General features: G+C 41.9%; 2 protein-coding genes across 2 annotated transcripts in view; both read right to left on the bottom strand.

Moving 5' to 3' along the window:
• Positions 1 to 32,242: 32,242 nt before the first annotated feature.
• Positions 32,243 to 34,437, bottom strand: LOC126926922 (uncharacterized). Its single transcript, XM_050743240.1, has 2 exons — positions 32,795 to 34,437; positions 32,243 to 32,677 (listed from the first exon to the last, which is right to left on the bottom strand). Exon 1 carries the CDS (start codon positions 34,370 to 34,372, stop codon positions 32,897 to 32,899), a length of 1,476 nt encoding a protein of 491 aa, XP_050599197.1. The 5' UTR covers positions 34,373 to 34,437; the 3' UTR covers positions 32,243 to 32,677; positions 32,795 to 32,896.
• Positions 34,438 to 59,954: 25,517 nt separating this feature from the next.
• The window catches only part of LOC126926934 (uncharacterized), a 12,965-nt gene continuing 830 nt past the window's right edge, over positions 59,955 to 72,089 (bottom strand). Inside the window, exon 2 of the mRNA XM_050743248.1 lies at positions 59,955 to 60,659. Coding sequence (XP_050599205.1) covers positions 60,128 to 60,652 — 525 coding nt within the window. The 5' untranslated portion in view covers positions 60,653 to 60,659 and the 3' untranslated portion in view covers positions 59,955 to 60,127. The remainder of the gene's footprint in view (positions 60,660 to 72,089) is intronic.

Raw genomic sequence — 72,089 nt, 5'->3', positions numbered from 1 at the left:
ATGGCCTATGTTTCTGCAAAACAAACGGAGATGCCTTGATTCGAATATGTAAGCATTAATATCCAAAACTGCAATTACGCTGGATTTCTCCGAGTCCAGTCTTGACAGTGTGCAAACGGGCTTATGTGTGCTGTATTTGGCAGCAAATGTGCAGTATTACGTACATCCTATTGTCGACGTACCTACAATGGATACGGAGATACTTTCACTTGAATAACTAGGCTTGAATATGCAAAACTACAAATACGCTGGATTTGACTCGGTCCGGATTTAACACGGCTTAAACCAGATGAAGCGCTCGGCGTATGGCAGTCAATGTGGAATATAACGCGCATCGTATTGTCGACATATGTGCTATTGGATCGGAGTAACGTTGATTCGAATATTTAAGCGTGAGCATACAAAATTGCATTTGGGCTGGATTTTGCAAGGACCAGAGTTGACACAGCACAATCTAGCTGATGGGCAATGTAGCTACAGCAAATGCGGAGTACAAGGCGTATGGAATTGTCGACATATGTGCAAAAGAAGCGGCGAATCTTTGAATGCAATATTAAGCATTAACAAAAAAAACTACAATTACGCTGGATTTTACAGGGTCCAGAGTTGACATAGCACAGACCGGCTGATCTGGCATCATATGTGGAGTATTCTGCGCATCGAATAGGCGACATAGAAACCAAGCTACGTTCATTTGAATATGTAGTATTTGAACATTTCGCCTGAAAATGCATAATTGCAAATACGCTAAGTTTGGCTGCGCCCACACGTTACATAACTCAAACCAGATAATGTCCTTTGTATTTGGCTGCAAAAGTGGCGTATATCGCGCATCGAATTGTCGGCATATCTGCAATGCAAACGGCGATACGGTGATTTGAATAATTAATCATGAATATGCAAAGCAGCAATTTCGCTCGGTTTGACAGAGACCGGAGTTGACATGGTACAAACCAGTAGATGTGCGGTGCACATGACATCGGATGTGAAATGTAACGGGCATCGCTTTGTCGCCATATGTGCAATGGAAACGGAGATACATTCGTTTGAATATGTTAACCTTAATTTGTAAAACTGCAATTACGCTTGATATGTCGAGGACCAGAGATGATATAATAGCACGAGCCAGCTGATGTGAGCTGTATTTGGCAGGCAATGAGGAGTATATCTCGCATCTAATTGACGGCAAATCTCCAATCGCAGCGGTGATACGTTTTATTTAATATTCAATAATGGGCCTGTTACGATACCGATAGTAATAGCGTGACTGAAACACATTGTCGTCTCAGTAAAACCATTTTATTTCAAGCTTCACGCTACAGTCCCGAATCCGGACAAGACCGTTTCACGTTCTCGCAAGAGCAGGAAGTCAAATTATGGTACTTACACGAGTTAGAGTCTAATACATTTTATTGGTCCAACATCGATGGGGCGATCTCGCATGGAAATTTTCGGAGGACCGCGTAACCTTCCAACGACGACCGCCGTACGAGCAGCGGATAAACTTATTTCGTGCTTTAGGTTGCCCTCACCACGTCCTCTACTTCTTGATTCTTGGTTGGTAGCTTTAGCGGCTGCAGGTCCGAGAAATTGCATCTTGACCCGCTTCCTCGTATGTCGCATGTGACGTCTCACTTTCCGGCGTAGACACTTGTCGAATCTACATACGTTGAACCATTTGCGCGAGACAAGCGCGGCGCTCTGCAGGGACGAGGGATCCAATTTTCGAAGTATCAAGTGCGAAACCTCCAGTGGTAGTTCGGAAATGATATCTACCTTACTTGGCACGAACAAACCAACGACGCGTAGTAGAGATCTAAAAAACTCCATGTTGCTTCTACTGTTGCGCGAGCACGACTGACGGTCTGGCTAAGAGTGGAGGCTTATATATGTGCTGTTCTTCACGGTGCACTGCGAGTTCCGGTTCCGGGTGAGAGTGCTGGTCAGGCAGAATCGATGGTATGTGCATGTATTTTCACTTACATCGGGTTCACATTATGATTAGAGTTAGAGGCGCGAAACGAATCTTCATTTGGTTTAGACGTTGTAGTTATGCAATAGAGCAGATATTTACTAGTGTAAATTTGATTGTTATATAATTTGACAAGTAGTCGTGGTAATTAGGTACTCGAGAAGCTAATGACAATGATCCTGGGTTCAATAACAAAGCCGCGGTCAACGGGATAACAGAATTCGTTTTCATCCTGATTCCAAGTTGTACCATACTTCCTTATCTACGGTATAGGTAGGACTGAACAAACTCTTTGTCAAAACATAGAATATCCACCGAGTGTTAAGGCTCTTTGTAACTGGCTAATGTGACCTCACGAGAGAATGATTTTCCGGCACGATGATTCTGCAGAGGAAAACTATGATGGGTGTGTCTAAGGGCACCAGAACATCGGATACGTGGAGAAATGACTTCGCTCGGAAAGAGATTGAAAGTGACGTTACCGTTAATTGGACAATTTCCATGTTGATGGTTAGAGAAGGATGCTAGTAGCCCTTGAGGGAACGTTGCTAGCGGGAAGCGTCGTCCGTGGAAAAATAGATTTCACCTATCATCCCGTAGTTGGAACAAAGACTGTTTGCCTGTTTAGGACTGTTAAGGACTTTAGTTAACTAAATCTTAAGGTTTATAATGGGTCCTCAGGCTAGCTAAACATATACTGTTGAGATGCGTTGACATCTGGCAATCATCTTATCCGACGGATAGAGTCTGCGTGTGGCGAGTCACGGGACAGAAACCGTTGGAATGTTTACTGTCACGTGCCGCTACGATTATTTCATTTAAGGACAGCTATAGAATTACTCCATGCCTTTATTAGACAAAACGTTCATCCCTTGACCGCGGCTACGTTCGGTGACTGGTTGTCGCCGAGGCCAAGTGCAGTATCACAAGTTTCGAACAATTACAATCGGACTAGATGACTACGATTGTTTAATTACCGCTACCGTAGAATCTAGATTACAATGTTTCGGGATTTTCTCAAAATTCCAAACGGAATGTTGCGGTGTTCTTTCATCTGCGACTTATATTTATGTCGCTGGTAGTTCTTACGCATTAGCTTATCGACGGCCTGGCTGGGAACGACCAGGGAAGCGAACTTTTCTGCCCGCGCGCCTGGAGTGATGAATTCCAGAGTCGTCTTCGTTTTGCTCATCTCAAACATCAGGTGGTATTATTACTTCGCGATTTTCGCTGTAATGGTGTTCAATGTTACCGTGCAATAAAAATTCACGCATTTCGGACGGTCTAAGGGTACGATTACGTTCTTGTTGCTAACTTCAATCGCAATGGTCCCTTTTGCTCTCGATATAAATTGATGCGGTCCGCCGTAGGGTGGTTGTAAGGGGTATCCGATGGCATCGTGACGTAGAAATACGTAAGACGATGTTTCGAGTGGAACACGGAGGTTTCTTTTTCGCCGTGTCGCGTAATCGGATGAGGCCTGATCTTTTCTATTCGTAGTTTTAGACGGCTTCCGTATTTCGACTTGGCCTGTTGCTTCGTTGGTACACAGAATTCTGCCGGCAATCGTATGCCGGTGCCATAAACCATTTCGGCTGTCGTCGTTTTCACGTCCGTAATAACTGTTCGTATGCCAAATAAAACTGTTGGAAAGATTTCTACACAGTTGCTCGTATCGTGGCATTTGATTGCTGCTTTTAGTTGACGGTGCAGGCGCTCTACCATCCCGTTGGTCGCGGGGTGATAGGCTGTCGTTCGTAAATGCCTAATGCCCAGGAAGAGGCATAATTCGTTAAATATGTTTGATTGGAACTGGCGTCCTTGATCGGTCCTTATCCTTAAAGGTACGTCGAAACGGAATATCCACGTGGAAAGGATGGCTGAAACAACGGTTGCCGCCTCCATGTCGGCGATGGGAACGGCTTCGGTCTAACGCGAAAAACGATCGATTTTCGCCAGGCAATGTAGGTATCATAGCGTACCGTGTCTGGGGGGGTTTGTCATAAGGTCATCGACGTCCTGTAGCTGTTGATCGCTGAGGCATTTGCCCAGCGTCACGTTCCTAATTATGCTCTAGCAGTTTATATTTCTCTAGGCAAGTTGTTTGAATGAACTGTAATTTATACCTGTTAAATCAGTGTATACTTAATTGAACCAGCCCGATGATCCTAACAGAAATAAGGTTATCGATCTGTTCGTGGCTGTTAGGAACATGATACATTTACACTGTACATGTGAATGTGCGTGTAAGCATCAGAGGACGTCGAGGCCTTAGTTGGGACAAAAGACAAGAGTCAGTCGTTTCAAGTATCTGGAAGAGTTGGTTGGCAACAAGCGTGCGTGCGAGTAGGATTTCGAGGTCTTTAGAGTATAAGATATATGTATAACTGTTGTGTGCTAAATAAAGGGAATTATTTGTATTTCCGAACCCCTTCTATGTCCTTACAGTGGCGTCGATTATCTGATGGTAACGGTTACGACTCTCGTTTACGCGAAACATAGTTGATTTTGTTTAAATGCTAGATATAGTTTCACGTGAGTAGGGGCAGAAGGAAAGAAGGGTATACACGAATCATTTATAAACCACTTAAGAAGTATGGGCGAAAATGATTTGAAAGAGTATTTCTTTACTCAACTTGCCTTATTTTCATATTGCTATTATAACATAAATGTCATGGTAGAAACCCGGATGATAAATAAATGGCTTATTTCGTTAAACAAATTATTGCCTTTCTGAATTAAATTAGATACTTTCAATAATCCTCAACTACGAAATTTATGTTGACTCTTCTATAAATGGTGCATGCCTGTCAGTGAGATATTATAAGAACGAAGAGTTTACCATTAAAACTTTAAGATTTCGACAAAAGTTTTAAAGCGTAGGCGTCACTGTGTAGGTACGTAGGTAGGTAAATTGAGGTCAACCGGATGTAGAGTTAGTGCCGCATTGACTACGCTGGTCTTTACCTTTCTCTCATTGCGTTCGTCAGATAATAAATATAATTTACATGTTATTATAAACTGTATTATAAATTATTATAAATTTTTGTACATAATATATATTGTTGAGGTAAATAAATTCAAAATTGAGGGAACAACGAATTCAAGTATTATCCTGTGCTTTCGGGTTACTATTGGTGGCGGGGCAGTAGCCGCTTGGGGTACGTGGGCGTTGCCTCTGGGCCGCTTCGGTCAATCTCACTCCGCGAGTAGTTGGGAGCGGCTATGTCGAAGTCAGTTATGAAAGTGCGCAGTGGTTTCTCAGTCTGATTCGTGTATTTTCCATGTATGTCATATCAGATTTCTTGGATATTATTTCGTCACAGTGTAAAATGTGTCTTTTTTATACTTGCGAACTGGTTAATTCTATCGTTGTTACTGAATATTATAATATTCTGGTACATTAGTGTATTTGTAATGGTATAGAATGGATTCGGAAATACAAATAATTCCCTTTATTTAGCACACAACATTTATACATATATCCTATACTCTAAAGACCTCGAAATGCTACTAGCACGCACGCTTTTTGTCAACCGGCTCCTCCAGATACTTCTAACGCCTGACTCTTGTCTTTTGTCCCAACTAAGGCCTGGACGTCCTCTCACGCTTACACGCACATTTACATGTACAGTTTAAATGTATCATGTTCTTAACACGCCTCCTTACATTTATACTGTACACTTAATCGTATTTACATGCTTTGACGAATTACGTAACAGAAACTTTAACACTTATTGCTTTATCTACATTCCTCTTAGTTTACATTCATCCATGACCTAAACCTATCGAATTTCTCTCTACGCTGTGCCTTCGTAAAAATATCCGCAGTATTTTCGCCTGTAATTACTTTAAATATGTTTATCTTATTCTCCTTTAAGCACTCGTGAACGTAGTGCTAATGAACTTCAATGTGTTTAGAATTTTTTGTAAAATTTCCGTGCTTTGCTATACTTATCACTCCAGAGTTATCCTCATAAATTTTTACAGGGTTATCGTCTAGATTTACATTGAAGATTTTCATAATTTCCCTAATGGACATTAATTCACTCACCGCTTCCGATAGAGCTACATACTCTGCATACGTCTAGTCTTTTGTCACACACCTTTGTTTTTTAGACTTCCAACCAATTACATTTCCATACAATCTAATTACATATTCAGAAGTCGATTTCCTTTCTAAATGATCTCCTGCCTAATCAGCGTCCACATAACAATCCATCGTTTCACATTTTTCGTTCCTTTTATAATCTAATCTTAAATCTCTATTCCGGTACAAATATTTCAATATTTGCATAGCATATTTAAAGTGTGTCTCATTACAACAATCTTGAAATCTACTCAAATAATTCACACTATAATTTATATCGGGTCTGGTATTTTCACTAATATACAACAATGCGCCAATTAAATTTTTGTATCCAATATCCTCTCTATTTATCTCAGCTTTTTCAATTCTTAAGTTGGTCTCCATAGGTGTACAGTACAATTTGCTATTTTGTAACTTACATTTGTTTGCGAATGATTCAATGTATTTCTTTTGGCTTAATCTTATTTCATTTTTGAAATAATCATAGTCTATATTTATTCCAAGATATTCTTTGACTTCATCTAAATCTTTCATTTCAAATCTATTAGTTAATAAGTTCTTTATCCTTTGTATCTTCCTTTTATTTTTACTACAAATTAGCAAATCGTCTACATACATTAGCAAATAAACAACATTTTCTCCCTCTCCATGTGTATATAGGCACAACTCTATGTTATTCTTCTTAAAACCTAATCTCGTCACATACTTATCAAGACACTCATACCACTCCCTTCGACTTCCTTTTAACCCATAAAGCGCTTTCGATAGTTTACAAACTCTATTCGTTCCGTCCGCATATCCCTTTGATTGATTTACATATACCTCCGAGGTTACTTCACCATTTAAAAAAGCAGTTTCTACATTCATTTGCTCGATAATTAATCCATTTCGACAACAATATGTTAGCAATATCTTAAAGGTCTGATTACTCGCTACTGGGGAGTATATGTCATCAGCTATGTTTCTTTGTTGGAATCCTCTTACCACTAATCTAGTCTTATACCTGTCATCTGATTTTCTCGTGTAAACCCATTTTACATCTAATACGTCTTTGCCTTTTACCCTTTCCAACAATTTCCCAGTTTTATTCTTATAAAGTCATTCCATTTCCTTATCCATAGCTTGTTTCCAATCTTCACTATCTTCGCAACAAATCGCCTCCTCAAATGTACAAAGGATATCTACTCTACAATAATTTGCATGGATTTCACTAATGTTTTCTTTTTCTGGATATCTTACTGGAGTTCTCTTATTACGTGTAGATCTTCTAGGGATGTTTATGCTTTCAAGACTGTTATCATTTTCATCTTCCCTATTTTCTAACTCTTCCTTATTCATGTTTACCAATAAATCATTATCCTCAATGTCATCGTTATCTTTATCGAATGAATTCTCCACAAAACCGATACATTTTGTGTCTGTTTCTATGACCTCTACATGTCTCGCTATTGTTGTTTTCCCACCTAATAAGACTCTGTAACCTACTTCACTATATCCAAACAAAATTCCCATATCTGCCTTCTTATCCCATTTTGAAACTCTCTTTTGTTCTTACAAAAACTTTACTTCCATATAGATGTAGATTTTCAACACTCCCGAAGAATATTTCCAAAGGTGTCTTTCTCTCTATTGTATTTGCCAGTATTCGATTTTTCAAGTATACCGCTGTCCAATCAATTTCCAGCCAGTACATTTTATGTACTTTCGCTTCCGCTAACAAGCAACGCGCCATGTCCATCACTGTTCTATTATACCTTTCCGTTGTCCCGTTTAATTCATGTACGTAGGTTGGGCAATTATTTATTCTGATACCTTTATCCCTAGCAAATTTATAAATTCGATTATTCAAGTACTCTTTTCCATTATCACATCTGAATATTATAAACCTCTTGCCAGTTAAATTCTCGGCTTCATTTACAAACTGTACGAAACAATCAAAGCCCTCATCTTTTGATTTTATACAATAACTTCTAGCTATTTTGCTATAATTATCGATAAATGAGATGAAATGTTTCTCTTCATTGAATTCGGTAGTCTTAAAACCGCACACGTCCGAGTGAATAATTTCCATTATCTCCATAGCCTTGGTTCGATTATTTTTGAATGGTAAATTTTGCATTTTCCTTTCCATACACACCCTACATTTCAAAAATTCCTTTTTAAATTCATTCGTTATACCAGTAACTAGCTGCTCTTTACCCAAAATATTTAAATATTTAAAATTTACGTGTCCTAGCATCCTATGCCATCTTTTCCTTTTACTCATATCACTACGTTCGGCGCTGTTTGCTAAGTGCTCCTTCCCTTTCAATATACTTTTCATTCTATATGTTCCCTTTTCTTTAACCGCTACCGCTGTAAGCTTATTGTCCTCATCTATTACTTTTGCAATATTTCCTATTGAAATGACCTTGTTCCTATTATCTGTTAACTTGCCTAAACTAATCAAGTTTGCGGACATTTCTTTCGCGCAAAAAACATTATCCACATTTATTTCATTTTGCATTCCAAATGCTTCAAAATAACTTATAACATTCCCTAATTTTGTTGCCTTTCGATCTATTATCGCCTAAATATATATTTACCGGTTCTTTAAGGTCAATACATTTATCGAAATAATTTACGCTGTTTATTATGTGATCTGTGCAACCGCTATCTAATAGCCACATTACTTCATTATTACTTATCTCGTTCGCCTCGCCGCTGTGTGCTGCGTGCGCCGTTGCTATCCATGTGCTTTATCTTGAGATACCATGCTCGCTCGTGCCGGTTGTTGACTGACGATGGAAATTTCCATGTCCCCTGCTCGTATTTCCTTTGTTTCCTCCTCCTCTGCTGCGACAACGTGTTGACCCAAGCCAAAAACTGATACTGTTTCCCACTTCGACGCCATTTTGACACTCTCTCGCTAAATGTAATACTCTTCCACATCTGAAGCATCCTTCCTTTTTTGCAGAATAGGCGTTGGTTTGCATTTCTCCTCGATTGGACTTATTTTTCTTCTCCGCTATTTCAATTTTATTTTTTACATACACTGCCGTTTGATTTTCGGCTTTCAGTGCATCTACTATATCCGCTATGTAGCTGTATTCTTCGGGTAACGTAATCAGCATGTAAGTTAGTTTTTCCCTCTCACTCACTTGTGCGCCAGCACGTTTTAATTCGTTTATTAATTTTTCGAAACCGCTAAATAACGATGCTGAATCACTGTAGTTCTCAAGTTTTATCTTTTCCAATCTCCTTCTGCATACGACCTGTAGTGCCGTCGACTCTTTCAAGTTTCATTTCATCAAACTTTTTTACTATCTCATACGCCGTTTTTTCTTCTCTAATATATTCCAATTGTCTGTTTGTGATGGCACTATAAATTATATTTATTGTCTTCGGATCCTTTTTGTCCCAGTCTTCACTGTCTGTTTCTGTCTTCACCCTAGTTGTGACAACGTTGACAACGTGTGACAATTGTGAGAAACGTTGTTATTCTTTGCTTCCACATACCGTAAATATTCATCGAAAATAGGTATCATGATTTCCAATCTCTCCATATTAAATGATTCCTTATCAGTTACTCAAGCGTTCCTACGTGCTCGATGTGTATTTTTCCTCTTTGTAACCTTTGAACGTTTCTTTCTTTACTGAACACTCACTCGATCTAACCCGCAATATTGAAAACCATGCACTAAAATAACGGGCAAAACTATGAACCACGCTCTGCTACCATGTAAAGATATAGAATGGACTCGGAAATACAAATAATTCCCTTTATTTAGCACACAACAGTTATACATATATCTTATACTCTAAAGACCTCGAAATCCTACCCGCACGCACGCTTGTTGTCAACAGACTCTTCCAGATACTTCTAACCACTGACTCTTGTCTTTTGTCCCAACTAAGGCCTGGACATCCTCTGACGCTTATACACACATTCACATGTACAGTGTAAATGTATCATATTCCTAGCAGAATTGTTATGCGACTGATGCATCAACATACCATGCAAGAAGAATTGCAAACTAGGACAAAAAGGAAGAGCTTTGAAAGAGATACTTATAGTCATAGTAAACGACAAAAAATTCGTAGATGTTCAAGTGAATCTGACGAGGAGGATATTGATGAAAAGGTAGTTGACAATAGAAGAATACAAGTAATAACACAAGAGTCAAACAATCTCCTCGATAACGGCAAAAGTATGATGCGAATGATGGGATATAAGGCGGTTACGGCCTCGGAAATAATGAACAAGGTCGTTTAGAGTCAGTTCAAGCACCTAGACAGCATGGTCGCAGAGTCTTTGGACATCATGTTCCTGGACATGAAGATTCAGGTCTTAAATGGAATCCTGCAGAGGAAGTTATAAAGTTTGTAAAAGATATGAAATGGTGATATGAAAAGTTGACCACAGATGATGAAATTGATTTCTGTTGTGAAGATATAGTGAAAACTGTTATCAATGCGAAAACGGTATTCGCCCATTTGGATGACGTTGATGTGCGTCGAGCAAGGACACGTTGTAATCCTCATGAAACAATTCGTGGTGCATTTTTTTTAAATCGTGCTACTGTTAAAACTGCAAATACAGATAGAGCATGTAACTTTATGTTTACTAACCCAAAAGGTTTGAGGGAGAATGGGCTGCTATACTTTGCAGATGTATGTGCTGGACCAGGAGGTTTTAGGGAACATGTTCTATGGCGAAAGAAATGACGTGCTAAAGGATTTGCTCTTACTTTAGAAAATGAACATGATTTCAAATTAGAAGATTTTTATGCGGGTCCTTGTGAAACATTTCATCCATACCACGGACCAAAGGAAAGTGGTGATGTCTTTGACCCAGAAAATGGAGAGGCATTTACAAATCATATAATGCAGCATACCCATGGCAAAGGAGTACATTTTGTGATGTCTGATTGAGGATTCTCAGTAGAACGACAAGAAAATGTACAAGAAATTCTTTCAAATCAACTGTATCTTTGTCGATGTTTAATAGCATTGATGGTTGAAAGAGAGGGTGGTGATTTTGTGACAATATTATTCAACCTTTTTACACCCTTTAGTGCTGGTTTAGTTTATTTAATGTATCGCTGCTTTGAAGAAGTTTGTATTTTTAAACCAAACTCTTCTAGACCAGGAAATTCAGAAGGTTACATAATATGTAAGAAGAAACGATCTGGGGTACAAGATGTTGTTGAATATCTGAAGCATGTTAATCGTCTGCTTTTAAAAGGTGGTGTAAATGACGACGTTTTACAACTAGTATCATATAATGAATTAAAAAGAGAGAAACAATTTGTTCAATATCTACGTGCTTCTAACAAAGATTTGGCCGGAAAGCAAATACTCGACCTGTGTAAAATTGCAGCATTTTATGCGGATAATACTCTTGTTGAGACAAAACAAGCTGATATGCGCAAACAATATCTAGAGTATTGGAATTACCACCAAATACACTTGTAAACGCAGAGGTTGTATATGAAATAACTAAGGAGTTTATATATCAGCAAAAAGTACTTGCATTGCATATTATAGATGCATTCTACTTAGGAGAAGTGGACATTAGCAAAAAATATTTGAGGAGCAGGTAAGCAACTGAATCTTATTGAGTTCAATAATAAACTTTTAGATTTCCAGTAATGAAATGTTTTTTCAAGGAGTACGTTCATGTAATACTAATGTATGACTGTTGTTTAAAGGAACGAGGAAGCGACGTTGTTCTGTGAAGCTTTGTGGAAACCAGCAGGAAATAACTATACTCGAATACGTGCCAAAGATCTACTTCCTGTTGGTACATATATCTGTGAAAAGTTGCGAGTAACACAGCGTAAAATGAAAAATAATTCCGATGCCATAGTATACGAACTTCCAGAAAAGACATTAAATGTTAATGGTTATAATAAGGGCAAATTATATTTCATACAACAGAGTGTAATATTTTTAAGAAGCACCGGAAATCCTTGGAATCGGTATGTCAGTAAAACACATTCCATAAAGTATGTCTTTAATTGAAAAACAAACGAGAAGCTATTCGACCTTCATAGACCAAGTTCAGCAGAAGCAAGTTTCGTTAAATCTTTTAAAGGTCGCCTTATTTGTCATTGGCCTAATGATTCATCACTTACTATAAACAGATTTGCAAAATTTATTAAAGATAAGTGTCCGGCATACAATACGTGCTTAGAATATTAAAACTACAGGCTGTACATATATTCGTACACGACTTGATCCGCATAGATGTCAAACAGATTAATTCCGTTAATTTGACTGTTATTTCAAATATGAAATACTTGTGATATATTTCAGTATTTAGCATTATATTTGTATAGAAATAGAAGTGTAGCGGTACATGTGTCATAGGACAAAGCAAATAACGTCGTTGTCGCCTCGAAGTACCTAGACCGCTGAGCTGCAATTAATGTAAAAACAATGTCACCGCAACCAGCAATTGTCGTCAGGTAGGCAAATACGAATTCTTTTAACCCCCCCTCCCCCGGCGACTAGTATAGGTAGCCTTAACTCAAATACATCTGACGCTTACAACAACAAAGACTCCGTTATTAGTCCACATGACCTTCGTCCTCTTCACACACGACAACTACAGAGGTAATACCGGAAAATATAATTAATAAGATGGTCTTCTGAGTGGTTTAATTGCAATACTATTTGGGATGAAATATACTTTTTCAAATCATATGCGGCATTTCGTATAATAACTGAATGGTTATAGGAAAGAATGATGACGTTAAACTGTACGATACGATTGCATAGCATATTTTATAATTGTATAACAAATATTTCCCGCAGTGAGGGCTCGCTTATGTGAGCCTATGAGGGCTGGCAAACCCACTTTCCCGAAGCCAGGGGGACCGTCGGGACAAGGGTCCCGCTTACGTGAGTCCCTGTGTACTCCGCAGGGAAGGTCGTCGGAGGTGTAAGGCGTTTAATTACTATTACATCCTCTCTACGTGGCCTTGGGCAGTAGCGCACCCACGATCCTGATGCCAAGGATGGGACCGCCGGGATAAGTTCCCGGGTACAAAAGTACCTTGAGGCCCCCGCTTACGTGAGTCCCATCTGGAACTGCCGAGATCGGTTAGCAGGTCGCTGGCCGGCTGTCACGTGGTCGTACATCCATACGATAGTCCCACCAACGACTAAGGTCGGTACCACGGGCGATCGAGTTACAGCCCGGAGGGAGAAGCGACCCCTCTGATCGGCCAATTAATGGGTATGGACTCGTGGTGGCAGTGGTTGATGGACAAGATGCTGGCAAGAGGGCCGATTTAAGGTGGAGACTCCACCGAATGGACTTCGGCGGATGAGCAGCGTCCCACCTGCTCCGAAACCGTACTGGTGAGACGGGATGGCTTAGAATGTGCCCCGTTCGACCTGATACGAGCGACAGCTCCTGCAGGCTAAGCTGATCCAGGGAGCAAGGTATTGGGTGCCTTGTGCGATGGTTGGGCGTAATCTCAACTCCTATGGTCCTAGGGGGCCCGGCTACTGTGTGGAATTATAATCGAGGAAAGCACCCGTTACCAAAAGACAATGCTATTTGTATAACAAATATTTAGTCGACACAATTTGTCTTTATTTGGAATGATTAGATACCTGCTTGTGGCAGCTGCTCCCATAATAGAATAAGTTGCAGTACCTTAGTCTACAATCCATTACTTCCCAACATCAATATTTGACTCAGGTCTTTTATAATGAAATATGTAGAGGACAGGGTATATGGGACTTTTGACCGTCAGACTTATTTGAGGTTATCGATTGTCGTCGTAATCGCCGAATTTACTTAAAATAATAAGGTAAGGTACAGCCTATGGGCCCTGAGTCGTAGATACAATGTGTAAAAATATTCCATAAATGTTCGTCACGAAATTCAGCAGATCGCTCGTTGATACTCGTAGGTATTCGAAGATACTTTACTCTTTGGGTTGCCTCGGTTTACTTATACTGGTCGGAGCGGAAGTCGGAAGATTCAAAATCGACTTTGTTCGAAGTAGCGGCATCATTTTTATGCTCCGAGTGTATTTACTTGTATCCTTACGATCCTGATACTCCGAGGCAAAATAACAATAGGATTTGAATTTCCCTCTGGCTCATATGCCGCAACAAATTTTTATAGTTTGTGCTCATGTATAGGTACTTATGAACTATCTAAAATATATAATAAGCTGAAGTACTGTAGGGAAGTAATTTACAGTGTTACTAGGTTTGGTTACATATTTCAATATCGTTCACGCCATCGCAAAAGCTAGTATGATGCTGCGTCGGCGTATATGCACACGGGGAGGTGATGGACGAGGCGAGGATGATAGCCTCCCGCGAAGTAGCGCCAGGCCCTGACGGAGTCCCGTGACGGGTATGATGGGAGATGATGCGGGTCATGGCACCTAGACTGCGACTTCTATTTACATCGTGATCGAAGGAGGGTGCCAACCCTCGGATATGGCGCACGGCGAGGCTGGTATTGCTTCGGAAGGAGGGACGACCAGCCCTTGTATCGTCCGGTATGCCTATAGGATGAAGTGTGCAATTTCTTCCAAAGAATCTTTGCCAGAATCATTGTACTGTTCTCAGTCGAAAATGTTCGTGAGATGTCAACAACGACTTTTGGCATCAATGACGTAGTGTAGTGATAACTACACTATCAGCTAGGGCCATCTATAGGCAAATTCCGGTTTCATATTTACAGACCTGATACGCTCGATTTGACAGGGATCAGTGCGGATGTCACGTAAAATAAAAGAGAAATTTTGTAAGAAGAAGAAAACTTTATTTTTACTTCGTTTATACAATTATAAGACACTTCCGAGCTCTAGCCGTGACCGTACGAGAGTGAGTCTCTTACAATCTTTTTACATTCGGTCATCTGTTCTCTCATTATCCCCACTACCCTGTAGGCGTACGTGACCGTTGCTACGCTTCTGGAACATTTGGTGGAAGGACCGTTAGGCCATAAATGAATCCTCAGGTACTCCGCCAATATACATTGTCGCCAAGGTCGCCATGTGTTTCTCTCGTCGGTCCATCGGGTTCGAAGTATGCCGACCGGGACACCATCCTGCCCGCGGTATGTGTGTGTGTCCTGGTCTCTGATGTGATTTACGTTACATACCTCCCTTCTTAGATTGATTTTGGTCCTCCAAAATCTCAGTGTTTCTTCAGGATTGTTTTATGGAGGCTAATTGGCTAAAAAGTGTGTTTTCTTCTTTGTCTTAATCAACAAGACAAAACAAAAACAAAGTGCATAACTGCTCCTTATGGAGAAGGTGAAGACCCTCCTGGAAAATAAGGTTTAATACGATTACCATGTATTTTCCTAATCGAGTCATTCACCATTATTTCGTAATAAGGGGTTTTTACTTTTTCAATGGTGTATGGCCCTAGCCATTCAGTATCTAACTTGTGTTTTTCATGATCATTATGAACTAATATTAAATCTTCTTCTCTAAAAATGGATTGAGGTTTAATAATTTTTTTTCTTTGATCTCTTTGGTATCTTTGTTTACTCTTCATTAGAGGTTCCCTGGCTTTAAGTAGCTTGGCATCCCATTCTCGTTTCCTGAAGCTGACCTCATCAGCGTATGTTCTTTGCGGATTTTGGGATATGGTAGATGGGAGATCGGCCTTGTTTCCAAATGTTAGTTCGAAAGGGGTATATCCAGTGGCATCATGAACCATAGTGTTATATGCTAGACACAAAATTTAGGTTTTGATCCCATTCTGTTTCATTATCGTTTTGTATATCTTTTAACATGTCGGATATTACAGCATGTGTCCGTTCTAGGCTTCCGTTGGATTGTGGATGGAATGAGGTGGTTTTTATGTGTTTGATCCTAAATGCTTCTTCGTATCGTTGCATTAGCTCGCTAATGAAACTTTGTCCTCTGTCAGTTAATATACGTTTCGGTGCGGAGAATATGTAAATGTAATGATTCAATAAAGCATTCCAGATTGATTGGGTCTGTTGTGTTTTTAGGGGCACAAGTATTAAATATTTGGTTAGTTCATCGTGTATAGAGAGAATGTATTGGTTTCCTATCTTGGTCTTTTTCAACGGGCCTATCACATCCATAGCGATTTTGTCGTTAGATTCTAACGGGGTGTCGGTTATCTGTGGTTCCTCCTTTCCTCTTATCCGAGTAGTCTTTGATGTTTGACATGTCGCGCAAGTTCCTATTCTGCCTTTTATTCTGTCTATTAGGTGTGGGATATCATATTTGCCTCGGATTCTGTCGTACGTCTTTTGTATTCCGGGATGTCCTACCAAGTCATGATTTTCTTTTAGTACTTGTTCTATTTCCTCTTCGCTTAAACTCTGTATTGGTTCGTAAGCAAATTCTATGTCGTCGCGTTGGTCATTGAAAAATAAAAGAAATCTTTTTATGTGTGCTTTGTCTTGTGCGTTTAAGTTATTGTCTCCTATTCCTATCTTTCTATTTGTTTTAAGTATGTCTGATATTTTCTGTAACCATACGGTTTCGTCATATGGGCCCAGATATGGTTTTGTTAATTGGAAAAAGTTGTCTTTGTTAGATGTTAGTTTCAATAATTTTGGTATTTCTTCTGATTTTTCCCAGTCTCTGAATTGTCTTAATAAAACGTCAGTTTGTGTTATCGCGTGTACTCTGGATAGGGTGTCAGCGGCTACGTTTTCCTTTCCTTTTACGTACTCTATATCGTATTCCTCTAATCTCAATCTCCATCGAATCAATCGACTAGAGGGGTCCTTGCAGTTGTGCAGCCATTTAAGGGCTTGGTGGTCTGTTTGAATTTTGAATTTGCGGCCTAATAAATATTGCCTAAATCTTCTAACTGCCCAAACGATGGCCAATAATTCTTTTTCCGTCGTAGTATAATTTCGTTCAGGGGGGTTTAATGTCCTTGAAATGAAGCAACAAGGGTGTCCGTCTTGTGAAAGGATGGCTCCTAGACCTTCATTACTGGCGTCCGTTGTTAACGTAAATGTTTTCGTATAGTCGGGGTATTTTAGTACTGGTGCTTGGCATAGTCTTTCTTTTAATGTATCGAAGCTAAGTTGTGTTTTGTCAGTCCAGTGGAATTGTATGTCTTTCTTAGTTAGTTCCGTTAACGGTTTGGCAATTTTCGAGAAATTCCTAATAAATTTTCTATAGTATCCGGCTAACCCAAGGAACGATTTTACATCCGTAGGATTTTTGGGTAGTTTGAAGTTCTTTACTGCTTCTATCTTTTCAGGGTTAGGTTTTACTCCGTTTGCTGTCACTAAGTGTCCTAAGTATTCCAATTCGGGTTTTAGGAATTCACATTTATCCGGTTGTACTTTTAGACCTACTTCCCTGAGTCTTTGGAGTATAATGGCTAAGTTTTTATTATGTTCCTCTATCGATTGTCCGAATATAATGATATCATCGAGATAGACGAAACAATGATTATTAATTAAGCCTCTTAACGCGGTGTCCATCATTCTTTGAAAGGTAGCGGGTGCGTTCTTGAGCCCGAATGGCATTCTGTTATAGTGGAAGTGTCCTTGTGGTGTGCTAAATGCAGTGTACTTCCTCGAATTCTCATCCATGTGTATTTGATGGAATCCCGAGGATAAGTCTAAAGCGGAGAAATATTTTGCGTTCCCTAATTGCGATAGCATATCGTCATTGTCGGGTAATGGATATGCGTCTTGGTCCGTTAATTCGTTTAACTTCCGAAAGTCAATCACTATTCGCCACTTTTGTTTCCCCGACGCGTCGATTTTCTTTGGGACGACCCAGACGGGAGAGTTATAGGGAGAGTCGGAGGGTTCTATAATCTTTTTGTCTAACATTTCTGTCATTTGTTTGTTTATTTCGATTTTATTGTGTTCGGGAGGACGGTAGGATTTTACGTTGATGATTTTATCTTCTTTCAATTTAATGGAATGTTTAGCAAGAGATGTACACGGTAATGTTTCGCTGTCTAAATTAAATACATCCATGTAATAGAGAAGAGTCTTTTCTATAGGTTCTCTGAGAGGTTTTTCTATGTGCGATAGTCGAATCGAAGATTTGAAATTTTGGATTTGATCTATGGTATTTGTATTTTCGATAATGTTAGAAACTTGAATTGAGGACTTACCACCATTGATAAAGCACACTGGCGTTGGCTTCCCTTCGAGGTATACAATTTTTTGAATGGTTTCTCCTGGTGCAAGGGTTGGTTCTTGTTGCAGCAGAAGGGTGTTGTTATCTAATTTCAATGTTTCGTTGGAGAGTTCGAATCGATATTGATTCAAACCGGGTAAGCCTAATACGCCATCTTCTGTAATTGGGAAATCGTCACCTATTAAAGAGAAGTCTATCTTTTTGTCGAACAAATTCAATTTGACTTTGTAATTAGATTCGTATTCGGAATGTCCCATGGAGAATTTCTTTGTGTCTGGTATTGTTGTCTTTCCTGGGTAGCATCTCTGTTTAAGCAAGTTGATTCCTGCCCCGGAGTCAACGAGAAATCGCAATCCTGGTCGTCCTGGTAATTGTAATAGTATTGTGGGTAATCTTCCTGAGGTAGCATTGTTAATTCTGATTGTTCTTGAACGTGGTTTATTCCTGGAGGGGCTTTTCTTTGAGGCGGTATCGGAAAATTTTGGCATTGATTGGGAAGGTGTCCCAATCGATTGCATTTGGGACATTTCGCTTGCGTCCTTTCGCTTAATGGTCTGTTCCCAAACTTCGTAAAATTGTTCGTTCTTGGTAGAATATTTTGTGTGAGTGGAGTTTTATTATTTGTGTTACTTGTAATAGCGAGGCGATTGTCTACTGGATGAGAAGCCTGGTTACGATAAAATGGCGGGGCGGTTGTCTGTCGCGTCATCTGTCTGCGAGAGCTGTGCTCGCGGAAGTATCTCTCCATATTCATTGCTTTCTTTTCTGCTTCGATGAGATTTGGGGGGAGATTATCCATTAGCGCCTGCCCTATTTCTGGACGAAGGCCTCTTACATAGTCGGTCACAGAGTCCATGTATAGTTGCTCGTTCATCACCCGTCGAGTTAGTTCGTCTCTATACTCGTTGGTAATGCTGTGTTGGAGTTTGTTAAAAACACTTCGAAATCTGATGTTATAGTTTTGCACGCTTTCGGTTATTCCTTGCCTCATTCCTCTTAATTCGTCCTGTTGTTCTCTCACTGATACTTGCGCAGCTACATTACGTCTCAATGCTTCGTACAGAAATTCGAATTCGGTAATACGAATATTGCGGATTGCCATTGCGGCTTTTCCTACAATCTTCTCTATTTTAATCATTTTTAGTAATAGTGTTGGTTCGCTACACGTTATTCTTACTTCTTGTATTTCATGAATAAAATCCTCCACGCCTATATCATCCTCTCCGTTTAATATCGGAATGCATTTTAATGCACTCTCAGCTTTTATCTCTGGTTGCGTATATTGTTCAGGAAAAGTCCTTTCCCAGGATGGTTGAGGTGGTGTTTGAAGTAATGGGCGATGTTCTCGAAGGACCGATTGATCTTTAGCGGTGTGGGTTACTTCGTCTACGGTTATTAGGGAACTGGCTTCGGATACATTTCCCGTTTTTGTTTTTACTAGAACTTCATCCATACGCAGTGTAAGCATACTCATTTGTTGGGTCAGTCTCTCATTCTGCTTCTACATTGCATCAAGCAAAGCTTTAACTGTTGGGTCTATTCCGCTGTTAGTTAAAGCGGCGCTAACAGTTTCGGTTTTGTCTTCTCGTGGCGTTGCCATTGTTATACTAATTGTGCTGTCTGTTCTCGATCTGTATTTGACAAAAGAATCCAGGGCTTGCTCACCTTGATCGTTTAACCCGTAGGAAAGGTTCCGTTGCGGTGTTCCTTTGTCGAAACGTCGAAAGTGTCTGCTCTGTTACAGTGGTCCACTGATCCTCAATCTTCAAAGTTGACCGTAGCCCGAAATGCGTATTTTCGTTTTCTTGAAGTTGATGGATCCTGGCAGGATCGCCAAAATATCACGTAAAATAAAAGAGAAATTTTATAAGAAGAAGAAAACTTTATTTTTACTTCGTTTATACAATTATAAGACACTTCCGAGCTCTAGCCGTGACCGTACGAGAGTGAGTCTCTTACAATCTTTTTACTTTCGATCATCTGTTCTCTCATTATCCCCACTACCCTGTAGGCGTACGTGACCGTTGCTACGCTTCTGGAACATTTGGTGGAAGGACCGTTAGGCCATAAATGAATCCTCAGGTACTCCGCCAATATACATTGTCGCCAAGGTCGCCATGTGTTTCTCTCGTCGGTCCATCGGGTTCGAAGTATGCCGACCGGGACACCATCCTGCCCGCGGTGTGTGTGTGTCCTGGTCTCTGATGTGATTTACGTTACACGGACATAGCGCTAATTGTCTAGTGTGCGCTGAATTGGGCAAGAAATCTGGAGTACCGCGCATATCGAATACTCGGCATGTCTGCAACAGCAACGGAAATACGGGGATTTGAATATTTGAGTCTGAATATGCAAACCTGCAATGACGCCGTATTTGACACGGCCCAGAGTTGACATAGAGCAAACCGGCTGGAGTATGCTGTATTTGGCAGCAAATGTGGAGTATAACATGCATCCTATTGTGAACATACTTACTATGAAAACGGAGATACATTCAGTTGAATATTTAGGCTTGAATGAGCAAAACTACAAATACGCTGGATTTGACTCGTTCCGTATTTAACATGGCTTAAACCAGATCAAGCGTCCAGTGTATGGCAGTCGATGTGGAATATAACGCGCACCGATTTGTCGACATATCTGCAACAGAAACTGAGTCACGTCGATCTGAATATTGAACCCTGATCATGCATTACTGCATTTACGCTTGATTTCACGGGGTCCGGATTTGACATAGCGCAAACCAGATGATGCGAGCTGTATTTAATAGCAACTACGGAGTATAAAGCGCATCGAATTTTCCACATATCTGCAATCGAAACGGAGATTCGTTGATTTGATTATTTAGGTGTGATAATGCAGAACTGCAGTTGCGTTGGGTTTGACCGGACCAGAGTCGACATAGCGCTAATTGGATGATATTGGTTTAATTTGCAACAAATGTGGAATGCAAGGCAAATCGTATTGTCGACACATTTCCAACAGTAGCGGAGATTCGTGGACTTGAATATATAATAATGTATATGAAAAACTGCAATTACGCTGGATTTGTCGGTGATCGGAGATGACATAGTTTAATTCGAATGATGTGCACTGTATTGGCGGCAAATGTGAAGTATAACCTGAGTCGAATTGTCGGCATATCTGTAACAGAATCGTAGATACGTTGATTTGATTATTTATGCACGAATTTGCAAAACTGCAATTACGCGGGTTTGACACGGGCCAGAGTTGACATAGCGCCAGCCCACTAATGTGCGCTGTATTTGGCAGCAAATATGGAGCGGATGTCGGCACATATGTTATAGAGGCGGAGACACATTGATCTGAACGTTTATTCCTGAGTATGCAAAACTACAATTACGCTGCACTTCACAGGGTCCAGAATCGACATAGCCCAAAGCGGCTGATGTGTGCTGTATTTGGCAACAATTTTGGCGTATAACTCGCTTTACGTTGTCGGCATATCTGCAACAGAAGCGGAGATACGTTGATTAGAATATTTCAGCCTGAATATGCAAAGCTGAAACTAAGTTGGATTTGTCGTAGACCAGAGATGACATAGCACAAACCCTCCGATGTGTCCTTAATTTGGGAGCCAATGTGGAGTATAACACACATAAATTCATCGTCATATCTGCATTAGAAACAGAGATACGTAGATTTGAGTATTTAAGCCTGAATATGCAAAACTGCAATTTCGCTGGATTTCACACGTTCCAGAGTTAACTTAGCGCCAGCCCACTTAGGTGCGCTCTATTTGGCAGCAAATGTGGAGCTACCGCGCATAGTATTTTCGACGTATATCCAATACCAGTGCAGAAGTTGAAAAGTCGCATCCCGGATGATGCGCGCTGTATTTGGTAATAAATGTGGAATACAACTTGCATAGTATTGTCGACATATCTGTAATAGGAACGAAGATACCTTCATTTGATTATTTAAGCCTCAATATGTAAATTTGCAATTACACAGAATTTGATCGGGTCCAGAGTTGACGTGGCACAAACCGGCTGATTTGGCAGCATATGTGCAGTATTATGCGCATCGAATGGTCGTCATTTGAGCTCTTGAGGCGGAGATACGTGGATTTCAATATTTTAGACTGAGTATGCAAAACTGCAAATACGCTGGATTTGACACGGTCCAGAATTGACATTGCGCAAACTGGCAGATATGCGCTGTATAGGTTTATTTGAACATTTAAGGATGAATATGCGGAACTACAATCATGCCGGATTTGACTGAAACCAGAGAGGACATAACGGAAACAGGCTGGTGTGCGCTGCATTTGGCAAGAAATGTGGGGTACAAGTCACATCGAATTCTCGACATATTTGTCACAATGACGGAGATACGTTTATTTGATTATTCGTGCATGAGTATCCAAAATTGCAATTGCGCTGGATTTATCAATGGTCAGAATCGACATAGCGCAAGGCAGCTGATGAGTAATACATTTGGCAGTACGGCGCTAAGTCGAATTGTGGACATATCTGCAACGGAATACGAAATAGCTTGATTTGAATATTTAATCCTGAAAATGGAAAGCGCTAACAACTCTACTCTCAGCAACTCCAACACCTCTCACAACTCGACAACGCTAACAACTCCACTCTCAACAACGCTAACACCTCTCGCAACTCGACAGCGCTAACAACTCTACTCTTCGACTCCTTGATTAACTCTGACCTCTCGACACACTCTTATTTCTCGATCAACCGCTCAACGCTTCTCGATCAGCCAAACTTTAATGTTAAATCGTCCCCTACCATTAGCGTTAGTTTTTCCAACTCTCTAACCACATTCTGTTAACGCTCCGCAAGTACAAGGTGACTTTAGTCACATAGGCTTTCTCACCGATGTAAACTAACAACCGAAGTACACACGACATTGTTTTGATCGATTTCTAATGAGGATTTTTCCTCGCGATACTACAATATGTTGACTTGAATATTTAAGCCTGAATATGCAAAACTGCAAATGCGCTGAGGTTGGCTGCGTCCACACGTTACATAACTCAAACCAGATAATATGCACTGTATTTGGCAGCGAATATGGAGTATAACGCGCTTCGTTCTGTCGGCATATTTGGAATGCAAACGGCGATACGGTGATTTGAATAATTAATCATGAATATGTATAGCAGCAATTTCGCTGGATTTGACAGAGCCCGGAGTTGACATAGTACAAACCTGCTGATGTGTGGTGCATATGACATCAGATGTGAAATTTTACGGACATCGAATTGTAGCCATATGTGCAATAGAAACGGAGATACATTCATTTGAATATTTTAACCTGAATATGCAAAACTACAATAACGCTGGATTTGACAGGGACCAGAGTTGACATAGCGCAAACCAGCTGACATGCAGTGCACATGACAGCAAATGTGACATATAACGCGCATCGAATTTTCCGAAAATGTTCCGTAGAAAGGGACATACCATGAATTGAATATTTACGACTGCAAACGCAATACTACAATTGCGATGGATGTTTCAAGGACCAGATCTGATATAGCTGTAACCAGCTAATGTGCGGTGTATCTGAGTGCAAATATGAAGTGTAACGCGCTATTTATAGTCGAAATATATGCAATAGAAGCGGAGATACGTTTTTGTGAATACGTAAGCCTGAATATGAGCAACAGCAATTACGCTGTGATTGACAGAGCCTAGAGTTGACCGCAAACTTGCTGATGTGCGCTGGTTATGACATGGGATATGAAATATAACGGGCATCGCATTGTAGCCGTTTGCGCTATAGAAACGGAGATACGTTGATTTAAATATTCTAACCTGAATATGCAAAATTGCAATTACGCTTGATATGTCAAAGACCAGAGATGATATAGTAGCTCGAGCCATCTGAAGTGCGCTGTATTTAGCAGCCAATGAGGAGTATATCTCGCACCTAATTGACGACAAATCTGCAATTGCAGCGGTGATACATTGTAGTTAATAATCAATAATGGGCCCATTACGATACAGATAGTATTATCGTGACTGAAACACATTGCCGTCTCAGTAAAACCATTTTATTTCAAGCTTCGCGCTACAGTTCTGAATCCGGACAAGACCGTTTCAAGTTCTCGCAAGAGCAAGCAGTCAAATTAAGGTACTTACACGAGTTAGAGTCTAATACATTTTATTGGTCCAACATCGATGGGGCGATCTCGCATCGAAATTTTCAGAGGACCGCGAAACCTTTAAACGACGACCGCCGTACGAGCAGCGGATAAACTTATTTCGTTCCTTAGGTTGCCCTCACCACGCCCTCTACTTCTTGATTCTTGGTTGGTAGCTTTAGCGGCTGCAGGTCCGAGAAATTGCATCTTGACCCGCTTTCTCGTATGTCGCATGTGACGTCTCACTTTCCGCCGTAGACACTTGTCGGATCTACAAACGTTGAACCATTTGCGCGAGACAAGCGCGGCGCTCTGCAGGGACGAGGGATCCAATTTTCGAAGTATCAAGTGCGATACCTCCAGTGGTAGTTCGGAAATGATATCTACTTTACTTGGCACGAACAAACCAACGACGCGTAGTAGAGATCTAAAAAATTCCATGTTGCTTCTACTGTTGCGCGAGCACGACTGACGGTCTGGCTAAGAGTGGAGGCTTATATATGTGCTGTTCGTCACGGTGCACTGCGAGTTCCGGTTCCGGGTGAGAGTGCTGGTCAGGCAGAATCGATGGTATGTGCATGTATTTTCACTTACATCGGGTTCACATTATGATTAGAGTTAGATGCGCGAAACGGATCTTCATTTGGTTTAGACGTTGTAGTTATGCAATAGAGCAGATATTTACTAGTGTAAATTTGATTGTTATATAATTTGACAAGTAGTCGTGGTAATTAGGTACTCGAGAAGCTAATGACAATGATCCTGGGTTCAATAACAAAGCCGCGGTCAACGGGATAACAGAATTCGTTTTCATCCTGATTCCAAGTTGTACCATACTTCCTTATCTACGGTATAGTTAGGACTGAACAAACTCGTTGTCAAAACATAGAATATCCACCGAGTGTTAAGGCTCTTTGTAACTGGCTAATGTGACCTCACGAGAGAATGATTTTCCGGCACGATGATGCTGCAGAGGAAAACTATGATGGGTGTGTCTAAGGGCACCAGAACATCGGATACGTGGAGAAATGACTTCGCTCGGAAAGAGATTGAAAGTGACGTTACTGTTAATTGGACAATTTCCATGTTGATGGTTAGAGAAGGATGCTAGTAGCCCTTGAGGGAACGTTGCTAGCGGGAAGCGTCGTCCGTGGAAAAATAGATTTCACCTATCATCCCGTAGTTGAAACAAAGACTGTTTGCCTCTTTAGGACTGTTAAGGACTTTAATTAACTAAATCTTAAGGTTTATAATGGGTCCTCAGGCTAGCTAAACATATACTGTTGAGATGCGTTGACATCTGGCAATCATCTTATCCGACGGATAGAGTCTGCGTGTGGCGAGTCACGGGACAGAAACCGTTGGAATGTTTACTGTCACGTGCCGCTACGATTATTTCATTTAAGGACAGCTATAGAATTACTCCATGCCTTTATTAGACAAAACGTTCATCCCTTGACCGCGGCTACGTTCGGTGACTGGTTGTCGCCGAGGCCAAGTGCAGTATCACAAGTTTCGAACAATTACAATCGGACTAGATGACTACGATTGTTTAATTACAGCTATGGTAGAATTTAGATTACAATGTTACGGGATTTTCCCAAAATTCCAAACGGAAGGTTCCCGTGTTCTATCATCTCCGATTTATATTTATGCTTGATCTGTCTGGGACCAGTCTGGATATAGCGCAAACTGGCTGGCAAACGATGTATTTGGCAAGAAATGTGGAGTACCTGGCACATCGAATTGTCGACATATCAGCAACAGCAACGGAGATACGTGGAGTTGAATATTTGAGTCTGAATCTGCAAAACAACAATTACACTGCATATAACAGAGACCAGAGTCGATGTTCTGGCGCGCAACACATCTGCACTCCATCCCGCGCGGCTTGGCATCCAACGGTCCACGTGCCATCCTTCGAATCCTCCATAGGCCCAAGGACCCATCATAAAGCCGAAATCCCAACTGCGTTGTTCGCACATATGGCCTAAGTCAATCTGTTTGCCCGAAAAGACTTTCTAATTCTAGAAGTGTTTTCGGTCGGTTTTTAGAAAGGTCCTTGGGTTTATTACGCCCTCTTAAGAGTTACGGAGAAGGCGGGTATTGGCTTAACGAAAAAAGCGGACATCTACCTAACGGAAAATCTGAGATTTCCCATAAACAATGTCGCCTAGGACCCACGTTGGTAGGAGGCTTCTTCCTCCTCTCTTCCTTTCTAACATTAGTCATAACCAATCGGCATCGCGGATCATTGCCCTCACTTTCCTAACTAACAATGTAATCAACGAATCCGCGTTCTTCGCTCAAAGGGCACACCAATACCGAGCTTCGTACTCACATCAGAGTAAACTATAGAGTTACATCATCTCTCACGGTGACTAGAGTTCCTGCAATCCCTATAACTCTTACCGTTCCTATATCTCTCAGAGTTCCATCGTCTCTCGCGGTGACTAAAGTTCCTGCAATCCCTATAACTCTCACCGTTCCTATATCTCTATGAGCCTCCTATTTCTCTCACAATATCCAGAAGTCCGACAGCTCCTACAGCTCTCACGGACCTAGAGCTCCTATAGCTCACACTCTCATCAAAGAATAATCCATTTCTTCGTTATCTGTATCTTAAGCAACGGCGTTCTTACTCAGTGTGATTGTATAAATCGTTGGAAATACATATATTTTTTATAACTTTGTGACTCCCAGTGTTATACCACAACGACTACACCTATTATCCTAAGCGAAATACGGGGATCGAATTATCCGTGGAGTCGATTATTCCAATCGTAACGGGAATTTACGACTCCCATTGACGCGTATTCAAACGACCGCGTCTCCCCGCGATAGCTCGAAAATACAGTCGACATAGCGCAAACCGAATAAGTACTGTATTTGGCTGTAATTGTGGAGTATAGCGCGCATCGCATTTGCGATATGTATCCAATAGCAGCGCTGATACGTTGGTTTGAACATTTAGGCATGAATATGCAAAGCAGCAATTACGCTGAATCTGTCAGTGACCAGAGAAGACGTAAGACAGAAGAGATGATAGCATCGGAAGATGTGCTCTGTGCTCACCAGCAAATCAGGAGCATAACGCTCACCGAATTGTCGTCATATCTGCCATAGAAACGAAGATACGTTGCTTTCGATATTCAAGCATGAATATGCTAAACTGCTACTATGGTGTATTTGACAGGGACAAGAGTGAACAAAACGCTAACCTACTGATGTGCGCTGTATATGACATCAGTTGTCAAATATAACGCGCACCGAATTGTCTGTAAGTGTGCCATAGAAACGGAGATTAGTTGGTTGGAATATTTAATACTGAATATGTAAAGCTGCAAGTACGCAGGGTTCGGCTGGGTCCCGATTTTACATGCATCAAACGGAATAACGTGCACTGTGTTTGGCAGCAAATTTGGAGTATAACGAGCCTCTAATTGTAGCCATATGTGTCATAGAATCGGAGATACGTCGGTTTGAATACTTAATCCTGAATATACGAAACTGCAACTACGCTGGATCTGGCTGTGTCCAGATTTTACATAGCGTAAACCGGATGATGTGCACTGTACTTGGCATCAGATGTGGAATATAACGCGCATCGCATGGCCAATGTTTCCGGAAAACAAGCGGAGATACTGTAAAATTCGAGCTATCGCGGGGGACGCGGTCGTTAGAATACGCGTCAACGGGAGTCGTAAATTCCCGTTACGATTAGAATAATCGACACCACGAATAGTTCGATCCCCGTATTTCGGTTAGGATAATCGGGGTGGTTAATGCGGTATAACACTGGGAGTCAGAGTTATAAGAATGTATATTTCCAACAATTAGTCTACACGATTGAAAAGATATAAACAATTAACAACTTTATCGCACGCAGATAGTACAGATGCATACAATATAGAGCCGGGCTCTTACAATTGAACTTAGTCTCTTGGTGGACGTAGCACGAGATGATGCTGTATAGAATAAGCGAATGTTCGGCTAAGTCGCGGATCGACTTGAATTGCCGTTCAGTTCTCAGTTGGATCTTAGGCGTTAGAATTTCGACCCCTTGGTCGCTCTTGCGTTGAGATGGAAGAAGGTTCAGTGTGGGTGTGCCCTTTTGCATGACGAACGCGGATTCGTTGTTCACACTTTTCGTTAAGAAAAGTGAGGGTAACGATCCGCGATGTCGATTGGTTATGCCCTCCGCTGATGCTTGAAGGGATGGGCAGAAAGCCTCCTACCATCGTGGTTGATAGGTGACCTTGTTCATGGAAAAACCTGATTGTTTTATTAGCTAGACATTCGATTCTTCCCGATGGGAGCGTGTTCGCTTTCTCCGTATTTTTTCAGCGCGACTAATAAACCCAAGGACCTCTCTAAAAACCAGATGTGCTTCGAACATATTTTGGCTTAAGAAATTCTTCAGGACAAAGGGATTGACTGAAGACGCCTGTTGATACAATACAGTGACAGCGAAAAAATATATTGGGCCCTTAGGTTTATTGAGGGTCGAAGTGACGTTACGCAGGCCGCTGGCTGTCCGGTCGCGAGGGCTGGCATGCAGATGTTTAGGCGACGTAACATCCTCCCCCCGTTGAGAGGGCACCGATCAATGTCTGGCTGTGGAGTCAGGTGCGTCGTTGGCGAGACTCCTTCGCTCTGTGTGGGTGGTCGGACTCGTCTTAATCTGGGTGAATGGGTAAGGGGACCAATCTTTTGACGCCACGATCCAGGGTAGCTGTTGCCGTCTGCACGGTAGCGGTCCGTATGATTCCGTCGACTCCTGGATGGACCTTGATCACACGGCCCAAAGGCCATTGCATGGATGGTACGTTATCCTCCCTGAGGACTACTACGGTGTCTACTCGGATGTCGTGACTGCCCTTGCTCCATTTATTTCGGATGTTCAGCTCGTTCAGGTATTCTCGATGCCAGCGGCGCCAGAAATGTTGTTTGACCCTTTGAATATGTTGCCAGCTGGAGAGACGATTGGATGGAGTGTCCCGGAAATCTCGTTCTCGAAAGCTTGTTAGTGCATCTCCGATGAGGAAGTGACCGGGAGTAAGGACAAGAAGATCGTTTGGGTCAGATGATATTGGAGTCAGAGGACGGGAGTTGAGGATAGACTCGATTTCAATGATCAGTGTGTTCAAATTTTCGTATGTTAAGAGCTCGTTGCCTGCGACATGTCTGAGATGTCGTTTGAAGGACTTCACCGCAGCCTCCCACAGCCCGCCGAAGTGAGGTGAGTTGAGAGGAATGAAGTGCCATTCGATTCGTCGATCGGCTAAAAAGGACTGAATCTTTACCTTATGATCGTCGGACTGCAGGAGGTTTCGGAGCTCTCGTAATTCATTGTTGGCGCCAACGAAGTTGGTGCCGTTGTCAGAATAAATTGTTACACAGAATCCTCGGCGAGCGATGAATCTTCGCAGAGCAGCAATGAAGGCCTCGCTAGTGAGATCGGTGACCAGCTCGAGGTGGACTGCTTTAACTGCAAGGCATACGAAGATTGCTACATATACCTTGATTTTTCGTCGGTTGCGATCCTTCCGTTCCTTGATGTAGAACGGTCCGCAACAATCGATTCCGACGTTGGTAAATGGACGAGATTCCGTTATCCGTGCCGCTGGAAGATCGCCCATTACGTATTCTACTGGAAGTGGGTTGGCTCGGCAGCAACGTACGCACTTCTTCAGCGTGCTCCAAACTTGACTACGGCCGTCGATAGGCCAGTAAGATCTCCTTAAGGCATATAAGGTAGCTTGAGTTCCGGAGTGGAGATTTAGGAGGTGTTCATGCTCGATTATGAGTGCTGTAACTGAGGATTTGGGTAGAATGATTGGGTGTTTCTGAGTGAAGGGCATTGGTGAATGACTGAGTCGGCCTCCGACTCGCAGTATCTCGTCCTTGTCCAAAAATGGACTGAGTCGTTGCAGCTTCCCCTTCACTGCAGCATTTCGATCTGTGCGGAGAGTACGTATTTCATCTGGAAAATAACAGAGTTGTAACAATTTGACCAATTTGTTATGCGCATCGGTTAAATCATGTGTGGTTAGAGGTCCTCCCCGATCCTGTTTTTGCCTCCATCTGAGGCAACGAGCGGCAATTCTTATCAGCTTGGGCCAAGAAGAATATCTCTCCAGTAGACTGTGGTCAGGCGGAGTCACGGACAGACATGTTGCCTTCTTTTGCTCTGGTATTTCGTCTAATGATACTGGGTTCCACGACGGCCAGTATTTTTCAGGTTGTTGGAGCCATTCTGGTCCATGTTGCCAAATGCTAGTTCGCAGGAAGTCTTGGGGTGATTGGCCTCAAGATATGAGATCTGCAGGGTTATCGGTAGTGGGAATGTGGCGCCAATCTGAGGTGTGAGTCCTTTGTTGAATCTCTGTCACACGATTGGCGACGAAGGTTTTCAGCGTGTGAGGTGATGTATTAATCCAGTGTAGAACGATTGTAGAATCAGTCCAGTAAACGGTCCGAGAAATGTTGCTTGGTAACGCTTGAAGGACTGTAGTGGCCAATGACGCGAGAAGAAGTGCTCCACTCAGTTCCAGCCTTGGAATGGTCTGTGATTTGAGTGGAGCCACCTTTGACCTTGCAGTGAGGAGTCGTGTCCAAACATGACCATCCGGAGCGATGGTGCGAAGGTAGACGCATGCCCCATACGCCCTTTCGCTGGCGTCGCAGAATCCGTGTAATTCAATTTCCGCTGCAGTCTTGATTATAGTTTTACGTGGAAACTTCACGTTGTTTAGCAAAGGTAGCTGTGAATAGTATTTGCTCCATTCTGTGTGTACGTCAGCCGGAAGAGATTCGTCCCAGTCGAGTTTTAAAGTCCAAAGTCGTTGGAGCAACATCTTAGCGCGAACGATCACTGGTGCCAGTAATCCAAGAGGGTCGTAGATCTTGGCAATTTCGGAGCTGATTGTTCTCTTCGTAATTCGAGAGGCGGTAGGATTGATTTTGACGGAATATAGGATCGAATCGTCAAAGGAATTCCAAACAACACCCAGAGTCTTGAAAGTTTGCGATTCGCCTAGTAGCAGCTTATCGTTTATGTCCTGCTCGGAAAGTCCTCGTAGCAGTTCCCGGTCGTTCGCTGCCCATTTTCGGATGTTTAAGCCGGCTAGTTTAAGCAATTCTATGAGCTCCGTTCTCAGTAGTTGTGCCTCGTTCTTTGTATCGGCTCCTGTGAGAACATCGTCGACGTAGAAGTCTCGCTGTAAGACCGTCGCTGCTCGTGGGTATCGATGTCCCTCGTCGTCTGCCAGTTGTTTGAGGCACCGAATGGCTAGATAGGGGGCCGCTGACAGCCCGAATGTCACTGTGTTAAGTTGATAGGTGTCAACTTCTCCGTCCGAGTTGCGCCACAAGATTTGTTGGAATTTCCGATCCTCTGGACGGACAAGAAACTGTCGATACATCTTTTCGATATCGCCTGTAATGACATACTGATGAAAACGAAATCTTAAAAGGATGAGAAATATGTCGTCTTGTAGTTTCGGTCCCGTGTGAAGTACGTCGTTTAATGAAACTCCGGTGGTGGTTGGTGCAGATCCGTCAAACACAACTCGGAGTTTTGTAGTCCGGCTGGATTCCTTGATCACGCCGTGATGTGGCAGAAAATATCCGTCGTCCGTGCAGTGGTCCGGGGTGATCTTCGTCATATGTCCTAATTCCAGGTATTCTTGTATTACGGCGTGATAGTCGGCTTCGAATTGTTTGTCTCGTTGGAATCGACGGCAGAGGGAGGTGAGTCGCTTCATTGCCATGGCTTTCGAAGATCCAAGCGGCGGAGTTGTTTCGTTGAATGGGAGAGCGACAACGTATCGCCCTTCGTTGCTGCGTTGAACGTGATTTCGAAAGTGCTCCTCGCACTGTCGTTCCGATTCCGAAAGTCGTGCGGTGGACGGTCTCTCGTCGATTTCCCAAAAACGGGCGAGGTCCGCCTGTAAAGCCGTCGTGGAGGTGTGAAATGCGTATGCTAATGATTGTGAGGTTGGGCTCCCCCCGATGACCCATCCGAATCTCGTCTTTTGCAGACGCAAGTCGGGCCCGTTTGCTTGACTGATATCAAGTTGGCCGACACAGAATGATGCTAGTGTTGGTCCGGCGCTCAACAATATTTCGATCGGAGCAGGTCTATGGAATCTTGGATCGGCTAATTGGAGATTCCTAGGTATCTGTATCGTTGAGCGATCCACGGGTTGGTTTGGGACCCAAGACGCGATAGTCGGTATGATCAGAAACGTCAAGTTGCGTTTGTATGTGCCGTCAATAGAGGTGATCGTGGCCGTGATGTAGCGTTTCGAGGTCGTCGATAACGTATTGAGTGCTCCGATCGGGACCGAACATTTCTGTTGATTGAGTTTTAATGAGTTAGCGAGCCTTTCGGTGATAAAGTTCATGCTAGAGCCGGTGTCTAGCAGAGCTCTACAACGAACTGGTTGAATTTCATTGTTCAAGATGTTGACCTGCGCTGTGACTAACAAGTCGTGTTGCAATGGCTCAAAAGGAAGCGGGGTCGATGAGTCCGTTTTCTGTGGTTCGGTCCCTAACAGGCTCGTCTGATGACGTCATTGTTTTCCTTGTCGTTTAGGACTGGACGATATGGTCGATCCCGATGCCGCCGATCGCGGTGACCGAGATTCGCGTGTCGGGGATGTTCGCGGAGACGTTCGGGGAGACTCTCGGCGAGAATTTCGGCGAGAATACCGGCGAGACGCTCGGGTGGGGGAAGATGAGCGTCTCGAACGATGTGACGGACGCGGGGACGGTGAACTGGGCGAAGATCGACCGCTGGATGATCGGTCGCTCGACGATCGACCGCTCGATGTTCGGTCGACACGTGTTCGTGTTTTGCTATGCCCCTGGTCTTGATGCAGATACGTGTGATGTCGCTGTCTACAGATGCGACATGATCCCGCGGAGCATTGAGTGAGAGCGTGTCCCTTGCCTAAACAGTTGGTACAGAGCGACGCCCCTTTGGCGATTTCCAGGCGTTCTTTGGGCGTCTTCGTTTTGGAGGCATGGCAATTCCATAATTCGTGTTGTTCGTGGCAGTCCGGACACAACAACGTATTATGTGTAGTTACGAATGTATAACTTCGCGGCGCGTCCTGTCGCGTACGTTCGTGTTGCTCGGACGCCCCCTTTTTGACGGTTAATGATGAGCACGCTCTATCGCTATGCGTCCGTGTTTTTAGAAAATCTACTAAATGCGTATATGGCGGCAATTTCTTGTCCGGTAGGGTATGCTGCCATTCGCGAACGACGGCTGAGGGTAGCTTCGACGTGACAAGCTTTATGAGAATGGCGTTTGACATGACTGGGTCCCCGAGTCTTTCTAACGCTTGGAGATGTACCTTGACTGTCTCGATAAGATCGTCTATAGCTTCGGGTGTTTCTTTAGTTATTTTGGGATAGTCGAAAATCAAGTCCCAGTGACGCATGCAGATCTGACGGTGGCAGTCGAATTTTTCCCTAAGAGCGTCCATGGCGATTGCGTAATTTGCGTCGGTGATGGGTAATGACTGTATGCTTCGCGCGGCCCGGCCGGTCAGGGCTGTTCGGAGATGATGAAATTTCTGAACCGGTGCTAAATTTTCGTTTCTATCTATCGCTGATGAGAAGGCATCGTAAAACGACTGCCAATCCTCGAGGGCGCCATCAAATGTAGGTATGCGAACCTCCGGTAGTTTAAGCGACGCGGACTCGCGGCCGACGGCTGATTCGCCGTTTGTCGACTGTGACGGCGTACTTCGTCGTGTATTAATTAATTGTTTGGCTACTCGGCATTGCAGCCCTTCGTATTCTTCCGCTAGCTCACTGCCGCGCGCGATCTCTCCCTCGTCTAAAGTTACGATCTGGTGTTGTAATGCACGGATTTCCTTCTCGAAGGTTTCTAGACGTTCTTTAATGTGAAGCAAGACGACCTCGTCCGGACAGCCTGATTGTTCCATGTCTTCCAGTTTTTTTGCGAGGCGTGTAAACTGGGCGCTACAGTAGCCCCGGCGACGACGCAAGTTGGCGAGCTCGTCTCCGGTTGCCATTATTTTTTATGTAATTGATAGTGGAATCGTTTGGACTTACTTCTGTTGGCGATTGTCCACCTTGCGGTAGGAGGATGTGTGGTTGCTTTTCAACAACCGAATTATACCTCTTCAAATGTGCCGACCCTTAACGTTACTGACCTCGCTGGGGTGGTAACGCCTTCCGCCGCTGTTGGACTCACGTGGCACTGTATGAGAGTGGGTGTCACTGGCGTGCACTTTTCACTTGACACAGGATCCGGCTCGAAGGACCATGTAAAATTCGAGCTATCGCGGGGAGACGCGGTCGTTAGAATACGCGTCAACGGGAGTCGTAAATTCCCGTTACGATTAGAATAATCGACACCACGAATAGTTCGATCCCCGTATTTCGGTTAGGATAATCGGGGTGGTTAATGCGGTATAACACTGGGAGTCAGAGTTATAAGAATGTATATTTCCAACAATTAGTCTACACGATTGAAAAGATATAAACAATTAACAACTTTATCGCACGCAGATAGTACAGATGCATACAATATAGAGCCGGGCTCTTACAATTGAACTTAGTCTCTTGGTGGACGTAGCACGAGATGATGCTGTATAGAATAAGCGAATGTTCGGCTAAGTCGCGGATCGACTTGAATTGCCGTTCAGTTCTCAGTTGGATCTTAGGCGTTAGAATTTCGACCCCTTGGTCGCTCTTGCGTTGAGATGGAAGAAGGTTCAGTGTGGGTGTGCCCTTTTGCATGACGAACGCGGATTCGTTGTTCACACTTTTCGTTAAGAAAAGTGAGGGTAACGATCCGCGATGTCGATTGGTTATGCCCTCCGCTGATGCTTGAAGGGATGGGCAGAAAGCCTCCTACCATCGTGGTTGATAGGTGACCTTGTTCATGGAAAAACCTGATTGTTTTATTAGCTAGACATTCGATTCTTCCCGATGGGAGCGTGTTCGCTTTCTCCGTATTTTTTCAGCGCGACTAATAAACCCAAGGACCTCTCTAAAAACCAGATGTGCTTCGAACATATTTTGGCTTAAGAAATTCTTCAGGACAAAGGGATTGACTGAAGACGCCTGTTGATACAATACAGTGACAGCGAAAAAATATATTGGGCCCTTAGGTTTATTGAGGGTCGAAGTGACGTTACGCAGGTCGCTGGCTGTCCGGTCGCGAGGGCTGGCATGCAGATGTTTAGGCGACGTAACAGATACCTTGATTCGAATATGTAAGAATTAATATCCAAAACTGCAATTTCGATGGATTTCTCCGAGTCCAGTCTTGACAGTGTGCAAACGGGCTGATGTGTGCTGTATTTGGCAGCAAATGTGCAGTATTACGTACATCCTGTTGTCGACGTACCTACAATGGATACGGAGATACTTTCACTTGAATAACAAGGCTTGAATATGCAAAACTACAAATACGCTGGATTTGACTCGGTCCGGATTTAACACGGCTTAAACCAGATGAAGCGGTCTGCGTATGGCAGTCAATGTGGAATATAACGCGCATCGTATTGTCGACATATGTGCTATTGAATCGGAGTAACGTTGATTTGAATATTTAAGCCCGAACATACAAAATTGCATTTGGGCTGGATTGTGCAGGGACCAGAGTTGACACAGCGCAAACGAGCTGATGAGCAATGAAACTACAGCAAATGCGTAGTACAAGGGTTATGGAATTGTCGACATATGTGCAAAAGAAGCGGCGAATCTTTGAATGCAATATTTAAGCATTAACAACAAAAACTACAATTACGCTGGATTTTACAGGGTCCAGAGTTGACATAGCACAGACCGGCTGATTTGGCATCATACGTGGAGTATTCTGCGCATCGAATAGGCGACATAGAAACCAAGATACGTTCATTTGAATATGTAATATTTGAATATTTCGCCTGAAAATGCATAATTGCGTATACGCTGAGTTTGGCTGCGCCCACACGTTACATAACTCAAACCAGATAATATACATTGTGTTTGGCAGCAAAAGTGGCGTATATCGCGCATCGAATTGTCGGCATATCTGCAATGCAAACGGCGATACGGTGATTTGAATAATTAATCATGAATATGCAAAGCAGCAATTTCGCTAGGTTTGACAGAGACCGGAGTTGACATGGTACAAACCAGCAGATGTGCGGTGCACATGACATCGGATGTGAAATGTAACGGGCATCGCTTTGTCGCCATATGTGCAATAGAAACGGAGATACATTCATTTGAATATGTTAACCTTAATTTGTAAAACTGCAATTACGCTTGATATGTCGAGGACCAGAGATGATATAATAGCACGAGCCAGATGATGTGAGCTGTATTTGGCAGGCAATGAGGAGTATATCTCGCATCTAATTGACGACAAATCTGCAATTGCAGCGATGATACATTGTAGTTAATATTCAATAATGGGCCTATTACGATACAGATAGTATTAGCGTGACTGAAACACATTGCCGTCTCAGTAAAACCATTTCATTTCAAGCTTCGCGCTACAGTTCTGAATCCGGACAAGACCGTTTCAAGTTCTCGCAAGAGCAAGCAGTCAAATTAAGGTACTTACACGAGTTAGAGTCTAATACATTTTATGGGTCCAACATCGATGGGGCGATCTCGCATCGAAATTTTCAGAGGACCGCGAAACCTTTAAACGACGACCACCGTACGAGCAGCGGATAAACTTATTTCGTGCCTTAGGTTGCCCTCACCACTTGATTCTTGATTCTTCTTGATTCTTGGTTGGTAGCTTTAGCGGCTGCAGGTCCGAGAAATTGCATCTTGACCCGCTTTCTCGTATGTCGCATGTGACGTCTCACTTTCCGCCGTAGACACTTGTCGGATCTACAAACGTTGAACCATTTGCGCGAGACAAGCGCGGCGCTCTGCAGGGACGAGGGATCCAATTTTCGAAGTATCAAGTGCGATACCTCCAGTGGTAGTTCGGAAATGATATCTACTTTACTTGGCACGAACAAACCAACGACGCGTAGTAGAGATCTAAAAAATTCCATGTTGCTTCTACTGTTGCGCGAGCACGACTGACGGTCTGGCTAAGAGTGGAGGCTTATATATGTGCTGTTCGTCACGGTGCACTGCGAGTTCCGGTTCCGGGTGAGAGTGCTGGTCAGGCAGAATCGATGGTATGTGCATGTATTTTCACTTACATCGGGTTCACATTATTGTTGGGAATATGATACATTTACACTGTACATGTGAATGTGTGTGTAAGCATCAGAGGACGTCCGGGTCTTGGTTGAGACAAAGGACAAGAGCCAGTCGTTAGAAGTATCTGGAAGAGTCGGTTGACGACAAGCGTGCGTGCTAGTGGGATTTTGAGGTCTTAAGAGTATACGATATATGAATAACAGTTGTGTGCTAAATAAAGGGAATTATTTGTATTTCCGAATCAATTCTATATCTTTTCATGGTAGCAGAGCGTAGTTCATAATTTTGTAAGTTATTTTAGTGCGTGTTTTTCAATATTGCGAGTTAGTTCGTGTGTATTCTCAGTAAGGAAAGAAACGTTCAAAGGGTACAAAGAGGAAAAATACACTTCGAGCACGTAGGAACGCTTGAGTAAGAGATAAGGAATCATTTAAAATGGAGAGATCGGAAATCATGATACCTATTTTCGATGGTGAGAATTACGGTATGTGGAAGCAAAGAATAACGATGCTTCTCAGATGTAAAGAATGCGAGATTGTCACAACTAGGGTGAAGACAGAAACAGACAATGAAGACTGGGACAAAAAGGATCTGAAGGCAATAAATATAATTTATAATGCCGTCACAAATAGACAATTGGAATATATTAGAGAAGAAAAAACAGCATATGAGATAGTAAAAAAGTTTGATAAAATGTACTTGAAAGCGTCGACGGCACTACAGATCGTATGCAGAAGGAGATAGGAAAAGATAAGACTTGAGAAATACACTGATTCAGCAACGTTCTTTAGCGATTTCGAAAAATTAATAAACGAATTAAAATGTGCGGGTGCACAAGTGAGTGAGAGGGAAAAACTAAATTACATGCTAAATACGTTACCGGAAGAATACACCTACATAGCGGATATAGTAGATGCATGAAAGCAGAAAATCAAACGGTAGCGTATGTAAAAAATAAAATTGAAATAGCGGAGAAGAAAAATAAGTCCAATCGAGAAGAAATGCAAACCAACGCCTTTTCTGCAAAAAAGGAAGGATGCTTCAGACGTGGAAGAGTAGGACATTTTGCGAGAGAGTGTCAAAATGGCGTCGAAGCGGGAAGCAGTAACAGTTTTTGGCGTGGGTCAACATGTGGTCGCAGCAGAGGAAGAGGAAACAAAGGAAATACGAGCAGGGAACGTGGAAATTTCCATCGTCAATCAACAACCGGCACGAGCGAGCATGGTAACTCAAGATCAGGCACATTGATAGCAACGGCGCACGCAGCACACAGCGGCGAGGCGAACGAGATAAGTAATAATGAAGTAATGTGGCTATTAGATAGCGGTTGCACAGATCACATAATTAACAACGTAAATTATTTCGACAATTCTATTGACCTTAAAGAACCGGTAAATATATATTTAGGCGATAATAGATCGATAAAGGCAACAAAAGTAGGGAATGTTATAACTTATTTTGAAGCATTTGGAAAGAAAATGAAATAAATATGAATAACGTTTTTTACGCGAAAGAAGTGTCCGCAAACTTGATTAGTTTAGGCAAGCTAACAGATAATAAGAACACTGTTATTTCAAAAGGAAATATTGCAAAAGTAATAGTTGAGGACAATAAGCTTACAGCGGTAGCGGTTAAAGAAAAGGGAACATATAGAATGAAAAGTATATTGAAAGGGAAGGAGCACTTAGCAAACAGCGCCGAACGTAGTGGTATGAGTAAAAAGGAAAGATGGCATAGGATGTTAGGACACGTAAATTTTAAATATTTAAGTATTTTGGGTAAAGAGCAGCTAGTTACTGTATACCGAATGAAATTGAGAAGGAATTTTTTAAATGTAGGGTGTGCATAGAAAGTAAAATGCACAATTTACCATTCAAAAATAATCAAACCAAGGCTAGGGAGATAATGGAAATTATTCATACGGACGTGTGCGGTCCCTTTAAGACTACCGGATTCAATGAAGAGAAGTATTTCATCTCATTTATCGATGATTATAGCAAAATAGCTAGAGTTTATTGTATAAAATCAAAGGGTGAGGTCTTTGATTGTTTCGTACAGTTTGCAAATGAAGCCGAGTATTTGACGGGCAAGAAGTTAAAAATATTGAGATGTGATAATGGAAAAGAGTATTTGAATAATCGAATTTATAAATTTGCTAGGGATAAAGGTATCAGAATTAATAATTGCCCAACCTACGTACATGAGTTAAACAGGACAGCGGAAAGATATAATAGAACAGTTATGGACATGGCGCGTTGCTTCTTAGCGGAAGCGAAAGTACATAAAAGGTACTGACCTGAAATAGTTTGTACAGCGGTATACTAGAAAAATCGAATACTGGCAAATACTATAGAGAGAAAGACACCTTTTGAAATATTCTTCGGGAGAAAACCAAGTGTTGAAAATCTACATCTGTATGGATGTAAAGTTTTTGTAAGAAAACCAGAACAAAAAGGAGTTTCTAAATGGGATAAGAAGGCAGATATGGGAATTTTGTTAGGATATAGTGAAGTAGGTTACAGAGTCTTATTAGGTGGGAAAATAACAATAGCGAGACATGTAGAGGTCATTGGGACAGACACAAAATGTATCGGCTTTGTGGAAAATTCATTCGATAAAGATAACGATGACATTGTGGATAATGATTTATTGGTAAACATGAATAAGGAAGAATTAGAAAGTAGGGAAGATGAAAATGATAACAGTCTTGAAAGCATAAACATCCCTCGAAGATCTACACGTAATAAGAGAACTCCAGTAAGATATCCAGAAAAAGAAAACATTAGTGAAATCCATGCAAATTATTGTAGAGTAGATATCCCTTGTACATTTGAGGAGGCGATTTGTTGCGAAGATCGTGAAGATTGGAAACAAGCTATGGATAAGGAAATGGAATGCCTTTATAAGAATAAAACTTGGAAATTGGTAGAAAGGGTAAAAGGCAAAGATGTATTAGATGTAAAACGGGTTTACACGAGAAAATCAGATGACAGGTATAAGACTAGATTAGTGGTAAGAGGATTCCAACAAAGAAACATACCTGATGACATATACTCCCCAGTAGCGAGTAATCAGACATTTAAGATGTAGCGGTACTTGTCGACAAAAGTCATCATGGTTTTTGCCCAGCAAATCCGCTACACAAGAAACCGTGTTTACTCAAACACGAGCTAATTATAGATATATCGACCTTAGGCGGTTCCGATCATTAGGCCAAATCCGTCGTTTTTGCCGTGACCATAGGCTCGTGAGTCAGCTACCCAAAAAACAAACAATTGTAAACAGGTCGCGAGCTCGGCGCCCGTTTGGACGTTTCGAGAACATTCTCGAAATTCAAATCCCAACACCTGTCGTCAACTCCGGCGGATATAAATATAGCGGACAGGGTAGCGACGCATTCTTAGTTACCGAGAGATTCGAGCAGCGACAATTAACCGATACTTCTTTGCGCCGATCGATTAGCGACCGCGAAACGAAACAGCAAGTATATTGTACTACTAGTGTAAGCATCGGGTATATTCTAATAAACTACGTAGTTAGGTATATTACGGTGTTTGTGTGAATTAATCGACACCTTATCACCTCAACATATTGTTATCATATTGTTGTCAAAATGGATTAATTATTGAGCAAATGGATGTAGAAACTGCCTTTTTAAATGGTGAAGTAACCTCGGAGGTATATGTAAATCAACGAAAGGGATATGCGGACGGAACGAATAGAGTTTGTAAACTATCGAATGCGCTGTATGGGTTAAAAGAAAGTCCAAGGGACTGGTATGAGTGTTTTGATAAGTATGTGACGAGATTAGGTTTTAAGAAGAATAACGTAGAGTTGTGCCTATATACACATGGAGAGGGAGAAAATGTTGTTTATTTGCTAATGTATGTAGAAGATTTGCTAATTTGTAGTAAAAATAAAAGGAAGATACAAAGGGTAAAGAAGTTATTAACTAATAGATTTGAAATGAAAGATTTAGGTGAAGTCAAAGAATAGAGAGGATATTGGCTACAAAAATTTAATTGGCGCACTGTTGTATATTAGTGTAAATACCAGACCCGATATAAGTTATAGTGTGAATTATTTGAGTAGATTTCAAGATTGTTGTAATGAGACACATTTTAAATATGTTTTGCGAATATTGAAATATCTGTACCGGACTAGAGATTTAAGATTAGATTATAAAAGGAATGAAAAATGTAAAACGATAGATTGTTATGTGGACGCTGATTGGGCAGGAGGTCATTTGGATAGGAAATCGACTTCTGGATATGTAATTAGATTGTATGGAAATGTAATTGGTTGGAAGTCTAAAAAACAAAGGTGTGTGACAAAAGCCTCGACGTATGCAGAGTATGTAGCTCTATCGGAAGCGGTGAGTGAATTAATGTCTATTAGAGAAATTATGAAAATCTTCAATGTAAATCTAGACGATAACCCTGTAAAAATTTATGAGGATAACTCTGGAGTGATAAGTATAGCAAAGCACGGAAATTTTACGAAAAATTCTAAACACATTGAAGTTCATTACCACTACGTTCACGAATGCTTAAAGGAGAACAAGATAAACATACTTAAAGTAAGTACAGACGAAAATACTGCGGATATTTTTACGAAGGCACTGTGTAGAGAGAAATTCGAAAGGTTTAGGTCATGGATGAATGTAAACTAAGAGGAATGTAAATAAAAAAGTGTTAAAGTTTCTGTTATGTAATTCGTCAAAGCATGTAAATACGATTAAGTGTACAGAATAAATGTGAGGAGGCGTGTTGGGAATATGATACATTTACACTGTACATGTGAATGTGTGCGTAAGCGTCAGAGGACGTCCGGGTCTTGGTTGAGACAAAAGACAAGAGCCAGACTTTGGAAGTATCTGGAAGAGTCGGTTGACAACAAGCGTGCGTGCGAGTAGGATTTTGCGGTCTTAAGAGTATAAAATATATGTATAACAGTTGTGTGCTAAATAAAGGGAATTATTTGTATTACCGGATCCATTCTATATCTTTTCAATTATGATTAGAGTTAGAGGCGCGAAACGAATCTTCATTTGGTTTAGACGTTGTAGTTATGCAATAGAGCAGATATTTACTAGTGTAAATTTGATTGTTATATAATTTGACAAGTAGTCGTGGTAATTAGGTACTCGAGAAGCTAATGACAATGATCCTGGGTTCAATAACAAAGCCGCGGTCAACGGGATAACAGAATTCGATTTCATCCTGATTCCAAGTTGTACCATACTTTCTTATCTACGATATAGGTAGGACTGGATATAGGTAGATGGATATACGATATATACTGGATATACGATATAGGTAGGACTGAACAAACTCTTTGTCAAAACATAGAATATCCACCGAGTGTTAAGGCTCTTTGTAACTGGCTAATGTGACCTCACGAGAGAATGATTTTCCGGCACGATGATGCTGCAGAGGAAAACTATGATGGGTGTGTCTAAGAGCACCAGAACATCGGATTCGTGGAGAAATGATTTCGCTCGGAAAGAGATTGTAAGTGACGTTACTGTTAATTGGACAATTTCCATGTTGATGGTTAGAGAAGGATTCTAGTAGCCCTTGAGGGAACGTTGCTAGCGGGAAGCGTCGTCCGTGGAAAAATAGATTTCAGCTATCATCCCGTAGTTGAAACAAAGACTGTTTGCCTGTTTAGGACTGTTAAGGACTTTAATTAACTAAATCTTAAGGTTTATAATGGGTCCTCAGGCTAGCTAAACATATACTGATGAGATGCGTTGACATCTGGCAATCATCTTATCCGACGGATGGAGTCTGCGTGTGGCGAGTCACGGGACAGAAACCGTTGGAATGTTTACTGTCACGTGCCGCTACGATTATTTCATTTAAGGACAGCTATAGAATTACTCCATGCCTTTATTAGACAAAACGTTCATCCCTTGACCGCGGCTACGTTCGGTGACTGGTTGTCGCCTCGAGGCCAAGTGCAGTATCACAAGTTTCGAACAATTACAATCGGACTAGATGACTACGATTGTTTAATTACAGCTATGGTAGAGTCTAGATTACAATGTTACGGGATTTTCCCAAAATTCCAAACGGGAGGTTCCCGTGTTCTATCATCTCCGATTTATATTTATGCTTGATCTGTCTGGGACCAGTCTGGATATAGCGCAAACTGGCTGGCAAACGATGTATTTGGCAAGAAATGTGGAGTACCAGGCATATCGTATTGTCGACACATTTCCAACAGTAACGGAGATGCGTGAATTTGAATATTTAATAATGTGTATTAAAAACTGCAAGTACCTGGATTTGAATCTATACTGATCTTATATAGCGTAATTCGTATAATCTGCACTGTATTTATCGGTATTTATACAAAGTTGCAATGCTGTTGATTCCTTCATATACATCTGATCAAATTTTGTAATTATTTTGTAAACAGTGTCTTGATCACCAACAAATTCTAATTACTCATTTGTTATACTACAATAGATGTAGTTCATCGCCCATTGATTCTTTTCATCCCAATTATCTTTCGCATCCGTGTACATTTTCTCTCGTGTATCCAATTCATAACATTTTTTACACTTTAAATACATTAATATTCTTTTCTTCCACGCTTTGTAATCACGTACATCGAATACTTGCATTTTAGTTTTATCGTCCATTGGCATCTTGATTCGTCTTTTCATCTTCACCCTTTTTCCAAAAATAGTTCTCCTCACTATACAGATTTCTTTTATCTGCTCCGCCAACAGCCTTTTTATCTCTTCAGAACATATTTCCAATTCTTTCAAAATGAACCTTTTTTACACATTCACGCCCGGTTACACGTGGTCCCATAACCTTAAATCTCGTCAACCACGATTTTTGCTACCATGTTGAGAATTGTGCATCCTGGTGGCCGAAATATTGTACGCTGGCCATTACTATTAACGTAGACACATATTTACTTTATAAACGATTTCTAGAATATTTATCAATGTACACTTGCGCGTGTCTCAGCACTTTTATTCATATCCGACCTTTTGAAGACTGTTAACCGATAGAACTGTTTACATTCGTCTGTTTCTCAGTCGCCGCGCACACACATATCTCCACACAGTGATATCCCGTTACAAAGATCTCCACTACGCACTGGACCTAGTCCAGCACAAAAATTATACATATTTCAATATTTATGAAATATGTATTTCCAACAACTTTGTACAACAACACAAGTTAGTAACTCCGCCGTTTAAGATATTGGTGACGAAGAAATGGATTGGTCTTATATGAGTGAATCCGGGTAGATATATTGACTGATCTGAAAACCTAGATTGAGTATGCATAGATAGGTGGTTTTCGAAGAAGTCATGGGTGTCAAGATATAACTCGAATTCCCCTCTTACATACTTACGGAGGAAAGATCGGTATGTAGGTAATTTTTGAACAAGGGAAGCTGATTCGTTGTTCACACTTTTTGTTATGAAAAGGGAGGACAAGGATTCGCGATACCCATTGGGTATGATCAGCGTTAATGAATGAAGATAGGAGGAGTAAGCATCCTACCACCGTGGCTCATGGATGACCTTGTTCATGAGAAAATCCACACATTTTCATCAGATATATTTAATATTATATAATTTTAATATAATATAATTTAATATTATATAATTATATATAGTTTAATATTATATAATTACCGGTTTTCCCATTATATAACTACCAGCTATTCCGCAGTTTCTAAGAGCGCACAATAAACATAAGGACTTTTCTAAGAAATACACATCAATCAAAAACATTTATGAAATTGGATGTGCAAGATGAAAGGGACCATCTAGAATTACTTAAAAAGTCTAAGTTTATGGTGGGTCCTTAGGTTTGATGAGGGTGTAAATAACAAATGACGGCACTATGACAATGGTCTCGGCTCCGGCAACGTTTTCGCGGTCAACGGATGCTGAACTCTACACTACGTTAGCGTCTAAGTTGCACTACATGTTAGAGCAAGGAGCAATTACTACGTATAAGAAAGGCAGGTCGATTGCTGATGAGATCGCACTAGAGAGTGCCGTCTCTCAATCACGGCGACGCTGTCCTGGAAAACTATGATGGGTGTGCCTAAGGTCACAACATCATCGGATTCGTGGAGAAATGTCTTCGTTCGGAAAGTGAGGGAAATTGGCGTTACTGTTAATTGGTCAATTTCCATGTTGGTGGTTAGGGAAGGTTGCTAGCCGCCCTTAAGAGCTTCGAGAAGAGGTAGCGTCGTTCGTGAGAAAAATAGATTTCTCCTATTTTCTCGTAGTTGGAACGAGGACTGTTTGTCGGTTTGAAGGACTTTAGTTAAACAAATCTTAAGATTCATAGCCGGTCCTCGGGCTAGCTGAACATGTACTGTGTAGACGTGTCGACATCTGGTAATCATCTTACTCAAAGAATAGAGTCTGCGTGTGGCGAGCCACGGGACTGAAATCGTTGAAATGCTTACCGTCGTGCCCCGTCCCAAGTATTTCTTTTAAGGGGAGCTATAGCGTTACTTCATGCCTTTGTTAGACAAAACGTTTATCCCTTGACCGCGACTACGTTCGGCGACTGGTTGTCGCCTCTAGCCCGAGCTCACTATCATAAATCTCAAATAAGTACAGTCGGATCGAATGACAACAGTTTCATAATACGGCTATGGTGAAATCTAAATTACAGTACTAGGAGTCTTCCCAAAATTCCGAAGGGAAGGTTCCGGTGTTCTTTCATCTCCGACATATGCATGCTTGATCTGCCTGGGACCAGTGTGGATATAGCGCAAACTGGCAGGTAAGCGATGTAGTTGGCAAGAAATGTGGAGTACCAGGCACATCGAATTGTCGACATATCAGCAATAGCAACGGAGATACGAAGAGTTGAATACTTGAGTCTGAATCTGCGAAACTACAATTACGCTGCATATAACAGGAACCAGAGTCGACGTAGAGCAAAGCGCATAAGTACTGTATTTGGCTGTAATTGTGGAGTATAGCGCGCATCGCATTTGCGACATGTATCCAATAGCAGCGCTGATACGTTGGTTTGAACATTTAGGCATGAATATGCAAAACAGCAATTACGCTGAATCTGTCAGTGACCAGAGAAGACGTAAGACAGAAGAGAAGATAGAATCCGAAGATGTGCTCTGTGCTCACCAGCAAATCAGGAGCATAACGCTCACCGAATTGTCGTCATATCTGCCACAGAAACGGAGATACGTTGCTCTCGATATTCAAGCATGAATATGCTAAATTACAATTATGGTGTATTTGACAGGGACAAGAGCGTACATAACTCTAACCTACTGATGTGCGCTGTATATGACATCAGATGATAAATATAACGCGCACCGAATTGTCTGTAAGTGTGCCATAGAACCAGAGATTCGTTGGTTCGAATATTTAATACTGATTATGCAAAACTGCAAATACGCAGGGTTCGGCTGTGTCCCGATTTTACATGCATCAAACGGAATAACGTGCACTGTGTTTGGCAGCAAATTTGGAGTATAACGAGCCTCTAATTGTAGCCATATGTGCCATAGAATCGGAGATACGTCGGTTTGAATACTTCATCCTGAATAAACGAAACTGCAACTACGCTGGATTTGGCTGGGTCCAGATTTTACATAGCGTAAACCGGATGATGTGCACTGTACTTGGCATCAGATGTGGAATATAATGCGCATCGTATGGCCAATACTTCTGCAAAACAAGCGGAGATACCTTGATTCGAATGTGTAAGCATTAATATGCAAAACTGCAATCACGCAGGATTTCTCCGAGTCCAGTCTTGACAGTGTGCAAACGGGCTGATGTGTGCTGTATTTGGCTGCAAATGTGCAGTATTACGTGCATCCTATTGTCGACATACCTGCAATGGATACGGAGATACTTTCACTTGAATAACTAGGCTTTGAATATGCAAAACTACAAATACGCTGGATTTGACTCGATTTAACACGGTTTAAACCAGATGAAGCGCTCTGCGTATGGCAGTCAATGTGGAATATAACGCGCATCGTATTGTCGACATATGTGCTATTGAATCGGAGTAACGTTGATTTGAATATTTAAGCCCGAACATACAAAATTGCATTTGGGCTGGATTTTGCAGGGACCAGAGTTGACACAGCGCAAACGAGCTGATGGGCAATGTAAGTACAGCAAATGCGGAGTACAAGGCGTATGGAATTGTCGACATATGTGCAAAAGAAGCGGCGAATCTTTGACTGTAATATTTAAGCATTAACAACAAAAATTACAATTACGCTGGATTTTTCCAGAGTTGACATAGCACAGACCGGCTGATTTGGCATCATATGTGGAGTATTCTGCGCATCGAATAGGCGACATAGAAACCAAGATACGTTCATTTGAATATGTAATATTTGAATATTTCGCCTGAAAATGCATAATTGCGTATACGCTGAGTTTGTCTGCGCCCACACGTTACATAACTCAAACCAGATAATATTCAATGTGTTTGGCAGCAAAAGTGGCGTATATCGCGCATCGAATTGTCGGCATATCTGCAATGCAAACGGCGATACGGTGATTTGAATAATTAATCATGAATATGCAAAGCAGCAATTTCGCTAGGTTTGACAGAGACCGGAGTTGACATGGTACAAACCAGCAGATGTGCGGGGCACATGACATCGGATGTGAAATGTAACGGGCATCGCTTTGTCGCCATATGTGCAATAGAAACGGAGATACATTCATTTGAATATGTTAACCTTAATTTGTAAAACTGCAATTACGCTTGATATGTCGAGGACCAGAGATGATATAATAGCACGAGCCAGCTGATGTGAGCTGTGTTTGGCAGGCAATGAGGAGTATATCTCGCATCTAATTGACGACAAATCTGCAATTGCAGCGATGATACATTGTAGTTAATATTCATAATGGGCCTATTACGATACAGATAGTATTAGCGTGACTGAAACACATTGCCGTGTCAGTAAAACCATTTTATTTCAAGCTTCGCGCTACAGTTCTGAATCCGGACAAGACCGTTTCAAGTTCTCGCAAGAGGAAGCAGTCAAATTAAGGTACTTACACGAGTTAGAGTCTAATACATTTTATTGGTCCAACATCGACGGGGCGATCTCGCATCGAAATTTTCAGAGGACCGCGTAACCTTCCAACGACGACCGCCGTACGAGCAGCGGATAAACTTATTTCGTGCCTTAGCTTGCCCTCACCACGTCCTCTACTTCTTGATTCTTGGTTGGTAGCTATAGCGGCTGCAGGTCCGAGAAATTGCATCTTGACCAGCTTTCTCGTATGTCGCATGTGACGTCTCACTTTCCGCCGTAGACACTTGTCGGATCTACAAACGTTGAACCATTTGCGCGAGACAAGCGCGGCGCTCTGCAGGGACGAGGGATCCAATTTTCAAGTATCAAGTGCGATACCTCCAGTGGTAGTTCGGAAATGATATCTACTTTACTTGGCACGAACAAACCAACGACGCGTAGTAGAGATCTAAAAAATTCCATGTTGCTTCTACTGTTGCGCGAGCACGACTGACGGTCTGGCTAAGAGTGGAGGCTTATATATGTGCTGTTCGTCACGATGCACTGCGAGTTCCTGTTCCGGGTGAGAGTGCAGGTCAGGCAGAATCGATGGTATGTGCATGTATTTTCACTTACATCGGGTTCACATTATGATTAGAGTTAGATGCGCGAAACGGATCTTCATTTGGTTTGGACGTTGTAGTTATGCAATAGAGCAGATATTTACTAGTGTAAATTTGATTGTTATATAATTTGACAAGTAGTCGTGGTAATTAGGTACTCGAGAAGCTAATGACAATGATCCTGGGTTCAATAACAAAGCCGCGGTCAACGGGATAACAGAATTCGTTTTCATCCTGATTCCAAGTTGTACCATACTTCCTTATCTACGGTATAGGTAGGACTGAACAAACTCTTTGTCAAAACATAGAATATCCACCGAGTGTTAAGGCTCTTTGTAACTGGCTAATATGACCTCACGAGAGAATGATTTTCCGGCACGATGATGCTGCAGAGGAAAACTATGATGGGTGTGTCTAAGGGCACCAGAACATCGGATACGTGGAGAAATGACTTCGCTCGGAAAGAGATTGAAAGTGACGTTACTGTTAATTGGACAATTTCCATGTTGATGGTTAGAGAAGGATGCTAGTAGCCCTTGAGGGAACGTTGCTAGCGGGAAGCGTCGTCCGTATAGATTTCACCTATCATCCCGTAGTTGAAACAAAGACTGTTTGCCTGTTTAGGACAGTTAAGGACTTTAATTAACTAAATCTTAAGGTTTATAATGGGTACTCAGGCTAGCTAAACATATACTGTTGAGATGCGTTGACATCTGGCAATCATCTTATCCGACGGATAGAGTCTGCGTGTGGCGAGTCACGGGACAGAAACCGTTGGAATGTTTACTCTCACGTGCCGCTACGATTATTTCATTTAAGGACAGCTATAGAATTACTCCATGCCTTTATTAGACAAAACGTTCATCCCTTGACCGCGGCTACGATCGGTGACTGGTTGTCGCCTCGAGGCCAAGTGCAGTATCACAAGTTTCGAACAATTACAATCGGACTAGATGACTACGATTGTTTAATTACAGCTATGGTAGAATCTAGATTACAATGTTACGGGATTTTCCCAAAATTCCAAACGGAAGGTTCCCGTGTTCTATCATCTCCGATTTATATTTATGCTTGATCTGTCTGGGACCAGTCTGGATATAGCGCAAACTGGCTGGCAAACGATGTATTTGGCAAGAAACGTGGAGTACCAGGCATATCGTATTGTCGACACATTTCCAACAGTAACGGAGATGCGTGAATTTGAATATTTAATAATGTATATTAAAAACTGCAAGTACCTGGATTTGAATCTATACTGATCTTATATAGCGTAATTCGTATAACCTGCACTGTATTTGTCAGCAAATATGGAGTACATCGCGCATCCAGTTGTCGACATATCTGCAATAGAAACAGCTATACGTTGATCTGAATGTTCAGGCATGAATATGCAAATCTGCAAGTACACTGGATTTGACAGGGTTCAGACTTGACGTAGCTCTAACTAGCAGATGTGCACTGTATTTGGCAGGAAATGTGGAGAACAAGGCACATCGTATTGTCTGCATGTCTGCATTAGAAACGAAAATAGGTTGGTTTGCATATTTAAGTCTGAAAATGTAAAAATGGAGGGTTTACGCCTGGATTTTACATCGGCCAGAGTTGATGTCAATTTGTCCAACCGTGGGGAGATTTGATCGCGTCGAAGCGCGTCAACGGGAGTCGCAAATTCCCGTTACGATTCTGAGAAACGACACCGCATATTGATCGATCCCCTGATTTCCGTTAAGATAATAGGGTGGTTGCGATGGTATACCTCTGCGACCAACAATGTTATTGATGAGAATTGTGGATCTTGATGTCCGAAATATTGTTATGGAAACATAAAATTTACACTGGTCTTTACTAATAACGTAGACACATTTTTATTTTATAAGCGATTTTTAGAATATTTATCGTTACACAGCTGCACGCGTCTCAGCACTTTCTTCCATACTCGACCTTATGTAGACTGTTAACCGACCGAACTGTTTACATTCGTCTGTTTTTCAGTCGCCGCGCACACACATATCTCCACACACTGTTATCCACATACAAACATCTCCACTACGCACTCGACCTAGTCCAGCACAAAAATTTTACATATCTCAATACACCTCCTTAATTATTGTGCTGCATATTCATTTCCTTTTGTGAAAATTAAACCATTTTTAAAAGTAATCTAAAATTTTCAAAATTATTTCTCCCTAGAGCCTTCGTTAGAATATCTGCTACATTGTTTTCTGAATTTACTTTTATAACGTCAATCTCTTTATTTTCCCAACTTTCATTTACAAAATGGAAATGTACTTCAATGTACTCATAATTTTTTGTCAAGTTTCCAAATTTTGATATCGCAATCGCTCCATAATTATCTTCGTAAATTTTTATTGGTCTCTCGATCATTATTTTGAAATTTTTCAATAATTTCTTTACAAATTTTATTTCACTCACAGCTTCTGACAAAGCTTCATACTCGGCGGCTGTTGATGATTTTGTCACGCTGTTTCGCTTTCTCGATTTCCAGTAAATTGCGTTTCCGAAAAATCTTATGATAAATCCCGTAGTAGTCTTGTAGTAGTCTTATGATAAATCACCGTCAACAAAACAATCAATGATTTCAGCGTTCAAATTTCTTTTATAAGTCAACCATAATTTTCTGGTTAAATATAAGTATTACAAAATTCTCAACGCATATTTATAATGTGTCCCGTCGTAACTGTTTTGAAATCGACTTAAATAGTTTACACTATAACTAACGTCTAATCTTGTTCCAGTACTAATATATAATGAAGCTCCTATGAGGTTTCTATATCTTATATCGTCTGAGGCTGACTGTGCGGGTTCTAAATTTAAGTTTTTTTCCTTTGGTGTAAAATATAGTTTACTATTCTCTATATTCTATCGTTTCGCTAATGACTCTGTATAACTACTGTGATCTAATTTCATCTCACATTTCTTATTCTCACATTTCGTATTCAATGTTTATTCCTAAGTAAGTCTTTACTTCACCTAAGTCTTTCATCGATTTGTTTGACAATTTATTTTTAATTTCATCTATTTTTCTTTTGTATTTACCACACATTAATAAGTCATCCACGAATAGAATTAAGTATATAACATGATCGCTCTCATACTTCATATACAAACAATAATCACTCTCACTTCTTTACAAACCTATTTTACATACTTACAAACCTAGTTTACATACTTTCCCGCTTTTATCGGCGTAACCCATAGGTTGTTTTACAAATACTTCCGATTTTATAGTTCCGTTTAGGAATGCTGTTTCTACATCCATTTGCATAATCATCGAACCATAATGACAACAATAAGATAGCAATAACTTCAGCGTTTGCATTTTTGCCACTGGAGAGTATAAATCTTCCGGTATTTCCTTTTGTTGGAAACCCCGAACAACTAGTCGCGCTTTCTTACGATTATCGGATTTATGCGTATATACCCATTTCAAATCTAATACCTTTTTATCTTTTGGTTTCTCTACTGTAGTTTCGTGGACAAAAGGCCTAAGATATCGACCGAACCGTATACAATGTTGCGAGAACCGCGGTGTCGTTGGGTACGACAATGTATCGTCGATATTTTCAACTGAACAGTTTCGTCGAAAAGGCCTACGTGACCCTGGCCACGAGCGTTTTCGGGACACGTGCGCTATAGGGCAGGGAAAAAACAAAAGAGACGCTAAAGACAATGTTTGTTAAGACGCAGAGGAGAACGAATGCAAAAGGCGTGCAGTATGAGTTGAGAATCGAGAGCGTGCGAGTGCGGATGCCGAAGACGAGAGTTATAGAGAGTGATTTGAGCGGAATAAGACTTTTGTGTTTTAGTTCAAGTTGAACATTTATCGTTCTCTGTCCAATTAATCCTTGTTATTTTTATTTATCTTAATAAATAGTATTAGGAGAATTTTACAAACCTAAATTATCCTAATCCCATCCTTTTCCGATACTACAAATTGGGGGCTCGTCCGGGATTGAAACCAGACAGAGAACGACACGTTTAACGGAACTAATTGTGCTGAAAAAAAAGAGTTGAAAATGGCAAATTGTGAAGAGGAACAGTTTTCGACTGAAGAGGTTTCGACGCTGGAGGAGCTAAGAAATAAGCTCGCAAGTCTGAATCTGCCGATATCAGGCTCGAAGTCAGTGCTGATGGCCAGGCTGAACCGAGCGTATAAGGCTAGTCAATCAACTTCGAAGGAATCGAAGCGCGATGAGGAATCGGTAAATCAGCGAAACCTAAGGAGTGGGCAGAAAGCTGAGCGCGATCAGGATGGAGACGAAGACCTCGAGAAGCTGAGGACGAAGGAGTTGAGAGCGCGCCTCGCTAGCTTGGGGTTAAAGGTCACAGGGAGAAAATCTGAACTACGCGCACGGCTACAGGCGGCCCTGGAAGGAGACAACGTATCGCCGGAAGAAGAAAGCGACGACGAAAGTGACAATGAAAAAGATGAGAGAGACGTGATGAAACACGAAGGAGGTACGCGAGCGATGTGCTCGGACCGTGATGAACATCGCCAAAAGGCAGGTACCGTTTCGGTATTAAGCTTTAAAGACGTCGAAGACGCATTAGAATTGTTTAGCGGCGACAAAGGTGAAAACGTGGAGCGATGGTTCGAATCATTCGAAGAAGTCGCGGACACGTGTATGTGGTCCGACGGTCAAAAGGCAGTCTACGCGAGGAAGCTGCTGAGGGGATCGGCGAAAATATTCGCAAGCTTCGAGTGCCATGCCAGGACTTGGCATGAGCTGAAGAAGGGACTAATCGGAGAGTTCTCCAGAAAGTCCAACAGTAGGAAAGTACACCAAAAGCTTAGTGGGACGAGAAAGAAAAGCGACGAGGCGTGCTTGGCCTACATGTATCGCATGCTGGAAATAGCCAGTCATGCCGATATAGAGGAAGAAGTCAAAGTAGAGTACATCATAGACGGGATAATAGACGAAGAAGTCCATAAATCTATGCTGTATGGTGCTGCATCCATCAAGGAGCTAAGGAAGAGGCTCATCGCGTACGAGGAGCAGAAGAGCCGAAGGACGAAGTCGGTTGCAAAGTCGGCCAGAGTTGAGAGAAATAACAGTCCCAGTCAATGCGGAAGTGCGAGAAAGACGCGTTGCTACAATTGCGGCGATAAAGCACATGTAAGCGCGGATTGCCCGAACGGATCGAGAGGTCCTAAGTGTTTCAAGTGTAGAGAGTACGGACACGTCGCATCGAAATGCAGCGATCTGGGTAAGTCCCCTAAAGAGGTTTGTAATACACAAAAGTCGCTGCGAGCGGGTTGTAAAAGTGTTAGAATTGGAAATTGCGAACTGAGCGCGTTGATAGATACCGGTAGCGAATTAACCCTGATGCGGGCGGATCAACATGCCAAAATTGGAGCGCCCAAATTAATTCGGGAAATTATCGAGTTTCGCAGTATCGGATCCGAGAACAATCTTACGCTCGGGAAATTTTCAACGGATATTGTCATAGATGATGAGTTATATCATATAACGGTGCATGTAGTTCCGAACACTATGATGCACCGTTCGTTGATAATAGGCACAGACTTCCTGGATACCGTTGAGATGAACAGGAGGAGAGGAGATATCTCCATTTTCAGATTAAAAGACGAAAACTCCGATGGGATTCCGGAAGTTTTTAAAGTAGACATAGAGACGGGGGCGCGTGGAGTAGATTTATCCCATAAACATTTATCCCGAAAACATGCACCATAAGCAGGCAGTAGAGAGTTTAATCCGAAATTATAGGCCACAGAAAACGCGCGAAGTAGGAATCAAAATGAATATAATATTGCATGACGATATTCCGGTTTACGAAAGGCCGCGAAGACTATCTCCACAAGACAAGGTCGAGGTCGACAAACAGATCAAAATGTGGCTGGAGGATGGAATAATACGCCAATCACATTCCGACTATGCCAGTCCGATCGTTTTGGTCAAAAAGAAAGACGGCTCGACTAGAATTTGCGTCGATTATAGACAATTAAATAAAAAGGTAGTAAAAGATAGATACCCACTGCCCTTGATCGAAGACCAACTAGATTCGCTACAGGGCTCGAGGGTATTTAGCACGTTGGATCTTAAGAACGGATTTTTTCATGTTCCTGTTGGGGAAAGTAGCAGGAAGTATACAGCGTTCGTAGTCCCCACAGGCCAGTACGAATTCCTCAAAATGCCTTTTGGATTGTGCAATTCGCCAGCCGTCTTTCAGAAATATATAAACGCAGTTTTTAAAGAGTTGATCGCGACAGGGGTGGTGCTGACGTACATGGACGATCTGATCGTGCCGTCGACTGACTTTTCGAGTGGAATAGAGAAACTAAGCACAGTGCTGCGTGTCGCTAGTGAACACGGACTACTCGTAAACTGGAGTAAATGTCGATTCCTACAAACGAGAATAGAATATTTGGGCCACATCATCGAGGGCGGTAATATTCAACCATCTGAATGCAAAACCAAGGCCGTCGCTAATTTCCCGGAGCCCCGATCGGCTAGAGATGTTCAGAGTTTCCTGGGCTTAGCGGGATACTTTAGGAAGTTTGTGCCCCGGTATTCTGTCATCGCGAGACCATTAACAGATCTATTAAGGAAAAATGTCCCGTTCGGGTTCGAATCGCGCGAGCGCGAAGCGTTCGGAAGCCTAAAAACCGCGTTAAGCGAGAAGCCACTGTTGAAGCTGTATCGCGTTGGAGCGGAGACTCAGCTGCATACGGATGCGTGCAGCGGGGGATACGGAGCGATCTTACTGCAACGCGACAGCGAGGACAACGCTTTTCACCCCGTGTATTACTCGAGCGGAAAGACTTCACCGGCTGAAGAGAAGTACACCAGTTACGAGCTTGAGGTTTTGGCCATCGTGAAAGCGCTGAAGAAATTCCGTGTCTACTTGCTCGGCATTCCATTCAAAATCGTTACAGATTGTCAGGCATTCGCATTAACAATGCGGAAAAAGGACTTGTGCGTGCGCGTCGCGAGGTGGACAATCCTCCTAGAGGAGTTCGATTATAAGGTGGAGCATAGGCCCGGGACCAGTATGATGCATGTCGACGCGTTGAGTCGAAATCCCCTACCCGAGGTCATGCTAATAGACGAAGACGAACGAGGGATAGTCGTACGTTTGAGAGAAGCTCAGTTGCAAGAGGATGACCTGCGACAGATCCGAGACAACATAAAGTAGTACGAGGTCGACGGGTACATCTTAAGAAACGAACTTTTGTATCGAGAAGTAGAAGACGCACCGCTATTGGTCGTGCCGAAGTCGATGCAAACCCAAGTGGTCCGACGAGCTCACGAACGTGGCCATTTCGGCGTTACCAAAACAGAGGCGTTGGTAAAAAGGGACTACTGGTTCCGGGGAATGCGCGAGAAAGTGGAAAGGGTGGTGCGGAGCTGCATCGACTGTATCCTTGCGGAGAGAAAGCAAGGGAAGAAGGAAGGGTTGCTAAATACTATCGACAAGGGAGAATTGCCGTTCGACACGTATCACGTCGATCATATTGGGCCGTTACCCACCACAAAGAAAAGCTACCGGCATATCTTCGTAGTGGTCGATGCTTTCACCAAGTTCGTCTGGTTGTACCCTACCAAATCAACGGGTTCTGCAGAGGTTATCAGCCGCTTGGAAAAACAGTCTGTTTGTTTCGGGAATCCGCGAAGGATCATCTCTGACCGTGGGACGGCGTTCACAGCTGGTGCTTTCGAGGACTATTGTAGTGAGGAAGGCATAGAGCACGTGCGAACTACAACTGGAATTCCGCGGGCCAATGGTCAGGTGGAAAGAGTAAATCGGATACTTATCCCGTTGTTGACGAAGTTATCTGCACCAACGCCAGGCGAGTGGTTCAAGCACCTGGAGAAAACTCAAAAATACCTCAACGCAACTCCCAGCAGAAGCACTAGCGTTACTCCGTTCCAGTTGCTGTTTGGCACGCGGATGAGAATGCGGGACGATCCGCAGATGAGGCGGTTAGTTGAGGATAAATGGGCCGCGATGTTCCAGGAAGAACGGGATCAATTGCGTGAAATAGCAAAGAGACGGATCGAGGATCTTCAAACCCGCAATAGACAAACGTTCAACAACAGACGCAAGAAGGCGACAGTCTACAAAACAGGAGATCTGGTGGCGATCGAGAGGACGCAAGGCGGTCCTGGGTTAAAGCTGCATTCAAAGTTCCTTGGGCCGTACCGTGTGGTGAAAGTCCTGCGAAATGACCGTTACGTAGTGCAACGAGAAGGCGAACACGAGGGACCGCGCACGACTTCCACCGCAGCCGACCACATGAAGTGGTGGAACATTGGTGTTAGTGATGATAGTGAGAACAGTGATGAGCACATCTGAGGGCAGATGTGATTTGTCAGGAATGGCCGAGTGTAGTATCGTGGACAAAAGGCCTAAGATATCGGCCGAACCGTATACAATGTTGCGAGAACCGCGGTGTCGTTGGGTACAACAATGTATCGTCGATCTTTTCAACTGAACAGTTTCGTCGAAAAGGCCTACGTGACCCTGACCACGAGCGTTTTCGGGACACGTGCGCTATAGGGCGGGGAAAAAACAAAAGAGACGCTAAAGACAATGTTAGTTAAGACGCAGGCGAGAACGAATGCAAAAGGCGTGCAGTATGGGTTGAGAATCGAGAGCGTGCGAGTGCGGATGCCGAAGACGAGAGTTATAGAGAGTGATTTGAGCGGAATAAGACTTTTGTGTTTCAGTTCAAGTTGAACATTTATCGTTCTCTGTCCAATTAATCCTTGTTATTTTTATTTATCTTAATAAATAGTATTAGGAGAATTTTACAAACCTAAATTATCCTAATCCCATCCTTTTCCGATACTACACTACTAATTGCCAGGTTTTCATTTTTGACTAAACTATTCATTTCTCGATCCATTGCTTCTTTCCATGATCTGCGGTCATCTCCACTGAAAGCTTCTTCATAAGTTTGAGGACTGCCTGCGCTAAATACATTCACATAAATGAAATATGAGCTCGTTTGGCCATATCTTTGAGTTTTCTTTGTTTCCCGTCCTGGCCTTCTCAAATTATTATCTATGTCCTCAAGTTTTTCTTCTGATTCGTTACTTAAATTTCTCTCCCTTCTTATTACAACCTGCTCGACCTTCTCGTCACTTGTTTCACTTTCATGAATTTCGTTTGTATCCGATTGTTCTTCGAAATCCTTTTCCGTTTCATTATCTGATTCATCCATTCCTTGAAATCCTACTAAATTATCATTTTCACCTATAAATTATACGTGTCTTGCAATTATAATTTTATTATTAACTAAGGTCCTATATCCAACGTTTTCATAACCTACAAGTATTCCAATATCTGCCTTTTTGTACCATTTCGAATTTATTTTAATTTCAGATACTCTTACGAAAACTATGCTTCCGTACAATCTTAAATTAATTATATCCGGTTTCCTTCTTAACAATATTTCGATTGGTGTTTTATTTTCACATGTTTTCGTAATGGTTCTATTTTTTAAGTACACCGCGGTTCTAACTATCTCCGACCAATATTTAATATTTAGTTTCGAATCATGTAATAAGCATCTAGCGGAATTCGTGATTGTTCTATTGTAGCGCTCAGCTGTTCCATTTAACTAGTGAACATAAGGTGGGCATGGTTCTAGGAGAATTCCTGTTTCCCTGATTAGATTGTACATGTTTTTGTTCATATATTCTTTTCCATTATCGCATCTTAGTCTCTTTATCTTCTTACCAGTAAGATTTTCAACTTTATTTATATAATCAAGGATTCAATCGTAAACCTCATATTTCGATTTCAAAGTATAAATTAATGCGCACTTCCTATAATCGTCTATAAATGTTAAGAAATATTTAGATCCATCAAACCTGGTATTTTTATGACGTCCATTTAAATCGGTATGTTCCAATTCTAAAATCTCGCGTGCTCTACTACAGTTACTCTGGATAGGTACATTGTGCTATTTATTTTGCATACACGCACCACATTTTAATGGAACTTGCTCCAATTTTTCTGGCATTCTCTCAATTAATTTTTTCTTACACATCGTATCTAAATAATTAAAGTTTACATGTCCTCGGATTCTGTGAAATTTTTCCCTGTTCGTCATTTTTTCTACATTTTTGGCGTGAGATTCTTGCCTTCCAATGTAACTAGTTATTTTATATAAACCATGATCTTTGAATGCGATCCCTATCAACTTTCTATATTTGTTATAGATCTTTGAAGTATTCCCTGCTGAGACTCTCTTATTTTTATTCGTTACTCTCACATAGCTATCCAAGTTATTATCCATTTCTTCCACATAAAATACATTTGACATTATAATTTTAACCCTTCTTTTGTTTACTTCAAAGTAAGTTAAAATTTTTCCAACTTTTGTTCCTTTTAATGTTCTACCGTCTCCTAGTTTTACATTTATCGGGTTCTTTAAGTTTTCGTACTCAATAAAATACGAGTCATCATTTACAATGTGATCTGAACATTCACTATCCAATATCCGATCTATTTTTCGCGTATCGCTGGTATATACTGTGATAGTATCCTTACTATAATCGCGCTGCACTCGCGTTAGGAAGGAGTCAATACCTTGGTCGTCGTAGTCCTGGCTGTTTAAATAATTTCCGTCTTGTCGACTTGCCCCATTGTAGCGTTGCTGCCAACCTCTGCTTCGTCCTCGTTGACCAAATCCACGCTGAACATATCCTCGTCTTCTCTGGCCAGAACCTCGTCCGCCGCGACCCCTATTCTGCTATGGCTGATTCGCACCTCCTTGCCATTGCGTTCCTCCATTGATTCCGCCTCTACATGTATTCGTGCAATTTTTTATCACGTGGCCGTACTTTCCACAGCCATGGCACTTTATTTCTCTCTTTTCTCAACTTTGAAGACATTTGACCATTTCCTATCACTTTTACTCTCCCTACGTATTTCCCACATTATAATTTTATTTTTTAAAAAATCACAAGTTCAATCACTTTCTTTCAATGAGTCGATTAAGTCATCAATATAAATCAATGATTCTGGTAGTGTTTTCAGCATGTAATCGAGTTTTTCACGTTCACTTACGTTTGCACCAACACCCTTTAATTCATTTATCGTCTTCTCAAATTCCGTGAAAAATGAACCTGATTCCTCAAAATCTTTCAACCTCATCATGTCGAGTCTACTTCTTATACAAAGTTGCAATGCTGTTGATTCCTTCATATACATCTGATCAAATTTTGTAATTATTTTGTAAACAGTGTCTTGATCACCAACAAATTCTAATTGCTCATTTGTTATACTACAATAGATGTAGTTCATCGCCCATTGATTCTCTTCATCCCAATTATCTTTCGCATCCGTGTACATTTTCTCTCGTGTATCCAATTCATAACATTTTTTACACTTTAAATACATTAATATTCTTTTCTTCCACGCTTTGTAATCACGTACATCGAATACTTGCATTTTAGTTTTATCGTCCATTGGCATCTTGATTCGTCTTTTCATCTTCACCCTTTTTTCAAAAATAGTTCTCCTCACTATACAAATTTCTTTTATCTGCTCCGCCAACAGCCCTTTTATCTCTTCAGAACATATTTCCAATTCTTTCAAAATGAACCTTTTTTATACATTCACGCCCGGTTACACGTGGTCCCATAACCTTAAATCTCGTCAACCACGATTTTTGCTACTATGTTGAGAATTGTGCATCCTGATGGCCGAAATATTGTACGCTGGCCATTACTATTAACGTAGACACATATTTACTTTATAAACGATTTCTAGAATATTTATCGATGTACACTTGCGCGCGTCTCAGCACTTTTATTCATATCCGACCTTTTGAAGACTGTTTACCGATAGAACTGTTTACATTCGTCTGCTTCTCAGTCGCCGCGCACACACATATCTCCACATAGTGATATCCCGTTACAAAGATCTCCACTACGCACTGGACCTAGTCCAGCACAAAAATTATACATATTTCAATATTTATGAAATATGTATTTCCAACAACTTTGTACAACAACACAAGTTAGTAACTCCGCCGTTTAAGATATTGGTGACGAAGAAATGGATTGATCTTATATGAGTGAATCCGGGTAGATATATTGACTGATCTGAAAACCTAGATTGAGTATGCATAGATAGGTGGTTTTCGAAGAAGTCATGGGTGTAGAGAGTATTCGAACCGAGATATAATTCGAATTCCCCTCTTACATACTTACGGAGGAAAGATCGGTATGTAGGTAATTTTTGAACAAGGGAAGCTGATTCGTTGTTCACACATTTGTTATGAAAAGGGAGGACATGGATTCGCGATACCCATTGGGTATGATCAGCGTTAATGAATGAAGATATGAGGAGTAAGCATCCTACCACCGTGGCTCATGGATGACCTTGTTCATGAGAAAATCCACACATTTTCATCAGATAAATTTAATATTATATAATTTTAATATAATATAATTTAATATTATATAATTATATATAGTTTAATATTATATAATTACCGGTTTTCCCATTATATAACTACCAGCTTTTCCGCAGTTTCTAAGAGCGCACAATAAACATAAGGACTTTTCTAAGAAATACACATCAATCAAAAACATTTATGAAATTGGATGTGCAAGATGAAAGGGACCATCTAGAATTACTTAAAAAGTCTAAGTTTATGGTGGGTCCTTAGGTTTGATGAGGGTGTAAATAACAAATGACGGCACTATGACAATGGTCTCGGCTCCGGCAACGTTTTCGCGGTCAACGGATGCTGAACTCTACACTACGTTAGCGTCTAAGTTGCACTACATGTTAGAGCAAGGAGCAATTACTACGTATAAGAAATACAGGTCGATTGCTGATGAGATCGCACTAGAGAGTGCCGTCTCACCATCACGGCGACGCTGTCCAGGAAAACTATGATGGGTGTGCCTGAGGTCACAACATCATCGGATTCGTGGAGAAATGTCCTCGGTCGGAAAATGGGGGAAATTGGCGTTACTGTTAATTGGTCAATTACCATGTTGGTGGTTAGGGAAGGGTGCTAGCCGCCCTCAAGAGAGAGTTCGAGAAGAGGAAGCGTCGTTCGTGAGAAACATAGATTTCTCCTATTTTCTCGTAGTTGGAACGAGGACTGTTTGTCGGTTTGAAGGACTTTAGTTAAACAAATCTTAAGGTTTATAGGGGGTCCTCGTACTAGCTGCTCATGTATTTACTCAAATAATAGAGTCTGCGTGTGGCGAGCCGCGGGACAGAAATCGTTGAAATGCTTACCGTCGTGCCCCGTCCCAAGTATTTCTTTTAAGGAGAGCTATAGAGTTACTTCATGCCTTTGTTAGACAAAACGTTCATCCCTTGACCGCGACTACGTTCGGCGACTGACTGTCTCCTCGAGTCCGAGCACACTATCATAAATCTCTGTAGCGGCACTCGACAGCAAACTTCCCAACGGTTTCTGTCCCGTACCTCGCTACACAAGGACTCTACCTTTCGAACAGATGATTGCCAGATGTCTGTCAGATACACTCTCACCGAATATTTACAGCGAGCCTAAGGACCCGCTATAAATCTTAGGATTCATGCAGCTAAGATTCTCTAAGGGGACAAATAGTCTTTGTCTGAATAGTCCCTACACATACCACCCACATACGGGAAATCTGCTTTTTCTCACGTACGACGCTCCTCGCTAGCAACTTTCTCTCAAGGGCAGCTGTCATCCCTTTCCAACAACCAACTCACAATTTCGCCAATTAACAGCGACGTTCCTTCCCCTCATTCTCTGAACTAACACTTTTCTTAACGAATCCGATGATCCCGTATCCTTAGACACACCCAAACACAGTTTTCCTAAGGAGCATCATCGCGACACAAATTCATTCTGTTCTATCGCGAGCCGCGAGGCAAATTGGAAGACTCCTTCTGGATTGTTTGTCCGCAGTCGTACGTAATAGCGAATCTGAATCTCTCGACGTACGTGCAATCGTCTCGACTCGATCCACCGCGTAAAGTATCGCGCCGAGCTTGAACTTGTAATCTTGAAACGATAATTGTACCGTGCTTTCGGCGCGCTAGTGTATACCACGAATACAAGCAAATAAACAGTTATTGTTAAACAATACCGAGTGATTCTTCTATACCTATCACGCACGTCACCTCATCTCAAATAAGTACAGTCGGATCGAATGACAACAGTTTCATAATACGGCTATGGTGAAGTCTAAGTTACAGTACTAGGGGTCTTCCCAAAGTTCCGAAGGGAAGTTTCAGGTGTTCTTTCATCTCCGACACGGCCATTCTGACTATCACACGTCCTCCAGTGTAACTAAAATATTGAGTTTCCTAACATTAGACTCGATACAATTAACATTATTCACAATTTATCTAGATGTTCGAATAAGGCAAGGGTCCAGTGTAGCAACAAATACTGTTCGGAGATTTGGCAGCAAAAAAAATAAAAGATTATGAAAATTAGTAGCGTTATAGTTAGTATCCAAGGTGATAGTTGCATCCTGCAGGTTATCAGTCGGATCGTAACGGCATGATGGACCATTTTCGATTTCGCACTCCAAAGGATCTCGGTCTTCTAGATCGTGTGAGCACATAGAGTTTCGTTCCACGGTCTCACTGGGCCTTATCATATTGTCACCCCGAAAAGCATGCAAGTCGCATCGCATGTTCTCACTGAGCCTTATCATACTGTTACAATGAAAAGCGTGTGAGCCACTTCACACGTTCTCTCTGAGCTGTATCACACTGTTACCATGAAAAGCGTGTGAGCCACATCACACGTTCTTTCTGAGCTTTATCACACTGTTACCATGAAAAGTGTGTGAGCCACATCACACGTTCTCTCTGAGCTTTATCACACTGTTACCATGAAATGAAAAGCGTGCGAACTCCCCCTGCCGGGTGTTATTGGCATGGTGCTACTAATCTTCCGAGATCGAAGTACTCATATCGTCATGGCCACTGTTATGGCCTTCACTACAGACATCCAACTCGGCAGGGGTGCAACCATCTGGCATTTTCCTCAACATGTCGTGACTTTATTGCCTGTCGTCTTATATTGGAGATATCGATACTTTTGATGTTATCGGGTAACAACAGATCGTACGGTCTTGTCGTTCTACCTATTAGTAGTTCAAATGAGCTCGAGTTTGTCACGCGGTTGGTGGTGCAATTCAAAGCCAACTGTATTTCCCCAATCGAGTCTTGCCACGGCCGCCCGGTCGTTTCCACTACCGTGAACATAATTTTCAATGCACCCGTAACACGCTCTACCTGTCCCTTGGCTCTACTAGCACCGGTCGCTATCAAGTGAACTTTAATTCGTTTGCTTTCGCAGAATTCTCGAAATTCCTTACCCTTAAAACATATTCCCTGATCTGCTATTATCCGACAGGGCCTCCCGAATAAAAATATAGCGGATTTAAGCGCTTTAATGGTGTTAAGGGAATCTATCTTACGAGTATGATGCAGGTATACGAATTTAGTGAAGACGTCGATCAAAACAATGACGTGCTCCTTTGAATCGCTTTTACCATTCAACTTGCCTGTTATGTCCATGTGGACCGTATGCCAGGGTATGCTGGTCTTAGGTATAGGATGCAGTTCGGCTTGTATCTTACCTAAACTAGCTTTCGAATCTTGACAAGCATGACAGTTCTCAATGAATCGGCGAACGTACTCCGCCATCACTTCGAAACAGTAATATTCGTATAGTTTCTCCCAACCTTAGTGCATAATTGACTGGTGCACACGGTTAATAACAGACTATCTAAAACCACTTGGGACTATAGGTAAACAAAGAGTCCTGCCGTTTCTTTGTATCCTACGGTAAATAGTACCGGACCGTAATTCGTATGTATTCGCGATGTCTCCCGCGAGCCCATCGTTTTGCAATTCCTTGACGATTTCCAAGATTTGAGAATCACGACGTTGTTCCGCTAACAGCCAATCTTCCGAAATTTCTGCCAGATTAACTATTTTCTCTTTGATTTTGTCGAATTTAATAGGGTCAACGCCTGTGCGGTTTCGCGAAAAGAAATCTACGTGAGCCGTCCGTTTACTTTCCCGATACATAAAGTCATAAATAAAAGTCTGCAAGTAAGTCCATCACCTATGGTCCCTGTCATTTAAATGTACTTTATTACTCAGCGCTTTCTACGAGTTGCAATCCGTGACGACAAGAAATTTCCGTTCATGTAGATAGTGACGGAAATGTTTTACGGCGTTTACGATAGCTAATGTTTCGAGTTCATAGGGGTGATATCTGGATTCCGCGGGGCTGGTTCTATTATTGTAATACTCTATTACCTTGTTCTTACCTTCGGCTTGATGCGTCAAAATCGCCCCGTAACTCTCCGAGCTAGCATCAGTAGATAGTTCTATCGGGTAATTGGGGTTGAATATCATTAGCACCGGCGCGTCGGTCAGGACGGAAACTACCTGTTGTCTTATTTTTTCGTGTCTATCTGTCCAAGTTTTATCTCTGTTATCTGAGATGAGCGCGTACAGGGATGAGCGCGTAGTTTCCTCATCTGTGAGAATTTTGGGATGAACTGTGTGACGGTCGTTGGCACAGGTAAAGAACTTAAGGTGTGTATTTTACCCGGGTCGGGACGAACTTCTCCGTTATGAATTACATATCTCAAATAGAGCACCGATGTGCTTAAGAGAACGTTTCGCAAAGTTAAAAGAGAATCTGGCTTTTACGAGGGTATCTAATACGGTGTTTCAATCTTTGTAAAGCTTGATCTATCGAGTCGGCAATAATTAGGACGTTATCGAAATAAATAATAACGTACGAATGAGCGAGGTCGCCTGGGGCGTTGCGAATGGCCCTCCGAAAGACGGACGGTGCAATTTTTCAGTCCAAACGGCATCGTTATCTATTCATATTGTCTGTCGGGGGTAACGAACGCTGTATACTCCGCTGAATTAGGATAAATAGGAATTTGGTGAAACCCGCTGACCATGTCCAGGCTAATAAAGTATCTCGCCTCTTGCAATCTCGCGACTTGATCCGCAATAAGGAATAAAGGGTACCGATCCGCGACCATATTTTGACTTAGCTCTCGGGAACCTGCTCATAATCTATCTGAGCCGTTTTTCTTCTTCACGAGTTACGTAGGGCTCGCAAATGGCGAATTACTAGGCCTTATGACCTTTGCATTAATTAAAACGCTTGTTTTCTCACGTACCGCTCTTCGCTTCTCCTCGCTAAGTCTATAAGAACTTCCTCGTACGGTGGTGTTAGGATCAATTAATCGTATTTCTAACCGGCCTGTATTTGCGCGAATACGTAGGAAACCCGTAACGAATCTTTGAATTTGTCGAGAAGAGAAATTGATCGACTTTTATTATTACCATGTACATCAGTGTCAACTTCATTAACGACGATCTCGTTTCCAGTGGTTTCATTACAGACATTAATTATTTTTGTTTTACACATAGCGAGGCTATTTTACGTAATGTTACGTCAAAACCCAGACTTAGAGTTCCGCAACTAATCGCGATATCATATTTTAAATAACTATCAGGAAGGACATGAGAAATTATCTTCGATGTAAAAATCATTAATACACACGATGAACAAATGGTTGGCATTTGTTTAATACAGGTATTCCCTACTCCTCGCATTACTAATATGTCAGTCATTCCTTTGTCAGAAAATGCCGAGGCCGTGGACTCTTTAATTAGTGAACGCTCTGCTCCCGAATTCGGAGTAAAATGGAAACGATTCACCCAGATGACTTGATCTATCCGTTGATGCTTCCAGTACGCACGAGTCGACTCGCCACTCGTTATTGAAATCATAGTTTCCCTCCATAATCAGGTTGGCAGCTGCGCCCCATGCAGCGGAGTCGGAGCACGCGATTTTAAGGGTTAAAACGTGGTAGCGAAAAATTGTTAGGTTTCACACTCGATTTTTGCACTAGCGACTGAATTACTTGCGCACGATGGTCTTAAGTTCTAGCACTGTTATAGTCGGCACTGATCCCACTTCAGATTTCGGGTTGGCGTTAAAATTAGAGTTAGGGTTAAGGACGTGAAACGAATCCCTATTGGCGCTAGACGTGATCATTATGCAATAGAGGTGATATTTACTAGTGCAAATATGACTATGGTGGAATTGGACAAGTAATCGCGATAATTAGATACTCGGGAAGCTAATGACAATGATCCTAGGCTCAATAACGAATCAGCGGTCAACGGGATGACGAACTCTACTTTTCTTTAGCGTCTAAGTTGTACTCAATGTTAATGCATGGGGCAATCATTACGTAGCAGAGGGTTACTTGAATCGTCGTCGTGATCGTAAGGGAGAGTGTTTCTCCATCACGGTAACGCTGTCGAGGAAAACTATGATGGGTGTGCCTAAGGGCACGAAATCATCGGATTCGTGGAGATAATTCTTCGTTCGGAAAGTGAGGGAAATTGGGGGTACTGTTAATTGGTCAATTTCCATGTTGGTGGTTAGGGAAGAGTGCTAGCCGCCCTTAAGAGAAAGTTCGAGAAGAGGAAGCGTCGTTCGTGAGAAAAATAGATTTCTCCTATTTTCTCGTAGTTGGAACGAGGACTGTTTGTCGGTTTGAAGGACTTTAGTTAAACAAATCTTAAGATTCATACCCGGTCCTCGAACTAGCTAGCTGAACATGTACTGTGGAGACGTGACGACATCTGGTAATCATCTTACTCAAAGAATAGAGTCTGCGTGTGGCGAGCCACGGGACTGAAATCGTTGAAATGCTTACCGTCGTGCCCCGTCCCAAGTATTTCTTTTAAGGAGAGCTATAGCGTTACTTCATGCCTCTGTTAGACAAAACGTTTATCCCATGACCGCGACTACGTTCGGCGACTGGTTGTCGCCTCGAGCCCGAGCTCACTATCATAAAACTCAAATAAGTACAGTCGGATCGAATGACAACAGTTTCATAATACGGCTATGGTGAAATCTAAATTACAGTACTAGGAGTCTTCCCAAAATTCCGAAGGGAAGGTTCCGGTGTTCTTTCATCTCCGACATATATATGCTTGATCTGCCAGGGTCCAGTGTGGATATAGCGCAAACTGGCTGGTAAGCGATGTAGTTGGCAAGAAATGTGGAGTACCAGGCACATCGAATTGTCGACATATCAGCAATAGCAACGGAGATACGAAGAGTTGAATACTTGAGTCTGAATCTGCGAAACTACAATTACACTGCACATAACAGGAACCAGAGTCGACGTAGAGCAAAGCGCATAAGTACTGTATTTGGCTGTAATTGTGGAGTATAGCGCGCATCGCATTTGCGACATGTATCCAATACCAGCGCTGATACGTTGGTTTGAACATTTAGGCATGAATATGCAAAACAGCAATTACGCTGAATCTGTCAGTGACCAGAGAAGACGTAAGACAGAGGAGAAGATAGAATCCGAAGATGTGCTCTGTGCTCACCAGCAAATCAGGAGCATAACGCTCACCGAATTGTCGACATATCTGCCACAGAAACGGAGATACGTTGCTCTCGATATTCAAGCATGAATATGCTAAATTGCAATTATGGTGTATTTGACAGGGACAAGAGCGTACATAACTCTAACCTACTGATGTGCGCTGTATATGACATCAGATGATAAATATAACGCGCACCGAATATTCTGTAAGTGTGCCATAGAACCAGAGATTCGTTGGTTCGAATATTTAATACTGATTATGCAAAACTGCAAATACGCAGGATTCGGCTGGGTCCCGATTTTACATGCATCAAACGGAAAAACGTGCACTGTGTTTGCCAGCTAATTTGGAGTATAACGAGCCTCTAATTGTAGCCATGTATGCCATAGAATCGGAGATACGTCGGTTTGAATACTTAATCCTGAATATACGAAACTGCAACTACGCTGGATCTGGCTGGGTCCAGATTTTACATAGCGTAAACCGGATGATGTGCACTGTACTTGGCATCAGATGTGGAATATAACGCGCATCGCATTGCCAATGTTTCTGGAAAACAAGCGGAGATACCTTGATTCGAATATGTAAGCATTAATATCCAAAACTGCAATTTCGATGGATTTCTCCGATTCCAGTCTTGACAGTGTGCAAACGGGGTGATGTGTGCTGTATTTGGCAGCAAATGTGCAGTATTACGTACATCCTATTGTCGACGTACCTACAATGGATACGGAGATACTTTCACTTGAATAACAATGCTTGAATATACAAAACTACAAATGCGCTGGATTTGACTCGGTCCGGATTTAACACGGCTTAAACCAGATGAAGCGCTCTGCGTATGGCAGTCAATGTGGAATATAAAGCGCATCGTATTGTCGACATATGTGCTATTGAATCGGAGTAACGTTGATTTGAATATTTAAGCCCGAACATACAAAATTGCATTTGGGCTGGATTTTGCAGGGACCAGAGTTGACACGGCGCAATCGAGCTGATGGGCAATGTAACTACAGCAAATGCGGAGTACAAGGGGTATGGAATTGTCGACATACGTGCAAAAGAAGCGGCGAATCTTTGAATGCGATATATAAGCATTAACAACAAAAACTACAATTACGCTGGATTTTACAGGGTCCAGAGTTGACATAGCACAGACCGGCTGATTTGGCATCATATGTGGAGTATTCTGCGCATCGAATAGGCGACATAGAAACCAAGATACGTTCATTTGAATATGTAATATTTGAATATTTCGCCTGAAAATGCATAATTGCGTATACGCTGAGTTTGGCTGCGCCCACACGTTACATAACTCAAACCAGATAATATACATAGTGTTTAGCAGCAAAAGTGGCGTATATCGCGCATCGAATTGTCGGCATATCTGCAATGCAAACGGCGATACGGTGATTTGAATAATTAATCATGAATATGCAAAGCAGCCATTTCGCTAGGTTTGACAGAGACCGGAGTTGACATGGTACAAACCAGCAGATGTGCGGTGCACATGACATCGGATGTGAAATGTAACGGGCATCGCTTTGTCGCCATATGTGCAATAGAAACGGAGATACATTCATTTGAATATGTTAACCTTAATTTGTAAAACTGCAATTACGCTTGATATGTCGAGGACCAGAGATGATATAATAGCACGAGCCAGCTGATGTGAGCTGTATTTGGCAGGCAATGAGGGGTATATCTCGCATCTAATTGACGACAAATCTGCAATTGCAGCGATGATACATTGTAGTTAAATTTTCAATAATGGGCCTATTACGATACAGATAGTATTATCGTGACTGAAACACATTGCCGTCTCAGTAAAACCATTTTATTTCAAGCTTCGCGCTACAGTTCTGAATCCGGACAAGACCGTTTCAAGTTCTCGCAAGAGCAAGCAGTCAAATTAAGGTACTTACACGAGTTAGAGTCTAATACATTTTATTGGTCCAACATCGATGGGGCGATCTCGCATCGAAATTTTCAGAGGACCGCGTAACCTTCCAACGACGACCGCCGTACGAGCAGCGGATAAACTTATTTCGTGCCTTAGGTTGCCCTCACCACGTCCTCTACTTCTTGATTCTTGGTTGGTAGCTTTAGCGGCTGCAGGTCCGAGAAATTGCATCTTGACCCGCTTTCTCGTATGTCGCATGTGACGTCTCACTTTCCGCCGTAGACACTTGTCGGATGTACAAACGTTGAACCATTTGCGCGAGACAAGCGCGGCGCTCTGGAGGGACGAGGGATCCAATTTTCGAAGTATCAAGTGCGATACCTCCAGTGGTAGTTCGGAAATGATATCTACTTTAATTGGCACGAACAAACCAACGACGCGTAGTAGAGATCTAAAAAATTCCATGTTGCTTCTACTGTTGCGCGAGTACGACTGACGGTCTGGCTAAGAGTGGAGGCTTATATATGTGCTGTTCGTCACGGTGCACTGCGAGTTCCGGTTCCGGGTGAGAGTGCTGGTCAGGCAGAATCGATGGTATGTGCATGTATTTTCACGTACATCGGGTTCACATTATGATTAGAGTTAGAGGCGCGAAACGGATCTTCATTTGGTTTAGACGTTGTAGTTATGCAATAGAGCAGATATTTACTAGTGTAAATTTGATTGTTATATAATTTGACAAGTAGTCGTGGTAATTAGGTACTCGAGAAGCTAATGACAATGATCCTGGGTTCAATAACAAAGCCGCGGTCAACGGGATAACAGAATTCGTTTTCATCCTGATTCCAAGTTGTACCATACTTCCTTATCTACGGTATAGGTAGGACTGAACAAACTCTTTGTCAAAACATAGAATATCCACCGAGTGTTAAGTCTCTTTGTAACTGGCTAATGTGACATCACGAGAGAATGATTTTCCGGCACGATGATGCTGCAGAGGAAAACTATGATGGGTGTGTCTAAGGGCACCAGAACATCGGATACGTGGAGAAATGACTTCGCTCGGAAAGAGATTGGAGGTGACGTTACTGTTAATTGGACAATTTCCATGTTGATGGTTAGAGAAGGATGCTAGTAGCCCTTGAGGGAACGTTGCTAGCGGGAAGCGTCGTCCGTGGAAAAATAGATTTCACCTATCATCCCGTAGTTGAAACAATGACTGTTTGCCTGTTTAGGACTGTTAAGGACTTTCATTAACTAAATCTTAAGGTTTATAATGGGTCCTCAGGCTAGCTAAACATATACTGTTGAGATGCGTTGACATCTGGCAATCATCTTATCCGACGGATAGAGTCTGCGTTTGGCGAGTCACGGGACAGAAACCGTTGGAATGTTTACTCTCACGTGCCGCTACGATTATTTCATTTAAGGACAGCTATAGAATTACTCCATGCCTTTATTAGACAAAACGTTCATCCCTTGACCGCGGCTACGTTCGGTGACTGGTTGTCGACTCGAGGCCAAGTGCAGTATCACAAGTTTCGAACAATTACAATCGGACTAGATGACTACGATTGTTTAATTACAGCTATGGTA

This window comes from Bombus affinis, unplaced genomic scaffold, assembly GCF_024516045.1.
Source record: "Bombus affinis isolate iyBomAffi1 unplaced genomic scaffold, iyBomAffi1.2 ctg00000064.1, whole genome shotgun sequence".
Classification (NCBI taxonomy): Eukaryota; Metazoa; Arthropoda; class Insecta; order Hymenoptera; family Apidae; genus Bombus; species Bombus affinis.
Note: the sequence above shows the minus strand (reverse complement) of the source record. Positions and strands in the feature narration are given on the sequence as shown.

What these genes read in the sequence shown, in the direction of transcription:
- LOC126926922 (XM_050743240.1), bottom strand. Translation starts at nt 34,372, where the DNA reads ATGGCAACCGGAGACGAGCTCGCCAACTTGCGTCGTCGCCGGGGCTAC.